Source organism: Juglans regia, chromosome 1, assembly GCF_001411555.2.
Source record: "Juglans regia cultivar Chandler chromosome 1, Walnut 2.0, whole genome shotgun sequence".
Taxonomy (NCBI): domain Eukaryota; kingdom Viridiplantae; phylum Streptophyta; class Magnoliopsida; order Fagales; family Juglandaceae; genus Juglans; species Juglans regia.
Genome location: NC_049901.1, coordinates 14,188,926 through 14,256,657, shown reverse-complemented (window position 1 = coordinate 14,256,657; position 67,732 = coordinate 14,188,926). Strand labels below are relative to the sequence as shown.

Genomic DNA, 67,732 nt, shown 5'->3' with positions numbered 1-67,732 from the left:
TCATTCGTTTTTTGTACTAAAATAATATTAAGAATAATCATGCGCTCAAAGTACTTTATGTCTAAATATCACCAAAGCTAAATATCTAATTCTCCTATGATAATAAACTATTTAACTCATTCAATAAAAGTTAAAATAAATATGCGATTAATAACTATCTAAAGACAATTCAATTATTGTCAATAGATAAATTTATAACTCTATCAACTTCACTTTTATTGTGTCAATCAAATCAACAACCCATGTTGGATCATTAAGTGAAGTGAATCTAAGATTCTATATTGAGATTCCTACAATGTGAATTGAATACATTCGGCGGAGCCATAGTACAAATATTTTCTTTTAGTCTCTAAACGACAAAATAATATTGATATATCTCTTCCATGTTATTTATGAAAATCTTTATATTTTATAACTTTTGGGAGTCACTATAACTAGTGGTACACCATCGCTTAAATATATACTCACACTAGTTGAATTACTCCCACTATTTTTTGTGATCTTTTATAAAACATAAAAATAAAAATATTAATATTAAGGTGATGTGGAATGAAACTAAGGTAATATAGAATGAAACGTTCATTCTAGAAAACAAGTGTTACTCAAATCCACAATTTCCTACCCTAGCTGAAAATATGAGTAGTTTTCCTGACTCAACCAAAAAATGATCAAGCTTAGATCTTTTAGATTTTTAATAAAATTCATGTTTGCACAAAATAGTCATTCAGCATTTCTTAATGGCGAATGAACTTGATCTAAACACTACAAATCAGAATTAAAGCCGCAACTCCATATTACATCAATCCAAGTGTGATGTAATAACTGTTTCGTGCCATGATTCATTTATAACTCTATTCCCAGCAAGTCATTAAACTGCAAGATAATTGTTCTTATCATATAACTTATACGATTGCGATTTGAAAAAATATATTTTCCTTAAAAAAAATTTGAATCGCATTTATATGATGAAACAATATTTTTATTATCTAAGTCCTTAGTGTGCATGTATAGAAACTTTCACATAGAAAATGCTCATTTTTTTTTTAAAATTTTTGACTCTTCCAAATAAAATAGAGATATCATTAGTGAGAAAATATTCAATTTCTTAAGCTTCGCTCTCATCATCCTATGCCTTAATGACACATTTTGGTATACCATCTCTCCACCTGAGAAATAATATCACCGAGTCAATGGGTGACTATCCAACTCCTAAACCTCTAGGAATTCTCACTGACATCATTGTTTTCGATGTGACTTAAATCAAATTAGGTCTAGACTTATGTAATATTGCATTAAAAGAGCTAATAAAAATATCGTTTTGTGCAATAAATGTAGTATGTGACGTTTTAACTGCTAACTAGCGATATATCTAAATTTCTTGCTTACTCAATATTTTTTATATTCTCCAATACACTATAGGAGGGAAAAGAAAAACCTTGCGATAAATAATCTTAGCCTAAAACCTATCTTGTATTAGTGCAACCATGAGCTAAATTTGTAGGCTTAATTAAGTCGTACCTAATTATTCAAACTTTTGTTATAGTTACCATGCAAATTTTTAAGATGTTTGGTATTACATTAGTCTTAAGGGTGCTCCTAAATTTATATATCTTTAAGAACCATTTGTTCCTACTAAATAGAAATAAAATTTTAGTAAGATTACCAGTGCTAATACTACAGGGAGTTGCATTGATAAAACCTTTAAAATGAATGTGCCAATCAATAATATATTTAACACTCTTGTAGACTCGAATTTTAATATCCTTACTTGCCAGACATACTAGCAAGTTTTAGAGGGTATATGCCTATGTGTTAGTTAATCTAAGTTTATTCAAGATTGTAATGCTCAAACTCAACTATAACATCAATTAATATTTGCGTTACAAAAAAAAAACAATGCGAAAATTTCATTATTACCCATAAGATTTTCAAAGGCAAAATAGTAGTTTAGCTCTATCTTATAGTTGATCCATCCAACTTCGATGAAACATGTAGTGCATGTGTCCCACGCACACTTTCAATTTTACTCTAGACGCAGAGATTTATATAATAATGATGGTCTAAGACTATCTAACACTCATAATAATTTTCATTCGTTTCCAACTATTGCTCATGTAGGAGATTAATATGACAATTAAGTCGTATACATAATCTCTGGTCTTTCTTTTCGGTTATCTCAAAGTTACTAACCTATGCGCATTTAACTGCACACACATATAAGAAATTTGTTGCATTAATCTAAGTCAGAACAAAAAATAATTAATACACGTCGCAAGATCGAAAAATCGTTAGCTTCTTAATCATTTCTTGCATCACAATGCCTAATTATTAATTTCTAACTTAATTTTCGTGCAAATTTATCTATTATAAGAGACTAATTTTAAGTCAATCTCAATTATTCTCCCACTAGGTAAGCAATTTACCAAGGTAGTCACATGCAAAAATAATTTTTTCTCAGATCGAAGAATTTCATTTTGAGCAAATTATAAGCATGGACAATACAAACTCGAACTACTTAATCCTCTATTTTATCACATCTAAAAAAAATTTAAAGACTAATTCATAAAATTAGTCTAGAAAATACTAGTGATAAAATAAGCTCATACAATTACATGTAATCACAATACATGTACAAAAATAATCACATCATATTTCATCCAAATAATTATTATTTACAAACAAATAATAATCTAGATAATTTATGACATAAAATAAAATGCCTAACAAATATGACAAAATAATATCATGACAAGCATGTACTCAATAATTATAATCATGCAAAAAACTAATTTCAGAAATATAAATATTTTATATCACAATTATATGCTGAATTAATAAATAAAATCGACAAGCACACTAACAATAAGCTCTAGCCAAATGGTTGAACTTATAGCCCTTGTGTGTGAGGACTTAGATTTGAAACATCACTCAAGCATTTTGTCAAAAACTTGTGCCACTGATCTTGGATAGCCACTAGGCTGCACCCTCTTGGGTGCCCAGCTGCAGAGCAGGCCTGTGCCTGTTGGGCTCATAGCCCAGTCCACTAGCACCCTTAATAGGATATGATACGGGTCGGATTTTTAAAAAATAGGTTTTCAACCCAAAGATAATTCAAACCAAATTGTTTTTTTTAATTAAAACAGATGAATTTTGTAAAAACAAATTTACATGGGCCAGCCGAAGCTTGATTTAAAAAAGATCAAACCCAACCATTTGAGTCGAGACCAATTCAACATATAAAAAAAAATTCTCAGCTCAAACGAGATTTTTTTTCCCAGCCACCGCCACCCTATCAGCCACACCATGGGGCTCTCCCATCCATGGCAGGTAGCGTCTTATGGTACTGCTCCTCGTCAGCACCACCTCTTCCCGATAGTCAACGCTAATAACCATGTGTTGAAGAGTCATGCTCCTTGATTGAGCTGAATTATTGCGTATTTTGTACATTTAAAATTAATATATTTTATTTATTTAATTACATTATTATTGGTTTTAGATGAATAAAATGGTTAAGATGAATAAATCCGAGTTATGATTTAAATTGGTTAATAGCATGATTTATGCTTAATTTTATAACTTGTGATTTAATTGGACAATGTTCATTCACATGCACAACATATTTTTGATATTCTATTATTCTTATTTTATTTTATTTCTAGTTTCTATTATTTTATTTCTAATTTCAAATTCAAAGGACTTTAAAGTGGGAAAGACGTTGGAACAACTTAAAAACTTTCAACAAATGTAGGACTCTTCAAATAAGGATAATGATGGAGTCTGAAAGTAATTCGGATCAGAGTCCAAAATGCGTTAGGAGATAAAATGGATACACCCTAGTATTTTAATCATAACTTTCCTCTCAAATATAGGATTGATACAATTATTGATGCGTTGGAAAGCTATCTTAAAGGGCAACAAAGTTGTATTGAATAAGGATTTCCAAATTCAAATTTTTGAAATGCGTATGTGGCTGTCAAGTTGAATCCTAAAATTTAAGCGATTTTGTATGCGGGAATATGAAGACATTAGGGTTTATTTCCTACCTTATTTAAGCATATCATTAACACGAAATTGGGGACTTTTGCAGAGCAAGGCCGTGCATTTGAAGAACTCTTCGAGGGTCCAATTACCGCTCCAGCCGCCTCCTCCATTACCTACCACCTCCATCTCCATTCATTTGGCTTGCTCCTTTATTCCTTACTTTTTATTTAATTTCAGTTTAAAATTTATGGAATATTTTTGAGATATTTGGCTTAGAATTTTGGGCATTTTATTTGCTGTTTATTTATTTCGTGTTATTTATTTTTCTCGTTTCTTTAAGCTTTCAGTGAACAATGATTACAATTGCTATGGATTAATTTTGAGAATTTGTGATTAGAATACAATGATGAACCCTAAAATCTTCATTTTGGAGCTTTTCAATTTTTAGGCTTGATGCGCGACAATGTTTGCCGCATCACCCTAGGTAGGCACAGTGCTCTCATGCGTAGCACTGCACATGACATTGCTAATTGCTGCACCACCCTTGTCGGAGAGACGTGGCAAAGACGTGTGCAACATCATTACACTGTGATCACCTACAATAGAGCACATAGCTCTGCATGCGGCCCTACAAGCGGATCTACCCGTAGCAGATTAACCTGTTGCACCCCCAAGCTGCAGAGTTCTGTGCGCGGTGCTCGCTGCAGCATCGTTGTAGCCTGGAGTTGCACCTTGCCCAGCAGTAATACCTTTGCTACATCACACCGTTCCGTGGGGTCGTAGTACTGGTGAGTGACGTTTTACCTTCTCCAGATCTGCGGTGTAGCATGTAGCAGAACTCGCCATAACCTCGTGTACAAATCCTTTTAATCCAAGTCTACGACACTGCTTAGAGGTGCGCGATTGCAGCACCCTTGGATACATGTCATGTGGGTGCAACCAACCGTCTGGGGCGTGCATCACCTAGGTGTTCTCGCGACACAACACGGTGGTTGCTATGCCGCATGTGAACAGCCACACCAATGCCATGTGCTCCTCTTTGCATGGGTCGCAGTCACTTCCTATGCAACGGCTCTACTACTGCAATGACCACCTTAGGCAGCTCGTGGTTACAAATAATTGGAATAAAAATTCACGTCACAATAAAATATTATGTAAAAGAAATCATTACAAGCAAGACAAAACCATATCGGGAATAACCGATTAGGTTTTGATACCAATGTCAGAAATACTAGATCAAAGAATACAATAGAAACGATATTACTTTGTTGGTAAATCGTAGATCTAGTGCGATTATTCCATGGATTCTCCAGCTTTGTTATTTGTACACGATCTTTACATCGATGGTAGAGTGTGCTATGTGGTAATACCAAAGCAACACTCACAAATTCTACATTTTAGATGCTGTGACTAGAGCGAATACTTTTGAGAGAGATCGATTGTGATGCAAGTGTGTCATCCAAAAGGGGGAGGGCTATGTAAATAACCCTTCTAAGGTTGCGTTTGGTTCAAGACTCAGTTAATCTCAGCTGAATTTAGTTTAATTTTGAACTGAGTCTAACATCTAAACACTCAACTCTCAAATTATTAAACTCATCTCAACTCGAAACCTCCTTACACGTGGGACCCACAACCTTTTTCAACTTCTCATAAAAAGTACTAAACTAATCTTAACACCCAAACACAATTTAAACTCAGTTTAGATGGTCCCACATAGCTCTTTATACTACTTAACTCACTACTATTCATAAAGAACTGAGCTCAACTAAGTTCAACTCAACATTCAAACGTAGCCTAAGCGGAACCCCAGACTGACTATTAAGTAGGGGTGTCAAATCGTGTTAATGGGTCATATTCGTGTCGTGTCAAGGTATGTACATTATATTTAATGGGTCAACACGAATACGACCCGTTAAGGATTTGGTGTCAAAATCACTGTTTTTAATCTCGCACCGTACCGGCCGGTACGACTGATATTTGCTGTACCGGCCATTGGGCCGTTACATGTATCATATACGTTTCTTACCGGCCCAAATACCAGTGGAACCGGCCTCAATTTTGGCATGTACCAGCCTATATTTCGGTCTTCATTTTTTTTTTCATTTTTTCAAACTACAAGCTTACCCCAATTCAGACTAAACTATTTAAAATTTATTTATATATAGATTATTATTTTGGAATATAATTCATATATCTATAATTTATTCATATATCGATTATCCTGAAACGATATACGAAACGGTACCAGTATCGAAATATTTCGTTCCAATGCATTGACCGGTACGGTATTTAAACCATTGGTCAAAACTCCAAACCCGAACACGACACGGTAAGATAACGAATTGACACGACACGACCCGTTAATGAATAAGAAATAAATTGACATAACACGACACGATACGACCTGTTATGTTTCAACCCGTTTAAGTTAATGGGTTGACCATACATGATACGACATGACATAACCCGTTTAACTTGATTGATTTTATATAAATATTTAAATATAAATAATATCTATAAAAAATAAAAAACTAACTACAAATCTGAAATTACAATCCAAACAAATATGATCCACACAATTTGTAATAATATTCATTATTAAAATTATATCCCAAATATAATAAACAAAACATACAATGTAAATATATTAATGTTACAATCCCAAATATAATAAAAAATTAAAAATAAGGATCTAAACAAATTTAGAACTTGAAAAAGGAAGTGAAGTGTCCTCCTTGCCCTTTAGGTCTAAGGGTATAAATGTAAATTTAATTTTCTTAACGGGTCTTAATAGGTTGACCTGTTAGTGACCCGTTAAGCATGATTGCTTAACGGGTCAACCCGTTTTGGCCCAAACCCTTTAAGGTTAAACCCTAATTCGCTTTTATTGTATCATGTTCGTATTGGGTTAACAGGTCATGCCACATATTGCCACCCCTACCATTAAGGGTTAGCCATCAAGTCTCGTGAACTGGTTTGATAATCACTCCATAACCCATAATATAAGGGGAATGCGTGCCCACTATGGGTATCTCTTTATTACACTATGTAATGATTTGAGAAATAAATTAAGATCTGATTTGGTTTCATAAATATATGAAACCATGTCATTCCATTTTATCTCATCTCAATATCCAAATATTATTCAAATATAAATATTTTTCAATTTCAAATTTTCAACTTTATCCTCTAATCATTACATAGTTATTACAACTTTTACAAACTTCCAAACAAAACACAAAAGATAATTCAACTTTTTCAAATTTCAAAATAAAAATTATATTATAACATTTTTTTTAACTCTATAATTTTATTATTAAACTTTCTTTCTCTTTTCTCAATACCCTATAAAAGTTTTTTATTCAACTCAAATCATTTCTCTATTATTCTCAACTTATCACATAATTATTTACAATTTTTTATCTCATTTCATCTCATATCATATCAGATCATTTGTATAACCAAAAGTGATAACTCCTAAAAAAAATCTAACATAAAAAAGTTATAAGTTATAAAAGAGCCCCTTGTGATATGATCTACTATATTTTTAGAAGTTGGACTGTGACAACTTGCATGCACTAATGGCATTGGCATTAACCTAGTCAAATGTTAGTATCTAGCCAAATTTTAGCTAAGTTGCTTAAAATAGTGTGCATTGGAGGAGTCAGAACTCCAATATTTCACTTTTGAGCTACAGTAAATTCATCTATTTTTTCAAATTTGGTTAGCTACTATTTATCTCTAAAATAATATTTTACACTAAAAATATTCTCAATGACTACTATTGGATAATTAGGTTGAGGAAAAAAGGGGAAACAATAATTATAAATAAAAATTAAATTATAATATATGAAGTGTGTTTGTAAAATATAAAAAAATAAAAAATATTATTAAAATATTTAATATTATATTATTATTACTCTAAATCATTGCTAATGCTCTTAGGAAATATAAAATCTACTTGTTTATGCGGATGTTAAAAATTTCTGGCTAACAGTATTGGCATTGGCCTAGCCAAATGTCAGTGTCTTGTCAAATTTTACCTAACTTTTATTAAAATGTTATGTATTGGAGTAGTCAAAATTTTAATGCTCCACTTTTAAGCTACAGTAAAGTCAAATTATTCTCCAAATCTAGAGTTCTATTGTTTATCTTCAAAATAATTTTTTAGTCTAAAAATATTCTCTAAGTTCTACTGTTCTACAACTCTATTTTTAATTCTCATTTTCTTCTTTCTTTCTCTTTCTTTAGTTAGAGTGTATTTATTGAATAATTAGGTTGAAGAAAAAATAGTAGAAAATAATAACTTTAAATAAAAATTAAATTATTAATTAATATATAGAGTATATTTGTAAAATATTTTAAAAATTATTATTAAAATATATAATATTATATTATTATTTTAATTTTGAAATGAATAGTCTAATTTAAATTAATATTTCCAATAAATTTGACTTTAGTCAAAATTTAAACTTTTAAATTTTAAATTTATCTTTTTAAACTGTATAATCAAAAAAATTTTAGTTAAATTTTAAATTTTAGAGTTAAGCGTAGTTTGAGTATTGAGAATATTTTATTATAATATTTTATTATTTTATTTATTATTATTTAATATTTTATTATATATGTTTTTACCATTATTTACATAAGAATACTTCGCGACGCAACATTAGCGATTGTAATGATCTGATATCAGAGCATTTTTTTGGTGCAGTACACAATGAGCTTGTACCTGGTACTTGGATTTGGGTCCACGTAAAACCCTGACCTCGAGTCTACTCAACTGCCTGCACGGTTTCTGTTCGGTCCTGAGAGGCTGAGACCCTCATCTCCAAAAGACTCCACCTCGCTCTCCAATGGCGACGACACCCAAAACTAAAAAGCGAAGGCTTGTAAAAAAATCCAAGAAGGACGATCTACAACAAGAAGTCGATACCACCTCCACCTCCAACAAAAAACCCAAAACCGAAAAGCCCCGGAAACCCCAACCCCAGCCACCACCACAACAACAATCCCTAAACACTGATTCCGGATCCGATTCCGACTCCGACTCGGACTCCCTCCCCAAACTCCTGGAGCTCTTCTCCAAAGGCCAGCTTATCGACCTCATCTCCAGCACCGCCCTTCAGCTCCCCTCCCTCTCCCGCCTCGTTCGCCAGGTGGCCGACCGCGACGTCTCTCACCGCAAGATCTTCGTACATGGCCTCGGCTGGGACACCACTCGCCAGACACTACTCTCTGCCTTTGAGCCCTTTGGAGAGATAGAGGACTGCACCCTCGTCACAGACAAGGTCAGTGGAAAAGCCAAGGGATACGCCTTCGTCTTGTTCAAGACCCGGAAGAGCGCCCAAGAGGCTCTCAAGAACCCTACGAAGAAGATCGGCAACCGACTCGCCTCGTGGCAGCTGGCTTCCGTGGGCCCTGGGGCACCATTGCAGTCCCAGGACGTTGCGTCGCGAAGGATTTACGTGAACAACGTGCCAGCCGATACCGACGCCGAGATATTGAGACAATTCTTCGCAAATTTCGGGGAGATCGAGGCGGGTCCATTTGGGTTCGATCAGACCACCGGAAAATCCAGAGGCTTTGCGTTGTTCGTGTATAAGAGCGAGACCGGTGCCAAGAAGGTTCTGGAAGAGCCGTTTAGAACATTTCAGGGGCACCGATTGCATTGCCAGAAGGCAACCGATGGGAAGGGCAAGAATCTGGTGCAGGGGCATGTGGCGGCACAACCACCGTTACAAGCGCAGCGACCACCGGTTTTGGCAGCGGCGCAGAATTCGGCACTGTTTGGGCAGCACCCGAACCTGAACCCGTTGTACAGCGGGTTCGTTCCGAGTCCAGAAACGGGGTTCTTGGCACCTGCAGGGGTGTTGAACCCGGCATTGGTGGCCGGGGCATTGAACCCGAGCGTGATCCCGACCACCCAGTTCGGGGGAAATCAGTCTTTCCTCGGGGCCCACGGCGGGTCAGGTGTGGGTCTGCAGCACTTGTATCCAAACATGCAGGTGGGACAGCCGAGTGCCGGTAGGAATCAGGGCGGTGGTGGCTCTATCAGTGGGTACCCTTCATATATGTGGTATGATATATTTCAATCAGATTTCTTTTATCTTATAGTTATGTATATAGTTGATAATCATACATTCTATGCAATTCTGATTCTTATTTTCTCTACTTATACAACCGATCGGATGGCAGTAAAAACTTTTGCACAGTGATATGATATCTAATTTGTTATATGGCTAGCTCCGGTTTTTAATCTCGTGGAAATGTAATATTGGGACTTGCAGATAGTCGTGGAAACCCTTTTCTTTTATTATTTGGTTAAAATCGGGGCGCGGGATTTACCTGATTTAGTTTAAAAAATGTTGTAAGAGCAATTGTTTTGTAGGAAAGAAACACAATGGAACCCTAGCTATGGCTGTACAAAGTAGATTATGAATTTCATCATGTACACCAGTGTTGATGTTTTTTTTACGAGATGACAATAGACTGTCTGATTGGTTATTCAGCTTATTCTATAGAACAAGTTGGCTTTTGGCTGCTAATATGTATTGCTTGGCTATACACCATTGCTCTTTAACAGTAAAACAGTTTATCATCCTCCATCAAGGCTTCTAACCCATGACACTCTTTTCTTTGACACTACACTTTGTTTTCTTTTTAAAGAGGCAATGTTTTCTCCTTATTGGTTGTCTTAAAGGTGTCAGGTCTGTTTGTGTGGCTATTTGTAGTGCTTTTTTGGGCTGGCCTTTTCAAGAAATTATGACTTTCAGTTCTATGTGAAATCCCAAATGCTCGTTTGTTTCCTTGTTAATTTCCAATTTCACATTCATTGGTATAATTTTCTTGCTCTTTTCACCTTTGTGCAATTGTCTTTGACTCTTTCATATACTTGCTTTTATTTATTGGCCTGATATTGATCGTGAACCCTTTTTTCCTGAATTCTATCTTTCCCGAATCCCTACTTTAATTCCCAGGTTTTATGGTGTATTACATATACCAAGCTTTCTAAAATCTTGATTTGTTATGTTTTGTTTTGGGTACTGTACCCCTGTACAACGTCAGTCCTTTGTTTTTTTGTTTTTTTTGGTGAGGTTTTGTTAGAAAGCACTGAGATAATTCAATAAGTTGGCTTTTGGGTTTGGAATATAACAATCAGATAGGTTATTTATTAACTACACGTCATTGTTGGGGAAAAATTAATGTTTTTTTGTGGTTGATGGAAATTATACCCAAAGAGGCAGAAATGGCTTACACTATTATGAAGCGTATGCCATTTCTGGACCAAGCTTGGGCTCCTTCCACATCTCGTTGTGCAGTGCCACTATCCCGTGCGTCCCACCCCCTCCTTCTCCAAACACCACAAACATAAACACTTTTTAATTTCAAGTTTTTAACTTTTTCATCTAATTATTACCTAATCATTACAACTTTCCTAAACTTCCAAACAAAACACACAATTCAACTTTTTCAAATCTCAAAACAAAAATTATATTATAACAATATTTTAACTCTATAATATTTTTATTCAACTTTTTCTCCTTCCTTTCCCAAAACCCTATAAAAATCTTAATTCAAACTATTTCATTACTATTCACAAATCATCTCATCTCAGCTCACTATCCAAACCAGGCCTAAGGATTTTAGTTGCAGCAACATAGAAAATGTTAAAAACTTCCATGACAAAAGTTTGACATCAGAACAAACACAACTTCAATATAGAGATTTCACCAACAGACACTCAAAGATTATTTTTCAGGTCTTGGCCAAACAAACACTTTTTTTTATTGGTAAACAAATTTTTATTGATCAAAAGAATAGGCAATTGCCCAAGTATATGGGACATATACAAGGGCAACACCTAGGCATCGTAGTTTAGTGATACAAGGTCATGCCATGAAAATCAATTACAATCAACCAATGGAATAAAATATTGAAAAACAAAGTTCTAAGCTCATCCATTGACCGCTCTTGGTCTTCAAAGCTTCTATCATTCCTCTCCCTCCAAATGCACCACCATTTATATTGGTACCATCTTCCACATGGATGCAATTTGAGAGTTGCCTCGAATGCCTCTCCAAGAAGCTAGGAGGTCATTTAGGGCTTGTTTTGAAAAAAAATTTTATCCCAAAATTTTCATCTCATCCCATCTCCTTCTCAAACATCACTAAAAAATACAAATATTTTCAATCTAATCATTACAACTTTCTCAAACTTTCAAATAAAAAATAAAAAACAATTCAGCTTTTTCAAATCCCCAAACAAAAATAATACTAAAAAACTATGTTCTGATAATATTTTTTATTCAACTTTTTCTCTCTCATTTCCTAAAATCCCATAAAGCATTAACTCAAACTATCTCACTACTATTTACAAACTGTCTTAATACTATTCACAAAATTCTTATCCAATCTCTCTCCCCAAGCTTGTCCCTCTTCTCGGCATCACCCAAGCTAATCCAAACGAGCAAAAACTTCATTCCACAAAGTCATGGCAATCTCACAATGAAGTAGTAGCTGGTCAACGGGCTCTCCGCTCTTCTTGCACATACAACACCAATTCATGACCATGATTCTGCGTTTCTGCAAGTTGTCTAGAGTGAGAATCTTCACCAACGAAGCTGTCCATACAAAAAATGCTGCCTTTAGAGGTGCCTTTGTCTTCCAAATGCTCTTCCATGAAAATGTATTTGTGTTGTGCGTGGCCATGGTGTGCTAGAAGGATCGGACTGTGAATATCTCTTTCTTAGAGGGGCACCAAAATATCTTGTCTTCACCTCTCCCAACAATCGGGTGGAGTACACATGGTCAAAGAAAGCCAAAAAAACTTCAATTTTTCAATCTTGTGCATCTTGAAGGAAGGTAACATTTCATTGGGGAAGACCATTGGAGATTTTAATAGATCCGCAATCAAGGATTCTTGCATTCTTGCTAAGCCATAAACTTGTGGATTAACTTCCTTGAGTGCCCTATCGCGTCACCATACACATGCCAAAATTTGACCTTCAATCTGTTAGCCCCAGTTAAGCAAGTATTTGCTGCATATGTGTCCAACCTCTTAATATATGCTTCCATAGCCCCACTCCATAAGGCCCACTCACCTCATTAGAATACCACCTTCCCCGTGGTTCCCCATGCTTTAATGAGATGAAGACTCTCCCCAAGGCCCCTTGCTCATAGTGATATATCCATAAACATTTGCCAAGCAAGGCTTTGTTGAAAGATTTCAAGTTCCGGATTCCCAAACCTCCTTTAATGGGAGAGCAAATTGTGGCCCATTTCACCGAGTGGAATTTGAACTGTCATTTATCTCTCTCTCTCTCCCTCCCACCCTGGGGGCCAAACAAAGAAAATAGACAAACAGATACCTGCCATTTTCACTTGTGAGAATTGTTGAATGGGTAACTTTGCTTTTTAGCATGATTTCCAATGATACAAGATGCAATTGAAATCTTATGCTGTCCACAGGATTGATTGCTTTCAGTGGTATATCCTCTGTTCCCCTGCTTTTTTCCCATCTTTTAAATATGTTATTGTAACATCTATCAAGAGACCCTTTTCATCTTCCTGTGTACTTATGTTGTTCTCCTTACTATCAGTTTTTAAATTATTTATTGTTTTTAAATAGATTTTTTACTTTTATTTTTATGCTTGAACGCACCAGCAACCTACCTCATTTCTTTTTGAATGCTTGATTGTAAAGTGTTAGATTTTTTTTTACAAGATGAAATTTCTTATTGGATGGTTTAGACCTGATTCTGATTTTCGTGGTCATAGAGTTCTTTTTGTACCTTTACTTTTTTAGTATTAATGCTTCTCTTGCTCATTTTCTGTTTTTCTTTTTTGTTTTTTTCTTCCTTAGCCTCCTCTATTTCTTTTCTGGTTCTAAATTTTTTATATTATATTGAAAGTGGCTTTAATATTATTTAGAAATTTATCAAAAACATTTTGAGACACTAGTTATTTTTTTCATTGTTTTACTGCCTTACATACCTGGGCTCCATATTGCAGATGAAGTGCTGCTGAACTTGAGGATTGATGTCCTAAGAGCTTGTTCTGGGTCAACATTTCTTGTTGTGGAAGTTTTACTCATAGGGAAAACTTTTGAACTCTAATATAACTTATCCAGTATCTCGTAACTTAGCCAACTTGAGAAATAGTTGGTTGACTTATTTTATTCTTTTTCTCCCCTTTATTTGAATAGTTTCTTTATCTTCCTTGTAAGGATTAACTGTTTTCATTTTTCTTTTTAAAGTTATTTTGTTTTATTGTTATTTCTGATGTCTTTTTATTTTTTTCACTTCCTTTGCAGTATTTGAAATGCTGTGTTTTGATTATTCTGTCACACACACACACACACACACACGCATGCGTGTGTGTGTGTGTGTGTGCGGAAGACTATGCTTTTGGCTCTTTAATATAACTATTACAGTATTTCATAAGTTCGTGACTTGGCCAACATGACAAATAGTTGGTTGACTTCTTTTATTCTTGTTCTCCCTTTTATTTGATTATTTTCTTTAACCTCCTTGTATGGATTAATTTTTTTGAATTTATTTCGTTTTATTATTATTTCTGATGTCTTTCTGTTTTCTTTCACTTCCTTTGTTATGTTTGCTATTTGGTATGGATTAACTTTTTTGAATTTATTTCGTTTTATTATTATTTCTGATGTCTTTCTGTTTTCTTTCACTTCCTTTGTTGAGTTTGCTATTTGCTGTGGTTTGATTATTCTGTCACATACGCGCACACAAACGTGTTGTATCTATAAGATTATTCTTTTGGTTCATGCTTTTTGTTCATGGCACAGAATTTGATTTGCAGTGCAAAACACAATGCCAAGTTAATCTTAGAATTACTACATATTAATTATATGGTTTATATATATATATATATATATATAATAGTTTAAGACTATTTCTAGTAAGATTTGGGTAATTGACAATGATGTGGTTTGGAATCCACTCGCCCTTAATCAGATTTTGATATCCAGAACTTTGTGCTCATTAACTTAGCCGTTATGTGGGATACTCAAATGGTTATTGCAGATAGGAGAATAGGTATATTTATTTTTTGGGAGACATCGTAAAAGTTGTTGATATGCTGTTCTATAATGATTCAAAAAATGGTTTTGCGCATGAATTAGAGAGTGGACTGAACAGGTTTCCTTGTAAAATGGTTTTGTTTTGCTCTAAGGAACATCTGCTTGGTGGCCAACTAGATTAGATCTTTGATTTTTGTCTTTTTGATCGGGATTTTGGTCATGGTTTATAAATTTTGCACTTTTAAAACGCCTAAATTGAAAGTGAGTCGTAAGTTTATTATTATTGTTGTTGTTGTTGTTTGACTAAATCGAGCTATAGACACAGGCCCAAAATTGGAGTTGGAGGGTCACTTTAGTAAATCACCCTTGTTTGTATGGCATGTCAGTCGAAAGAAAAGTTTCCGATTGAAAGAAAGAAGACTAGAACGGAACTTACTTTCCCAATTCCCTTTCCACCATTCTACTTAGGATTGGTTGTTGAACCACTGGATAGCTAGAAATCTAATTCTTGATCCAAAATAAATACGAATTTTTTTTGCTTCTGCCTCAAGGCTATCCCGGAACTTGCCTTTTCATAGAACGTTTGGCTTCTTTTGTCAACTGAATTAAACCACCGAACCAAATTACTTAAAAAACGGAAAAAATTCTACACTAGAACTTGACCAAAAGTAGCTAAAAACCGAAACCATAACATTTTTTTTTTTTTAGTCAAATTTATCATTGCCGCAGCTCAATAGTTATACAGTACTCTAATCTTGCAATAGAAATATGATTAACCATACAACCACCTTCCTAAACACGCCTCCTCCTAGGATGCAGTTAGACAACAGTCACGTAGAGTCGGTATTTGTGGGAGGCTCCGTCACTCTTTTTCTTCATTCACTTCTTCCTCTTCTTTGGGGGCTGGAGTGCTTCCTCGTCTTCATCCTCCTCTTCCTCATTTGCTTCTTCTCCCTCTACCCCTTCATCCCCTTCCTCTTCACCACCATCATCATCCTCGTCGTCATCTTCATCATCGTCTTCGTCTTCATCCTGGTCATCACCGTCGTCTTCATCATCCTCTTCATCTTCTCCGTTTTCCTCTGCTCCACCTGCACCACCACCATCTGGACCTTTCTTTGAGTTACTCTTATTGTTGTTGGGGTTGCCACCATATTCTCCTCCATCTTCAGACGACAGCTCGTCTTCGCCTTCTTCAAACCCACCGTCACCATCATTATCATCTTCCTCGTCATCTTCATTGCCATCATCTCCATCAGCATCAACCAGATTGTCTTGGTATTGGGTGCATTGATCACCTTTGATGTTAGGATCCTGAAGCTGTGTTCCATAGAAGATCAAGAGAGAGAATGTGAAGTCTTATACACAGAGAGGGAGAGATGGGGGGGGGGCAAAATAGAAATATAAACAGCGAAGAAACATAAGCAATTAAAATGCTGAAAAATAAAAGGTTATGCACTGCATAATTTTGCAAGGGCCAGTTATTGCAAATAATCATTAAATGCATAAACAATTTCCATCCAAGAAAAGAAAACGAGATAAATATTCCATCAGTAAGCTAAAGCAACAATGCTCCCCCATTAGTATATATACCTGCTCAATCTCACCCTAAAAGGTATCACATATCAGATACATGGGGGGAACGGAAAAATCCATGGCATTGGAAGTTCATCATAAATATGTAAAGATTAACTTATCTTGTTCAAGGTGAAAGGGTGAAAACCAGACAATTGTAGCCTCAAGCCTGACTACAGACAAAGGGGAGGGGAGAATAGAACACATAATTGGACTCAACAATTTGTGGCTCGCTATTAGAGCATCAAGTGATAGTTCTGAGATTTTGGTGCGAGCTTTTGCTTTGAGCTCAAGCTATTATTCTATACCAGCACATTTCTCTAATATCAAATACATACACAAGCTGGTACAAATCCAATTCTACTTCCACGAGTAACAAAAATAAAAGCAGTGAGAGTTCTACATCAGGACGTGGTGCCCATTATTGTGAATTTAATAATGTTGTGAATTTTTTTTTAATATTTATAAAGATTAAAAAAATTACACGTATCGAGAGTCGAGACTCAGAATTGGGACCCAATATTAGTAGAAGTAGCACTACCCTTTTCCTAATAAGAAATCATTGAAGGACACTGCTACACCCACTAGCACGATGAAAGTCACAGACAAGGCCTTTTTTTTTTTTTCTTTTTTTTTTCATGCATTTTTTAATCCTCTTAAACATTTAAAAAAAATTCACATCATTAAAAAATATTTACTTAATTATTAAAAAAAAAAAAAAACTATCACAACCTATAGTCGGACCCAAAACATTTTCCATATTGAATAGTTGGTAACAGGCATCTCCCAAAGAATATTCCTACCACCAACGCAGTGAGTCCCACGTACTTAAAAGAGAACCGAATCCGCTAGACTTTAGACCTTTTCCTCGACAGAAAAGGACAACAAAAGATTTTTAGTTTTATGTTGGGTGCGTCCCCAAGTGCGACAACAACGGAACTCAAACCCACTCCCAAAACCACGATCGATTAATATTCATTTTCCAAAGAGTATTGCTATACAACCTCCACCACACTCCACACTCCACACTTTTTTAAATTTTTTAAATTTTTAATATTTTTTTTAAATTTTTTTTTGAGTTTATTCTTTTTAAATTATTTCAAATTTTTTATTTATTATTCATATAATAAATATTTAATAAAAGAAAAAAATAATAAAAATTAAAAATAATGTGGAGTGTAGAGTGTTAGGAGGTTGTGAAGATTTTTTGTTTTCCAAATCCACTTTCCGGACTTGTTTTACTCACAGCTCACGTTAGTAAACACCCATAAACCATCCAATTACTTAGCTTGGCATTTATTTACCCCGCCGGCCTCGTACAGCCAAACCGGCCGGGCTTTAGGATGGGCAAAGCAAGCAACCGGCGACAAATCAGATTATACTTAAAAAAATAAAAGTAATTAATAAATTACGGCATAAAGGGCACAGGATAAAGAAAATTAAACCATCGGTGAATATTAGCATGACCCATAAGACAAACAACAGAGAAAAAGGACATACGCCACCTAACCGTAACATTCCGAACCGGAAGGCTGTCAAAACTGAAAATAAAGAGAGCTAAACCTAAAAATCGAAGTGAATAAAGTTACCGTTGCAGAAAGCAGGGTTTTCACCAGAGCCGAGAGCAGCAAGGTCCCTAAAGCCTCCCCGGCGCACATTAGCGCACCATAACCAAGCGTAGCTACCACTGAACCATGCTTCGCCTCCATCTTGCCGCAATCTTGCAGCAATATTACCTGAGGAAAAACCAAGTAAATACGTGAGCTGCCGCCGTCAGATCCGTTACAAACTCATCGCAGCCGTTGGATCTCACGCCATGTACGACACACACAGACAAACACTGAAAATTCTTAGCCAGACTATATATTTCTAATCTGGGCAAAAATTTTCAAAAAAAAAAAAGAAGAAAGAAATGAGTGAAAATAAAGGTGTTTCAAACGGATAGTATTAGAAAAAGACAAACGGCCACTTTTCAGCTCAGTGAAAACCCTCCGGCGACGAATCAAGTCGTATTTTTTACCGGATATAGCATAATCGCGGGAAGATAAGGAGGTTTTGGTGCAAAAGTCGACAAAACTGGCCGGAAATCATATAATTCAAACAAATCGGGATTATATTCAACAAAATAAAACTTGATACCTCAAGATTGTCACGAAGCTAGAAACTAACACAATAAATTGCATAATAAGCGAAGAATTAAGGGGTGAAGCCGAAACCGCTAGAAATCAAAGCGAAAATCTATACAAAGGCGAAAAATTCGCAAGATGCATAAAGAATCAGAAAGCGAAACTATACCAGAAAGCAAGATCTGGGCGAGGAGATACTGGATCTGATGGTCTCAGACTCCAAAACTTGAGAAATCAAGCAGCAGAGAGTCCGTGCATTATTGACCGTCCGATCGTGATCTAGAGACAGAGGGAGCAAGATATAGAAATATCAGAGGCTTCAAAGGGAGGGAGAGAGAGAGAGAGAGATGGGGGAGTGAGAGACAGAGGAAGCGAGAGTACTGGTGGTGACTGACTGCCCGTAATTTTTCAGTCAGGTATCGGGCAGGACGGGCAGGGTCCTCATGGTGTGTAAACGGATTGATTTTCCGGTTGCCCAATGAGAGCGATTCTGGACAAGTGTGGGTTTTATTACCCTTTTTTTACTCTATAGATTGTTGGAAAAATAAAATAAAATGTATGTTTTTTTTAATATAAATGAAAATTTATTCCTCTCTTTCTAAAGTCTCACACGAGTCACGTGTAATGTAGTTTATGGCATTTGAACCATAGTTCAATTAATTAACTCAACTATAATTTAACGAGGATTTATATTATATTCCTTTGGTTCGGACTTCAAAGCCTTGGATGTTCGAAAATAATTTCTATCTCATCTCATTTAGATTCCGTTTCAAGAATGAGATGAGATAAAAATTAAAAATTAAATAAAATATTATTAAAATATTATTTTTTAATATTATTATTGTTTTAAAATTTTAAAAAATTAAATTTTATTATATTTTATGTAAAAATTTAAAAAATTATAATGATAATATAAAATAAAACTATTTTTATATCCAAACGAGATTTTAATTTTATCTCATTTCTTTCTCAAATATCATTTAAATACAAATACTTTTAAATTAATTATTACAAATTTTCAAATTTTTAAACAAAACACAATTTAACTTTTCAAATCTCAAAATAAAATAATATTTTAATTTTATAATATTTTTTATTTAATCTTTTCTATTTCTTTAAAAAAATTTAAAAAATTCTTAATTTAAACTATTTTATTATTATTTATAAATTATTTTATTATTAATTAAAAAATTTTAATTTTATCTCATTATCCGAACATCGATCCATTGCGGACGTTTGGTCATTGCAACTGGCTTTATCTTGTTTTGTTTTGTTTTGGTCCTGTGAGGAAAGAATGGACTGGGCTTCTAGGGATAGAATTCAAGAAAGAGCAATGCTAGGTATAGTTCCTACTTGGAAACTTAAGTTATTTTAACTTTAAAATTTTATAAAATTACAAAATTATTCCTATTAAAAATAATATTTTCTCTCATTTAAATATGTACCTGTACATGCAGTCCCTACTTCAAGACTACAAATAGAATTTCTCTTCAAGAAATATAAAAGTGGATCCAATGATCTCAATGCAAGAAAAAAAATTATAAAGGTGGACAGGTGGGATTCAAGGAGTCCTTGGAACCTTATCATTTAGCTCTTTTTTCATTAATTATATTGTCGTTACTCATGGTAAGGACAAAAATTTTAATAGGAAAAAAAATCCAAAAGTAAAAAGAATGACTTGAATAAACCTATTGGTTCAAACACCTCACAACAATAAATTTTCTGGTCCTCGATCTACATCAAAGTATCATTTTTTTTCTACATATCATCGAAACTCTATGCGCCGCACACATCACCTCTTCGTTATCTTCGTCTTGGATCTAACCCTTATCTCTTCTCTATACTATTACTTTCCCTAAACCTAGGAATTTAAATATATTTTCTATACGTGGATATAAATTGAAATTTTGATTTTCTTTTTTTTTTTTGTCTCCGACAAATTATTGCTACCCTCTAACAATTTGGTAAGAGTTATTCTACGTACAAATAGATTTGCAGACCAATTTGTGCACAATATTGACGTAGACTATTTTATCAAATGTTCATTTTTAAATCTGCACAATTTCATTAAAGTCTTCCTTTTCACTTGGCATTGATGCGCAAATCTGATTACAACTAGATTTTTCCATTTGGTTAACTCTATCCACCTTGCCCTTGTAACCTCACCCTTTTTTTCAATTTAGACTATATTTGGATGGTGATGTGATCTCAGATGATTTGTAAATAATAATGAATAATAAAAAATAGTAAATAATTTGTGAATAATAGTGAATAATATTGAGAACAAGACACATCTTGTAGGAGCGTAGAAATATTAATACGCTGCTTTCCTTGTTGGATCTTTCGTTTGATTTTTAGTTATATCAATCATCGTTTTTCTTCACCAAAGATTACGAGAGAAAGAGGAAGTGAATGTCTCTTTAGAGAAAAGCTTCAAACAGGTTGGAGGTGTCCTTCGCCCTGCTAGTCCATCAAGTAAAATTGCGACACTTAGTAGCCTTAAGGGAGTTACCGTGGGTGCGAGTTTGGCATCCCCTTTCCTTTTCTCTCGTCCTCTCTTCTTTCTACTCTCTTTGAACCTAGTATCGCCTCCATCTCTTGATAACTTGAAAGTGAATGAGATATAATGAGTTGTGAATTCCCCGGCTTTATAATTTTCCTGCAACATGTGCAAATTTCACCCTATACTTTTGATAGGATAATGCATCGTGGGAAAGTTGAAAATTTCTCTACAAACTTATATTTAAGTTTGTCCAATTTTTTGAAGATCTACTTTCTTGAAGAATGTGATTTATGTTACTTTGATGAGTATTATTTTATTATCACGTACCATAAAATTTTATAAAGCGGGAGGGAATGAAGTGAGGAGTAAAGAGAAGAAGCTGATATATATAGACTAATGCACAAAATTTGCGCGAACGGTCCTTACCGTGTGCTTACTCTTGTGCTATGCGTTAGAGCGAATTGGTACAATGGTGAGGAGCTCGGTTTCTCGCTTGAGCAAAAAAAGATTTACTAACTCATTTTCTAAAGTAGCTTTTTTATAAGTGTAAAATTTAAGAAAATCGAGAATACTCATCTAATAGGGTATTATCCGTTCATCCGTTGATTTATTCAGTGAATCGAGAAATCGTCCTTATCCCACCTCCGACGAATAGAGGAAATCAAATCTCACAGACGGCACCAATGTTGATGCTGTAAAAATCGTTCGACAGGCCAGAATGGGAGAAAGAGTCATTCCCGACCCACTATGGCTACTTGGGTCTCGATCGGCGTTGTATAGAGCCCCGACAGTGTTCCAGTGTGGCTGTACGGCGGCGGTGCGTACGTCCATGGCAATGAATGAAAAATAAGTACGGAGAAAGTAAAGAGAGATGACACCAAGATTTACGTGGTTCAGCACCAGATCTACTTCCACGGGGGTTAGGAGAGGAGAAATCCACTATAATATTCTTGTTTACAGTCTCTCATGATCTCTCATATCTCACTGTACAATAGTGATGCTGAATATAAATTTACGAGAGAAGAGGCATTCGCTAGAGCTCTCCTGTTCTGAGGTTGAAGGAGCCAACTGTTGAGGAAGAAGAAGAAGAAGATCTTCCCCCTCTATTTATCTGATTGTCTTTTCCCGCGTGCGCCGCTATAGGTAAGGCCAAGCCTTTGCGTGTCTGACCATGCCCTCCCTGATAGCCCCTTGCACCCACATCACCTCTTGACCCCCTAACATCCATGTTACCTCCTGATAGCCCCACACTTCCATTACCTCGTGACTCTTCTTGTCCCCTCTTATCCCCTAATTTCTAATCCAAGTGAGCTAGGCCTAGTGGTTGGGCCTTAATGGACTTCTTTATTTCCCTTTTATACCCACATTGAATTAGTTATTGAATTAGTCAAAATAATAATATAATATTATGTTTTTAATAATAATATTTTTAAATTTTTTTTTCATATTTTGTAATTATACTAATTATATGTTAATTAATAATTTAATTCGATACTTAAATTATTATTTTCCAACTATTTTTTTTTCAATCTAATTAATCTTGATTAATACTTAAACTGTAGTGACATTAATCTGAAATCCATCTATAGTGATTTTGTAATAAAATAATTGGAATAGACCATGAACAATGTGTCTTTAAATATGGAGATGAAAGCAAATACACTATAGCTCAAAGTTAGAGTTTTGATTGTTTACCGAATTCAATGCAACGTTTTTAATCACAAACCATTCAAATTTTGAAGATTCTTCCATTTTGAAGAGACCGATACTAGTGCTAAGAGTATCGAAATTGGTATAGTCAAATGCTGCTGCAAACACATATATAGATAACAATTTCATTTTTTCTACTGCATTAAATTAGCCATATGCAAGCTTTTTTTTTTTTTTTAATAAAACAGATCATATCCTTTCATTAAGAGAGGACTTACAAAATTGACTTGAAAAACAAGCCAATTACAATCGTTAGTAGCTTCTCAGTACATTTTCGTGACTGACATGATCTAATCTATACGGTAAATCTCTAAAGACCTAGGTCTTCGAGAAAAACTACCTCTATCGACGACAGAGGATACAGAGCCCCTACCCTGACTAAGCAGGATAGGATTCACCAAACCCCGTTAATGTGGAGGGGGGGACCACTACTCCATTTGGACCAAGGTCCGAAGGCACTTATTTTTTTTTTTTGGATTTTTATTTTTCTAAAAACAACATTACACAAAAGAAATTACAAAAAAACACTGCATTAAAACAGAAAAGCAGTGCACGGGAGTTGTTGCGGCACGTGCAGTATACGCGCCACTCTTGGAAGAAAACTGACTGGCGATTTTGGAGATCTCGGACTCATAGGCTCAAGAAACACCTCGCATGGCGTTGGCAGAGGGCTCCTCAATGGTGCGTGAAAGCCACGCGCCGAACGATGCCGGAACTTCAACCCCCGCGTGCGGGCTACTTGCTGCTCCGTTTGGTGCCACAATCGGTGGACTTGAAGATCGGTGGCTGGGAAACTCCATGCCTGGGCGCGTGCTGGACTGTGGGCGACGGAAAGACTCAGATTTGCGATTCTCCCTTATTTCGCCTGAAAACATAAAAAATACTACGTAGAAGAGAAGGGAGGGAGAAAGGGGGAGGGAGGGGAAGGGAGCTGAAGCTCTCACCCCCTCTAGTCAGATCTATAGATAAAGTTTTTGAAAGAAGGGACAGTTTGAGAGAAGAGAGGTTTTTAAAGCTCAAAATGCACAAGCTTTTTACTTATGATGAACAATATCTTTGCATATTTCAGAAGTACTACACACCCTTCAAATTTTATTTTATTATTTTTTTCTCTCTCCTCCTCTACCAACGGCTTAATTTATTTTTTCTTTCAGCCCCTCTCTCTACCAGTGTTTCTACATTTAGGACTTTCTTTATATAGACTATAAATTTATTTTATTATTTCAATTTTAAGATATCTTGTGTTATTATGTTGGTGGGTTTAAATTATAAAATATATAAAAAATTAATTTTAAGAAAAAGATTAATAATAATAATATTTATTGTTATTTGAAAGATGAAGAATCTAACGTGGGAGTCTTTAAAGGCAAAAGTCCGCAAGTCAATCTATATCAAAAGATTCAAAACCACCATGCAAGGTGGCTCCCTGTTGGTGTATCCAAGATTAGTAGGGATGGTTGCAGGGGATAAATTTATTGGTCCCATATCCATTAAATACTCTCTATTGGTAATTTTTGTTTTTGTAATCTTTGAAGCTTCTGGATCAATCATTATATATAGTATTAACAGTTAAATGGTTTGTGTATTGCTCTAATGGTTGCTTCTATGTATTTAAATAGCAAGTTTTATTGAAAAGTCTCTAGCAGGGTAGTGTTGGAGACCACATAAACAAAAAATTTTCCCCTCCTTAAATGTTTGCACTTTGTCGTGGGCTTCCTTTTCAATTTATTTATTTCTTTTGAAATTGTATCCATGTTTCGGTATGCATCTTATGACCGTTGAAAAAATATATAGAAATTCTTGCAATGGCTTAGGGGCCTTTTAAAGAATTACATTAACGATTGTGCTTTTTCAAATAACTCCTCTTCGTTGTTTAAAAATTATCTCAGAAACCAGAAACCCACTTGTGCTCTTATCAAATTATCTCACCCCTTGGTGGCCCCAAGAGTTGGCGGACAGTGTTAACCCCAATTCAGTTTGTATTTTTTCTAAAAAATAAAATTTAAATAATAAGAAAATTCTCAAAATATTTCTATACAATCTTCATTATCCAAACACATCTTTGTGGGACCACAACTTTCACAAAAACCCATAAAATTTTATCTTTTTTTTAAAAAAGTCCAAAAGAATTTCTCATTGATTTTTCAACATCTGAAGAAAGAGTATTGATACATAAGAGTAAAAATCAAAGGTATCGATGTGGTTTTAGTCTAAAACCGAAACTACACCGATCTCTTAAAATGATGTAAATTTCGACCGAAACCGACTGGTGAAGGGAGAGAAAATTGTAGATATCAGTCTCGACGTAATTACGATCGGTTTGTCGACGTCTTTGTTGCGACAGAGGTGACCCTGCTGCTGTGTGCAAAGCCTTGGTGTGGGTGTGGGTGTGGGTGTGTGTGTGTGAGAGAGAGAGAGGACGCCGTGAGGTGCGTGAAGTGAGAGAGAGTGAGAGAGAGTGATGACGTCGTAGTGAAAGAGAGAGAGAGTGAGAGAAGAAGAAGAAGGAGAAACAAGGAATAAGAAGGTGCTGGGATTTTAAATCCTAAAGGGAAACAGCGCCTTTTGCTTTATATTTTTTTTCAAACACTGAATCCTGAAACGGCGTCGTTTCATATATTTTATAATTTAAAAAAAAATACATTTTATTAGTTCGGTCGGTTCAGCGGTCCGGCCCAAGATCAAACCGGGACCAAACCGCTGGGCATCGGTTTTTGGCAAATTCAACCGCTGTCCGATCGGTTCTAGGCCGGTTTCAGCCGGTTCCGAGCTCCGGAGGCCGGTCTGGGTTGGTACTGATCGGTTCTCTGATTTATTGTATAACCCTAATTGATTCGATACACACAATACATTTTTACAATATATTTCACAATAATGTTGTAAGATAATGATATTTTTGTAAAGTAATATTACTTTTATAAAGTGTTTTATAAAATTACTCCTCATTTAATATATTGTTATGAAATGTATTATAAAAAATATTGTATATAAATCATTTTTCCAAAAAAATACCTCATGCGAGGGATGAAGAGGGAATGAAATTCAGAAATAGAACCAAACCAGTAGCTGGGAGATTATTAACCTGGCATTTGGGTAGGTTATGAGTTAGAATCTGAAGAAGCCAGCCCATTGAGGCAATAGCCCATTAAAACATTACCCAACTCAGAATTTCTGCGTGTGTTTAAAAGCCCAGAATGATCCAAAAAACAAATAAAAAATGGGAGTAAAAAAATAGATTATTGCATCAGTACCTTTTAGATTTGTACGATCAGATGGGTGAGACGTTTATCCGACACATGATCACATGGTGGTGCCATCAGAGTACGCATCGATCATATGTGACATTCAAGTGTACTTTGATACTAACTAACTGCCTTTTAAAAGTTTCGACAAAGAGTGAAGTGTATCCATATATGCATGCATTTTCATATGACTACTCCTTCCAGGCCATCTTTATAATTAATGCATTCCATTCCAAGAGTTGACGAAAGTGTGCCCACTTTACACCTAAGTGGATAAGTGAATCTGTTCATATTCTTTTTTATTTATATATATATAATATATTGTAATTAATTTGCAATCTTTTACTTTCTAAAAAGTATTAGATCGAGCTGTTGTTTTTTGTTTTTTAATTCGGAGTGATAAGTTTCCTTTTTTGTTGTATATGGAGATTTTGTGGTTTTCATACGTGGAATAAAATACACAAAATAATCTTAGTTTGGTAGAGTTTGTTGATAATGTTGTAATTATTTATATATTTATTTTGGAGCAGATTAGAATAGATTACATTTACACGCTTGTTTCTAAAAATTATGCACAGATCTACCAAAGGTTTATGGTCATTGACATAATTTCGGCTTTCAAAATGGAGGTCTTGAGTTTGAAACACCCCTCACCCAATTGAACTCAAAAAAAAAAAAAAAATCATAATCATGCACAGATCTAGAATATTTGAGTTGTTCTTAATTAAGAAAAAGTAAATCTAGCTAGCACTATTAGATAATTGAAAGCATAAAGTTTTCATAGTATTTTATTAAAATGTTTAATAAATGATCCCAAAGAAATACAGCATGCATGATGCAGATGTGAATGATATTGGAATATTTTGCAGAACCAAAGTGAAATAAAGTAGTAAATGTTATGAGCTAGTTGCATATTATAATGGGTATCATTGTACAGAAGCAATCATATTAATTTCCTTTAAATAATTCTTATCTCCAAGAGTACCCCACCTCATGTAATAATGAAAAAAATAAAACAAAAAGAAGAAGGCCTGCCATGAATGCGAGTACTCGATCGATAAATCAGCAATATCATTGTGCTCTTCGATCCTGATGCATGTGGTGGACTTTCCATTTAGGTAGTGAACAAAAATGATTCAGATGATCAGCCATCGAGAGGCAGACACAGACAGAAAGCAAAATGGCATCAAAAAAATTGGCTGAGAATCTAATAAATTCTCATAATTTTTCTTGAATCTCCACAATTTGTGAAACCACACTAGCCATTCTTAGTGCCAAGCCACTTTAGATTGCACTGAAGAATAACACCACGAAAAGGAAAAAGCAAGGTGTTTGCGTGACGTTTCTGATGATCATGATTCGTTATTATTCAAAGAAAATAACACAGTTACATATAAGAATATATACAATACATATACATATATATATGAGAGGGAAAATCACTATGGAATCAGCCAACCATGCATTGAGAGGCACCCACCACCATCATTGTAACTTTACACATATGAACATTGGCACCATGCATGACCTAATTTTTTTTTATTTTTAATTATTTAAACTTATCCTTTCTCTTCATTTTTTAAAGCTTCTTCTCTCTGAGTAGATATACATATATATAAGTTCATGATATCCACAACATATATCACAGTTGCTTATAATTGTGACCTGTAATAGATACGTATTGATGCCATTGAACCAACCCTGATCTGAAACCAAAATTTTTTGAGTTTTTTTTTTTGTTCTAAAAATATATATATGTACAAAGGCTAGCTCTGACAGCAAGTACAAACCCTCCTAATCTTGTTTTCACAGGCAGCATTATTACGATGTATGTAATCTGGTGATGTTATGCTAAAATCCAAGTTGACTAAAGGGATTGCAGATTTGAATTCGTGTGATATGCATCAAACAAGTTTGGTACTTTCTTTTCACAAAGTATGACCAGAAAGCAAAAAAGGAGGAAAAAAAAAGTTCAAGAAATATTGAATCCTAAATCTCTTTTACTGAAGTCAAAAGACACAGAACAAAAGAGATATCCATTACCATGCATTGTGGAATATTTAGGGCCTAGAGATCATTCTCTTCTGTCCGATAGGCGGCAGATAAGGATCATAAAAGAAAAAAGTGGGTTTGTAATTAATTATAATTCTATTCTGAAGTAATGTAGTAGCTAGCTAGCTAGCTAGTTAGGTTTCTGATTTGGCAAAGGCAATTAACCAGTATTTAGAAATATTTAACAAAATCCATGAAATTTGTGGTTCCAACCTAAAACCAAGTCATATCCAACTAACGAGTAATGCTATATATAATTATGAAATGTATAAATATCGTATAGTCGTTTTAAAAAAATAAAATTTATTATTAAAAAAATTAATTTCGTTTCACGTGAGTCTCATATTTATTCATTTTTTTCAAAACGATTACACGACACTTACACACTCACAATTACAAATATCATTTCTCGTAACTAATATATTGTAAAATTCAAGTTCTGCTTTCTTTTTCTCAAACAAGTTGAGAGTATTTTTCTATTTTTTGATGAATTTTCATGTAGGACAATAACAGCTAATTGGAGCCACTTTCTCTATTTATGTAATGGGTCTTGGGTCTCGTATTTGTATCTCGAATGATATTTTTTATAATTTTTTATTTAATAATTAAGAAATTATTTTTTAAGATGTTATATATATATTTTTTTTATTAAATTTATGATAATTAAAAAAATACATAAAAAAAATGAAATATACTATTCAGAATCCTTACTCGATAAACTTTTTTGATGAACGTAGCAATGCTCTTCTCTTTATACACAGACGTACATATTGGGAGACCAGTAATTTATAATTAAATATCCTGCACTAAGCACACGCGGATCAAAAAGGGTGCACAGCCTCGTGCAAAAAAGTTACGAAGAGTAAATATATAAGGATAATACTACACAACTTCCTCAATTTCTAAGGATAGATTTGGAAATAAAATGAGACATAAAATTTTTTATCTCATTTCATCTCATTATTATATTTTTTTTAAATCTTTATACAAAATATAATAAACAATTTAATTTTTTCAAATCTCAATTTAACTTTTTTAAATCTCAATACAATAATAATACTAAAACATAATATTTTAAATACTAAAACAAAATACAAAATTCTCATCTCATCTCACCCCATCATATTTTTTAAATTTTTATTAACTTTTAATATTTTTTTAATATTTTTTTGAATTTATTCTTTTAAACTAATTCAATTTTTCTATTCATTATTCAGATATTAAATATTTGATAAAAGAAAAAAATAATAAAAATTAAAAAAAGTAAGGTATATAAAAATTATATGAATAGTAAGAAATTATGTAGATTTTTTCAATATATAATATAAAAATGACATGCAACTTGTACTAGTCATAAAATATAAGATCTTAAATCACCAGTGATAGTAATTAGGATATGATGGATAATTCATATATATGTTTATTGCATAAATCAATCAGTATCATTGATTTATTATATTTATATTATTTCTCTAATCTCATTAATTATTTATAAATAGGAACATATATCATAAATAAAACAATTGACAATAATAAAGTTATAACCCTCAAAGTCTCTCTCAACATTTGCCTTATCCATCTCATTTTCTATTATATTTTATAAATTGGGGATTGGGTTGATCATAGCCAAGTTTTGGTAATAAATAAGAAAGCATAATTTGAGGATAAAAGATAAAGATCATTTCTGATCACTAGTAATTTGTAATAAACTGAAATTATATATTTGAGTGGTGGAAAATTACTTAGAAAAGGTGACTGAATTACAGGTGACTGTATTATCTGCGAAATGACTCTATAGCACTTTTAATCAGTCATTATACTCATTATGAAATACAGATTTCACATTATAGTTTGACAAATGCAAATCAGTACAGCTGCATGCCGAAAAGAAAGGGTTGACTTCACACTGCAAGTAGCCAATTACTCTCTCTCTCTCTCCCCATCCATACAGCTAGCTATCACGTCCTACCATGGAATACAGCTTACCATCTGATCATGTGGGCTAGCTCGTATGTCTAATTTTAGCTTGGGAAATCAGAACAATTAAATGAGCTTTTCACAGGATTCATCATGATCATGATCATAATCATGATTTACTGCATACTCTACGTGCCTAGCTGGCTAATTGGTTTTTATACCGATTTTTTTTTATACCAAAAATACTTAAATTGAAACTTTATACCGAATTATTTTTTATTTTTATTTAATGATTAAGAAAATATTTTTTAATGAGTTTATAATTTTTTTAAATATCTAAACAGTTTAAAAAAATATTTGAAGGAAAAAAAATTTATACAGTCTGTATAACTTTTCGGTAGATTTATTCTGCGGCTCATGGCTCATATTTTCTTCTTTTTTTTTCCTCACAAATAGGTATGAAAATTTCCTTAAGCAGATATATATATATATATATATATATATATATATATATATATAGTCTTCGATACATGAACCCTTATTTATAACAGGCGCTCACCGGAGAGAAGGGATCATTCCTTCAACTTCACTTTTCACTGATCTATTACGAAAAAAATAAATATTTATGGTGAATTATTTATTATAAAAATAATTATTTATAATAAAAATAGATTTATTTTAATTAAAAATATTTATTTTAATAAAAAATAACTAGTAGAATAAGCTATTTTAATTTTAAGAATCACTCATAATTTCACAATCACCTTTATGTACATTATGACTTCATGTTGATCTTTTTATGTACAGCTCTCTAGCCAACTTTGAGAACGTAGCACGTGCATCTTGCAACAAGATTAAGGTAGCGTTTAGATAATGAGTTGAGATAAATATTACATTTGATTTCTAAATACAGTTAAATTTAGCTGAGTTCAATCTAATTTTAAATTGAGTCTAACATTTAAATATTATACTCTCAAATTACTAAATTCCTCTCAATTCAAAATCTTCTTACATGTGAGACTCACAACCTTTTTCAACTTAAAATATTTTTATACGCGAAACCCACAACCTTAGTATTAAACTTATCTTAATATTTAAACACACTTTAAACTCAATTTAAATGAATTCTACATAACTCCTTACACTACTCAACGTATTCACTATTATTTATAAAGAATTTAACTTAGTTGAGTTCAGCTCAACATATAAATACAGCCAAAATAAGTTGAGGTGAAAGTTAAAAGTTGAATAAAATATTATTTTTAAATATTATTATTATTTTTAGATTTAAAAAAATTAAATTATTTTTTATATTTTATATAAAAATTTTAAAAAAATTATAATAATAAAATAAAATAAGATAAATTAAAATTACTTCTCAATCCAAACGGAATTAATATCTCAATCAAGAAAATAGACGGCCAGCTGAAGTGGCTTCATCAAATTGACGTAAGAGGCTCGCGCCGCTAGCTCTACGATCGCGCATCCTAAGCATGAGCCAGCTTATGCGCCACCATGATTTTCTGTCTTAAACGACTACACGTACGTACGCGTGGCATCACTTTAATCATAGGGTTTTCAAAATACTTCATTCTCATTGGCAATGGCATGTTTGGCCCGCCCACTTGTATGTATCATAGCCGCAAACAATACAACAAATTAAGCAGTCAAATATCCGAAACGCCCATTAATTCTACTACGAAATGAAAACACCTAAGGAGCGGCCAAAACAATAGACTGCATGCATGCATGCAACCGTACGTCTTGATCTTTGAATGTGATCTTGCCCTTGATTTTGCCACATAATAATTAATGGTTAGACTTTTAGATTCCATTTATTTCATTTTATCTCATTTAATTATTATAATTTTTTTAAATTCTTATATAAAATATAATATACAATTCAAAATTTTTAAATATCAAACAATAAATATATTAAAAAATAATATTTTATTTAACTTTCAACTTTTATCTTAACTCACTGTCCAAACTAATCATTTACCCGCTTATTTTAATTCTGTTTTATAGTACTGCATCTATTATAATAATATTGATTTGGATTGGGATATATATTAGACCATCCGTCTTTTACCCCTCATGATTTTATATCAATGCATGCAAGACATCATGAGTAAGTACTACACAAATTAAATTTAGAAACTTAAAAGCAGGGCGGCCTCAATAAATTAATTGAGGCATAACGCAAAATCTTAAAATAAGGCTTTTCTATTATTATAATATAATGATATACACCATGTTTAATATATTTATAAATTATTTAAAATCAACATTCATTAATATATCATTTTTAATAGATCGATCATATATAGTATGATTCACATATATATATATAATTCTTGTGATCACATGTTTAGTTGATTAGAACAGCACAAGGCTTTTTTTCTTTAAAGACCTTATATTTTGGAGCAAAGTATAAAATAAACTGAAACTTTAATTATGAATTTATTTCCGAAGAGAATATATAATAGATTTATGTGGACTTTGTTCAATTGCAAAAAATAGTCCTTAATTTGCATTTTGGGGGCCTTAGGTAGGCGCCTAAGTTGCTGAGCCGCTCTTGCTTAAGAGAAATGATATTTGTATTTTTTTTTTATTTGAAAGAAAAGAGAACATACTGTATCTTAACGTTAAATATCCATGGTGTTGAGTTGAGTACTAATTCTGTCCCTATAGAATCCGAAGGGCCAAATTATATTAAATAACGTCGGAGGATCACCAAAACATCCAATTGAAAAGAAAAACATATATATATTTGTTTAAATGGATATGCATGTCTCGTGATGATCTCAGATACCATTTAATGTGAAAAAGGGGAAGTCTGATGCATTAGTACTGCCTATATCATATATACATATATATATATATATATATATGCCTGCCTTTGTAGTTATTATATATATATATATATATATATATATGAAGGATCGGTATTATTTCATAATTTATGAACCAATATTGCAATTTTGAGGAAGAAGCAAGCTGGGGTTTGCAATTTGCATGAAATGATGAAAAGTTCAACCTAATTCGTTTTCACAAAGCAGTACTATGTTTTCAGTACTTAATTGTACCTTATGTCAGTCGTACATATATTTATATATATATAAAAATTAGGGCTACATTGATTGCAATTATTCGAATCTTATATATAGATATATATATATATAGCATTCGGCCAATTAAAGATAAGTTATAAGCATTAATAATGTAGTCCGGCTAGCTCTAAGATTAATATTATATCAGTAGTGCACTATTCTTCTCTAGATCTATGATTATATTTCTTTTCATATTAAATTCACGGTTTTGTTTTGTTTATAATTTTATGATCTATTGTATAAAAGAGTACCTCATGAGGGCTTTTAAGTGCCTTAATATTTATTCTATATGAGCCAATTCGATCCAATCCTATGCGTAATCTTTTAAAAGGCGTTCTCTTGTATCAGCAATTAGTGTCTATATATATATATATATATATATTGTAAGGAGGACAGTACACCATAATTTTATTAATGTGGAATACCGTATTAGCTGTTAGTCATGACTATTTATCTTACGGGCGTACACTCATGCATATGAATATATATATATATATACACACACACTTATTTTGTTAAATAATACTCTACATGTTGATATAACAAGTGGTGTCACATGTTACGGAAATGGATTATACCCCTTGATCGCATGATATATATATATATATAATATTATACATGCATGTTATCTAGATGAAAGGTGCATGCTTGCATATGAACATATATAGAGGCTTAGATATATAATACATACATACATATATATATATATAAGAGAAGTAGAGATATATATGTAAGAATTGAAAAGGAGGGATATAAAGAATAGATACAACTTGACATTCATTTTTCAAGCTAAAAATTATTAGTTGCTAAATGGTGCCACTATTTATTTAGTTGTGGGCCCTGGGTGGGGACCCAGGCCCAGTACCTCATGTTTTGAAGTGAACAATTTGCATGTGATTAAAATAAGGTTGAGAGTTTCACTTGTCAATATCTGCAATTCTTTCCCCACATATCTCTGCACTGGCCCCAACCCACCCCATATATTATTCATTAATTTATATACATTCTATGACCTTCATAATTTCTAAAATTCCCGACTGGTCCCCATCCAATAGCCGTTAGTTTTCTTCTCCCCCCAACAAAAATAAAAAATAAATAACAAATCGAAGAATCAAATGATAGGACGCCAATCCCCAACATGCAATATAGCGCGTGCAATTACGTGCCTTACGAAAATGACGACTGAGCATCCGAAGATTTGAAATGACCGTAGAAATTTCATTCGTGAGAGAGGTCCGCGCGTGTGTTAGCAAATTCGACTCTGAATAACGACCCCGCCAAAAATGACGTCATCTACACACCCCGCCACCAGGTGTGCGCAGGTTAAGCGGGAAGAGCCTATCTGGTGCGCACGTTAGTGGTAGTGGAAATATGACTACGACGACGAAGACGCTTAGCTTAAATGCAACAAATCTTTGACTCTCTGTAGCTCACCAATGACACAGAAATGATAAAATACTACTATGCATTTTTATATATTGAATGGGGATATTTTTATTTATTTATTCAATAATTGTGATAATTTTATATACGCAATTGTTAATTTCTTGATCAAACAGTGTTTTCAAAATTAAAATTATTATTTAAAAAAAAAATGGTTTTGGAGGTCGCTTTTAAGCTGTCGTTGTTCTCATTCGATTCTGCTGTAAGATGATGGGACTTGGGGTTTTGAAGGAGATAGAGCTAGGGCTTCGATTGGGGCGGAGGAGGTTTCTGCTTGGTTTTGGTGCTCCCAGGGCTGGGATTTGAGCTTTGGCTTTCATCCAGGTTCGGTTTTTTTTTTAAAAAAAAAGAAAAAATTGGCCATGCTTGGACTCTGTTTGGTTGCCGGGAAGGGTGACGAAAAGAAAAAAAGAAAGTTGGACTTTGAGTTTTTATGGTGTTTAGTTGTTAATAACAAGAATAGTTTTAGCTTGGCGTGAGGAAATGTTTGATTCTCTTTTATTGAGTGTTTTTTAAAGGTTCTGTTCTCTTGTGTTTTTATTTGACTTTTTATTGGTCCTTTGATTGCTGTTATAGTACTTCGTAAAACGGAAGACCTTTTTTCCCCTTCTAATGGTTTAGAAGTTTTTGAATCAGTGATCCTTATGAGTGTGTATTGGTTTTGATGGAGATAGTATAGTCGTGTATTCAATGGAAGAAAGAGATTGGGAAATTTCCTTTCGTAGACAGTTAATTGGTCACTTTCAGTGTCTTTACCACTCGTAGTTCATGTATCTGTCAGTTCCTATGCATCTCTCGTTCAAAGACAAAGTATCATGAAGGTTCTGGTGTATTTTCAAATGAAAGTTCATAGGTCATTGCTAATTTGCTTCCTTAAAAATAAAAATTTCATATCTTGTTTGTTGGAATTGAATCTGTTATAGCCCGGGAGTAAGACAAAAAGCAGTTGAATTTGTCCCTGAAGCAGAGCTAACTTCTGCTTTGTGTGTATTTTGTGGCCTGATAGCAAAGGCTTTAAGAGGAGCATTTTCCTGGCTGGCCCTCTCCGCTGGTTTTTTTAAGCTTTGGAGGTGACACTTTCAAGAGGGTGGCCATTGTTTGATTTCGATTTCTTCTAATTCCTTTCTTGCATGCCTACCCGAGTTGGTTCTCATCCGACACAAGCAGCAGCTCTCACTGTTGTAAAGAGCTATATTGTGTGATTAGTATGCACTTCAAGCTCGTTTCATAACGAAAAAAATTTCAACATCCAGATGAAGGGTAACTGAATCTCACTGTTGGCACAGTTATATTTTCTACTGCAAGGAGCTTCAAAAATTGGGAAAGAAGTTTAATTCTTCAAGTTTTCTGGGGATTACATTGTTTGGGCCCTTGTCGTTTGGAATTCAATATTATTAATCAGCCATTTCACATCTGCTTTTCTTGATTTATATCGAGTTCTTGCACTAAAAGTGGAAATCTCAAGCTTATAAGATCAAATATGCTTCTTTTCTATGTTTAATTTATGCATTTATCTTTCTTACCTTCATGTTGATGCCAAAGGCTCATTGAGTTACCTCTATGATCAGTGTAAAGAGCATGAACTCTCCATCAGCCCAGTTTGTCACCTCAAGAAGGATAGGAGTATATGACCCTATCCACCAGATTGGCATGTGGGGAGAAAACTTCAAAAGCAACAGTAATCTAAATGCGTCTGCATCCTTGATCGTGGAGGATGTGAAACTAGATAGTCAGGTGAAAAGGTTTGAAGGTTATGCGTTTTGTTAGTTGGGGCCAAATTCTCCCTGAGCTTATTCATTTTTGTTATATGGTATTTTAGTCACAGGATGCTTCTCATGGAACAGAGGGACCTTCTAACCAATATGACCAAGAAGCAACTAAACCCACAGATAAGGTGAGGGTGATTATATAAGGTTTACAAGATAATTAGGTTTTCTTATACCTTGCATTGGAGGGCTGGAATCTTTCAGGTAAAATGGTTTCATCCAGGAACTTCACCAAGAGGTGCTAGTTTAGATTTAGTCCCCCTTGGCCACATTCTAATGCCTGTTATTTTTTTATTTTTAGCTTTGCTCTTGTGCATATGGTTTGTTTGAATGTATTGTATCTTGCTTAGAAGCCTGCAAACGCTGAAACTTTTATTTGCATCCTAGATTTCTGTCTTCCTTTTTTTTTTTTTTTAATTTCTTTGTGGTGCATGCTTTACTGATATTCTCATAATATGCTGTTTCGACAATTATTAAAGAAGTTAGCAGTAATTTCAGTCAATATATATAACCTTTAATGCCTTTCTACTGGTGAAATATTTCAGTTTAGACTGCTTATATGAAAGAAAATCTGGTGTTTTGTATATAAATTTATCGAGAATGATGTCTTGGGTTTATCCATTGTTTGCCACTAATTCATTTGTGAAGGTAACACGTTGTGTGATATGGATAATCTAAACAGATATGTATATGCTCATGATTGAGGATTTCAACCCATAAGCTTGGCATACTACTGATCATGTTTAATTACGAGGATTAACTCAATACAGCACCGACAACTGTTGTGGTTTAAAAATTTACACATAAAATTTGCAGGTACAAAGGCGTCTTGCACAAAACCGTGAGGCTGCTCGTAAAAGTCGTTTGCGGAAGAAGGTTGAATACACACTGAGATAGAGACCTTCGATGCAAGATATGTGCAAGAAAGAGGAATTCTACTCATCAGCCACTATTCATTCTCACACCCCACACCTACAGCTTTTTAATAGGGTGTGGGAGTGTTTTTCATAGGATATGGGGTGTGGGGTAATGAATAGTGGCTGATGAGAAGAATTTTTCGTGCAAGAAATGGTTTGACATAATAAGTTTTTGTTTTGCTTTGCAGGCCTATGTTCAGCAGTTGGAAACAAGTCGTTTGAAACTTATTCAATTAGAGCAAGAGCTTGAGCGTGCCCGACAACAGGTTTGACAAAGATTAGCTTTTATTTGTCATCTTTGAGGCATTGATGTATTGTTATTAATCAGCACAACTTTTTTCATCCCTGAAGTATATAAAAGCAGTTGATGTTTTACTGCAGGGCTTGTATATAGGTGGTGGGTTAGATGCCGGTCATCTGGGGTTCTCTGGAACCGTAAACTCAGGTTTGTTACTCCATATGTCAAAATCTATTATCCTGGAATCTAATGTTCTCAGTCTCAATGTTTTCCTGAGTTGTTTATTTTGCATGTCTTTAAGACTGGTTGGTAGCTGATGTGTTTGATGGTGAATACAGCTCGGTACTGAAGTGCTTTTTGATTTTAAGTTCCTAGTGATACTATTAGGAGAAAAGATAAATGTTGCATTTTGGAATGTTAGTGTTATGTCCTTCATGCAATGAGCATTGAGATGTGGGAAGTGAACTTTTTTGTTTTCCATTTTTTGCTGAATAAAGTGAATTTATTAGGTTTCTGAGCATAACAAATGTTCTGCCTTCCATGTTTTGCTATTAGGATTCTAGTTCTTGCTAGCGAATAGAGAAATCTTAGTAACAAGTGGCTATTTCCTTTATAGTATGTTTCATTTGGTGGATAGAGGAGGGAAGAAGAAAATTGAGAAGGGAAAAAGGTGGGAGGAAGAGGTATTTCTGTTGTATGGTTGCTAGGTGGTAAAGGGAAGTGGGATGATTTGGATGGATGCATTTTCCATTGAGGTCGACATGTTTATATCCAACCAAATCTGGTGGAAAAAAGAAGGTAACAAAGCAGCTCATACAACGATATTACCTCCATGCACCTTGTCCAGTGTAAATGTTTCAAGCAACAAGTACACCCATGTATCTGTCTTTCTTGTGATTGTTTTCTGCATATACTTGCAGCTCTCCCTTTTAACCTTGATAGTTTCAACTTTCTTTACCACCGGGAAAGTTACAATAGTCATTCTCATTTACCAAACTAAAATTAAAGATTATGTTCTTATAACTTATCACTACACACATGCACACAATGCACATTAGTGCACCACCAAAAAATGATGTCTTCATGCTGTGCATAAACACAACTTTCAGAAGGTTGAATTGTAGTTGTAACACCAGAGTCAAATTCCTTAATGAGCTATTCATCTTCATGTATGATTTCTCTGCATGCTGAGGATATCCTTTGTGGTTTTATATCTTGTGGGTTTATTTTTCTTCTCGTATCCTTCCCTCAGCCCCCTTCTTTATTTTTTCAATATATTGTATTCTAGAATTAACTAACACTAAGGATTCTGCAGGGATTACTACATTTGAGATGGAGTATGGACACTGGATGGAAGAACAAAATAGACAGATTTGTGACTTGAGGAATGCTTTGAATGCTCATATAACTGATATAGAGCTTCGAATGCTAGTAGAAAGTGGCATGAACCATTATTTTGAACTTTTCCGTATGAAAGCAACTGCCACAAAAGCTGATGTCTTCTATATGATGTCTGGCATGTGGAAAACATCAGCTGAGCGCTTCTTCTTGTGGATTGGAGGGGTTCGCCCTTCACAGCTTCTTAAGGTGATGTACTGATCATCTTCAATCAATATGTGGGGTTCATGCATATTTCAATTCATAGGAACAGCTTGGAGTAGAAATTGTATCACCCAAGTGCACTTTTAGATCTGTAAACTGGGTTTCAGTTCAAATAAAAAGTTTAATAAATTCTACTGATCAAAAGTGCATAATTTGAAATCATGAATATATATATATATATATATATATATATATATGAAGCAACCGAAAAAGTTTGACATTTTAATGAACAAAAAAGCACAGGTACATGCATGCATAAGAATAGAATATGCTATTATATAGTATACTTTGTGCTTGTTTGTAACTCTCTATATGCGCATTTTAGTGGAAAATATCGCCATCTATTACTAACACAAGGGAAGCTTATCATATGTGATTAATTCTACTAGGGCTAATGCCCCCCTCCCCCCAACTGTTGTCCCAGAGACATACACTCTAAACAATACACAGTAACACTAAAGGCTCTTGGGACTGTTACACATATTTCGTAACCTACCATCAGCATATGATATAAACATAAAGAAAAATTAATCTGATTAATCATGTTCGGGGTTGGCTAGGCATAATGTCTGCAAATCTTGGCTGGCCAAGCACTGAACGTGGCTGGTGGCAACCTCAAGTTTGTATTAAATTCGGGCTTCGTCTCCATGTTATTGAAGAATTTGCGGGCATTTCTTTTAATGCCATTATTCTGTAATTACATAATCAAATATGAAATAATTCTTGTATTGATTTTGTTACAGGTGCTTGGGCCTCAGCTTAACCCCATGACGAAACAACAATCTTTGGATGTTTTGAATCTTGAACATTCATGTCAGCAAGCGGAAGATGCTCTTTCGCAAGGTATGGAGAGACTCCAGCAAACTCTGGCTGATACTGTAGCAGCTGGTCAACTGAGTGAAGGAAGTTGCAACCGGCAGATGACTAATGCGATGGAGAAGTTGGAAGCTCTAAGGACCTTTGTGGGACAGGTATGCATTCCATTTTCTCATGGACAAACCAATTCTGACAGTGTGGCTGATTTTTGTGTTGCTTTCTTTATGCACCAGTCTCTTCTCTGAAATCTCTATTAAGATCACTAAAGTTCTTCCTTGTCAAGTAAGTAAGGCTAGAATGCAATCTATTAGTTTATAATTTGCCCATTGCTGACTGAAAATGCTTTCTTCTGACCGATTATAAGAGCAATTTGGATTCTATATAAATGGATTCTATAAGTAGGACAAATACCTTGAAAGAAAAATGGGAGGAATTTTTCACTTAGCCATCATGGTCCACGTAACCATCCCATCATTTTCCAGAGATATTGCATAACCTAAAAAGGCTATATAAGCAAAATGCATAGAGAGATGTGTTCTAACATTCCTTCCTTTTTTGCCAAATCCTCATTCAGTAAAGCAGTGTGGTGCCTGCCATTAAAGGTTTCTTTTATATTTTACATTTATGGGTGAGATTTCAACCTACCCCCATCCACTCACCATTGACCTTTGCACCAAAGTCCTAGATTCTTACATGTTTCATGTATTCATTTCTTAATTTTGTTTAGATAACATTATTTTCTTCATTGATAAGTTTTATGTTAAAGGGATATTTATCATAAAAGTTTACAGCTTTCCTTTCTATCAACCTTTTATGGTTCTCGGCTAAATTTCAAAATCTCGAGGAAGGTGTGATCATTTTCTATTTGTCTTGTCTTTTTTTTCACTTCCATAGAAGCACGTTGCATCAATAAGGGTTGCCAAGAAAAAGAATAGTCCACTGTTGCTCTGATCATTAAAAATCTAAGGTTTAACAGGTTTTGGTTGAAATAAATGGTGGATCTTGCATACAATTATACAAAATTGTTTTGGAATCTCTTTAATCTGTTGGATTACGATCAAGAAGGAATGACATAAATTCTTAGAAAGTTTCTCCTGAAATAAGAAAGGCAATTAAAAGAGCAAACAGTGTTCCCATGTCAAGCCGCAGTGAGGCTCCAGTTTTAAGAATTTCTATCATCTTGCATCCTCACCCCACCCCTTTCCCAGGAAAAAGAAGAAACTAAACTAGAAGACTGTCATAAATCTCTTGAAATTGTCAAAATTTTTCTTAAATTATATTTCTGTAGATCATTTGAGGATTGGAAAATAATTTCAGTAGGAAGTTTGTAATGCTCTGATATTAACTCAAGTTATTGAGTGGGAGATTACCAAGAATTGGGTTAGTTTACTCTATAGAGCACAAGATGATAGAAAGAGCTCTCGAAATCCTTTGGAAGGACCGTCAAACAATATATTTGATTAATAATTTTTTTATAATGATAGGTCATAACTTGAGTGTTAGTAAATATGATTGGGTTCCATAGAGTGATCACATAATTATCTCTATGCAGTGATTAACATTGAAGTTTTACTGCAATTCAGAACATTCTAAACTATATGTTGCAGTCATAGCATCTCATCATAGAGAAGGAACTCGTTATCAAAACAACCTGTTTGTTTATTATTCAGGTTGTGATTTCAGATTGTCATTGATAGGAAGTTGTACCACCACAATTACCTTTCTGAACATCTGATGCCACATTCACTGATGAAATGTGCTTTTGTTGGAACAGGCTGACCATGTTCGGAAGGAAACCCTGCAGCAGATGTTACACATACTGACTATCCGCCAGGCAGCTCGAGGGCTGCTTGCCTTGGGTGAGTACTTCCAACGCCTTCGAGCTTTGAGCTCACTTTGGGCTACCCGCCCTCGTGAGCCTGCTTAGTCTCACCATAGAAGATGCTATAAGCTCAAAATCAGTGGCATGCCTTGGCCAGCATACCTGCCTCTCAGTAGTGTCGTTATAAAGATACGATCCAAGTTGCTGACAATTTTCAATCAGCCTCCAGCCATCGAGAACTTGTATATATAAATGGCCATTTTATCGAGGGGAAATTTGTGATCAAGGTAATTTTTACTGCTTGTACGTTACCTTGTCTCAAAAGTTCATATATTCAAAGATTTAGATTTGAGTTTTAGAGTTGGAACTTTGTCATGTATATTGTTGTTGGATGTATTGTGTGTGGAGGTCTCGAAAGAAGTGCGCACTCTGTAAAAGCCTTCTTTGTGCTTTGAAATGAACGTCTTTCATCGTAACGAACTGATGTAGTTTAACTGAACTTGATTGTGAGTTGTAGTATCAAATGCCACTAATTTGAAAACAAAGAAATTTTGTCTAAATGGTTGAACTATTTTCAGGTTCATGGTCAAGAATACTTGACACAATGCAGCCTAATATCCAATAGGAAATTAAGTAGCCACTGATGTAATGGTTAATCAGAGCCAATATCCCACTTGTTAAATCTTTTCTGCTGAGATTCTTGTTTTGTTCTGGTATTAGCTAATGACATAGAGTACTTGCTAAAATCATTTCATTTCCACAGGGATACAGTTATTAATTTAGGACCATATGGGTAATTTGCTAGTGAGGCTTCCAATCTCATGTAGGTTACTATACAATCAGTGTCCCCACTATAATTTGTTAGTAGGTAATTCCTCCCTGTCAGGTCAGGGGATCCTACTCTTGAACCTACAGAGTATAAAGAATGATTTGCGGTCAACACTTTAAAAAAATAAAAAGATTAAGATTAATATTCTCTTCCATGCATACGGACCGAAATAAAGGGATGGACAAAAACAGTAACACTCCGCTCCTCACGTTTAGTAATAAAATTAATTTTAAAAATTTTTAAGATTTGGAGTGTTATTACTTAATCTTAACTTAAATATATATATATTTTTTAATTTTAAAATAAGCGTCATGTACAAAGATTCTATAAATAAAATAATTATTTATTAAAATACTGAGATCATAAAAGAGTGAACATAAACATTTATTAAAATTTCTCAAAACTCACGTCATAAAAATCATAACTTTAAATCTCTGTACATGATCTAGCCTCCTGTTATGCCTCTCTGGACTAAGTGTCGTCCTGTATCTCTATCGTCATAATTATCCTGACCTTGGGTGGTTTAAAAACATTAAAAAAAAAAACTAAAATGAGTTGATCACTCAATAAAAAATCCATCATAACATAAACTTACTTAACATAAGATTTTTCATTAAATCTTTCATGCTGATAACTTAAAATCATGACTGATCATACTGATGTTTATGTTATACACGACTGATTTATCTGAATTAACTGATTAATCTGACTCATCTGGCTGGCCAACACACTTAACCAGGTGTGCAAGATTGTGCACTAATTTCCCCTGCTGCAGCAAATGAAGCCGATTGTGCAATACTCTTGCATACTATGGTGAGTTTGTGGCTTGCACGCCCACCCTGAAACTACATTGATACCATGCATCTGAATGACCATCTGATTAATTATTATGAGCTTATCTTAGACTTGATCTTATGAAAACTTATGTGTCTTGTGCAACGTGAAATGCATGAGATGCATAATACATACATATAGGGCTGAGCTCTGACTCTAACAGGAGTCGGAGCGGAATTTTTACTTTGACTTTGACTCCGACTCCGAACTCCGACTGACTCCCTATTCGAAGCTACTCCGAACTCCGACTCCATTGGAGTTGAAATCGGAGCGGAGTCGGAATTCTCAAAATTTTGTACAGCTCTACATATATAACTATAATATGCGGAATGAAACATGATGAATGCCGTGCTTGTAAATATCATAACATGCATTATACGTAAACACTAGCTTCGAAAGAACTGGCTTTAATAATAATATATATAATTAGCTAACGTATGTTAATCTTAATTTATGATCAAGTTACTTACCTTATAGTGTTGCTTCCTAAAATTTTTAACACAAAATGGACCATGATGCTGAACTAGGAGGTTTATGGCTGTTTTTTTTCAAATAACACGCAGAATGGATATATTTATAAAGAGATTTGAGAGATTGTAACGACCAATTTGAGTTAGACTCAGTTGATACATATAGTGACACTAATCTGCTGAACACTCACTTGTGATCATTTAAAAAGAGTTTGAATTTAAAAATATGATCTAATAGTTCATTCAATATAGAATTGACAGTGACTGAGACTACATAGGGAACTTCAATCAGTGATGATTTTAAATTGAAATAAATTTCTAATGACCAATTTTTAAATTCTAAAAAGAGTCTAACTCCTTTAATAAATAATAAATAAGATTGAACCTAGTTATTGAGTATAATTAAAACTCCCAATCAACTTCAATAATTTATTATTCGTAAACTTATCTAATATAGCTCATTAAATATAATTTAAACCTAATAAAAATTATTAATATACTGACCTTAGAATGATTGAGCCGAATCGTTACAAAAATAAATTAATATTCATTACTTATCAAAAAAAATAAATAAATTAATATTCACATACTGCAATTACATGAACCTGCTCTGGAAGCTAGTAATTGCAATTAAACCATAATCACAGAGACTACTCGCCCTTGTTGCAATTGACCCAAGAACCGAGCGGTTATCCCTGAATGTCTTCTGCCTTTTGTTTTTGCTTTTATCCTCGCTATAAAATGTGGCGTTCGGCATAATTTTTCTGGAAAAAATCCTTCTAAATGGCTGCCTTCTTTATAGACCATCTCCACTGTCCCACAGCACCATTGTTAAGGTAGAGGACGAGAAGAGGATAATTTCTTTTTCTTTCCTGAACTCCAAGAGGCTGATAATTATTTTATTGAAATTAAAGACTTTATTTTCTTGCACGATGAACAATGCCAAGATTTTCAGGGTAATGAGGCATTTTATTCCAGGTATCCACAGGCCCGCAGGGTTCTAGGCGCATGGTTTATGACACATCTTGACAAAACATGGAAAGCAAGATATTTTTTTCCTATGGTAGAGCGAGCTCAGAAATCTAAAGTTTTCACTTCATATTATTGAAAATAAGTTCTTCATAGAGTACATAATTAGCATCTGAGCTCCTGCAGATGTATGGTGTATACTTACAACCTTGACATGGAATAGTCTAAGGCATCGACAAGAAAATCTGCACAAGGAGAAACAAGTATAGTGTTACCATATACCCTGCTTTAAAAAACATTTAGAAGAATTTTTGAATGCCAAATTTGGATAGGACTTCCTCGTTGTAATCTAATAAACACTCATCCACATAAATAGAGGCTGACTATTCAAATCGGTAGAACTATTTAAAATGAGACATAAAGAGTACCTGCATCGTCCTTTGTAAAACACATTGGTGGCTTTATTCTAAAAACATTTCCATGCAATCCCCCTTTCCCAACTAGAACACCAAGCTCTGCAACCAGAAACCATTAGACAAATAGCATAGCAAAAGGAAATTTATGAGAAAAAAGTAAAAATATATAGTAAATAACTCATTTAGAAAAAACAAAGGCGCCCGCCAGGGTGTGTTTGAGATGTGCCCGGCTACCTCTAAGTTTCTCAAATAAAACTGCAGTTTCTGCCTTAGCAGGTGTCTTCTCGGTCCTGTCAGTCACGAGTTCTACACCAACCATTAAGCCCCTGCCCCTCACATCTCCAATGACTGAAATAAAAATAAAAATATTTCGGATGAGAAATCTGTATTAAAATAGCAGTCTAAAGCACAAATACAGATTCGGAATGGAAAGATCCATACAGATAAATATTAGTTACCACTGATTATAGGAGCTACAGGGCAATAGTGACTGAGGCCCATGATATCAAGTAAAGCATGATAAACAATCTTAAGCTTATATCCAAAGACTAAAACCCTCATGCAATTTTCTTCATCATGACTCAGATAAATCCATCTTAGAAGTGGAGTTAACTTTGACTTTCTTAAGGTTTGCATTAGATAGATTTATTAGAATACTACATTAATCATATGCACAAACCTACATGACAGGATTTTTAACATCCTAGGAGGATAGATTTTCTAGAGGTTGAATTCAAGAGCAAGTACTTTCATGTCTTTGCTGAAGAGCTCTCAAACGCCCAAGCAAGTGTGAACCAACATCAGTACAATGAGCTTGACGCTTCTCCTTGTCAAGAACTCTAAGTACTGCCAGCCCCCCAGCTGAACATACAGGGTTCCCACCAAAAGTATTAAATAGAATTTTCTGGGCCAATACACTTGCTATCTCTGGGGTTGTCACCACTGCTCCCAATGGTAGCCCATTGCCAATACCCTGGTAGATGAAAAAGGGCAAATGGATTATGCGACCTTAACATGATGCGTCTTCCTAATATATATTATTATATAGGGAAACAGGTAATGACCTTTGCCATGGTAACTATATCTGGAATGACGCCCTGTGTTTCAAAGCCCCAGTAGTGGCTTCCTGTACGACCAAACCCAGTTTGCACTTCATCAGCAATGCAGATGCCACCAGCCTTGCGTACAATGTCATAAACCAGTTTCAAGTATCCAGAGGCCAATTCAACTGCCCCTCCAACTCCCTATAGTTAGCAAAACTGTGCAATCAGTTAAAATGTTGTGTAACAAGGTGGTTCGTAATGACATTTTTACACGTGAAAAATAATACAAACCTGGATTGTTTCGGCTATAAATCCAGCAACTTTTCCTGAAGTACCAAAATCAATGTGATCTTGTACATCTTTGGCATAACGATTAGCATCAGAGCCAAAATCACCATGGTATGGATCTGGATTTACAGCATGATGAATTTCGCCCTACAAAATGTTGCCGCACTCTTGAATAGATAAATCAAAAGCGATACTTGAAAAATGTCTTTTACAAATATACATACATGCAGATATATATATCTTTAAATAAACAACCAGGACAGTGAGATTATATTGATAGACTAGGAAATGACAGCGCTTCAGGGTGTTCTTCTATGTGTGTGTAATTCCCTTTGTGCAAAAAAGAAAAGGAAAAAGACATAGTCATTGTTACGCTCAGAAAATGTTAGATAAACAGAAGATTACTCGTAACGTATTTCCCCTTCCTATAAATTTGAAATAGTGTTACAAAAAAATTATGACTTTTTAGGAACACAAAAAATATAATGAAGAAAACAACAGCCGACAGAAATGGTCTGGACTCTGGTTATAGCTTATCTTATTGGTATTGAACTTCACAGCGCATACATGTTGAACGTTGCTAGAAACTTTACACAACCATCTAAGTCAAATTGACATTTAAACGCACACGGCCTACACTCAGCCAGTGATAATCCATGATCTAGTTGGCATTACACGTGGCTATGCCAAAAAAACTAACCTGGGGTATTGGGTACTTCCATGTGTTAAGAGCAGTGAGTCCAAGCGTCCCAGAACTTCCCCCATGATATGCATTCCTCAACGAGATCATGCCAAGATTACCAGTGTATAGACGGGCCATCAGCATCGCTAATTCATTTGCTTCCGTCCCAGAATTTACAAAATACACAACCTGAATTTCCGAAAAAGGTTTCACTAGTTGAAAGTTCGCATTCATTCAATACGCATAATGAATGTTGTTGCCAATCAAACTAAATTTCAGTTCATAAAAGAAAAACCTTTAGGTTTCCAGGCATTTTGGAAGCTAATGCCTCAGCAAAATCAGCTATTGCATGGTGAAGATATATGGTTGTAGCATGCTGTAGAAGGTTGCTCTGCTCCATTATCGCACTTAATATTTCAGGATGGCAATGTCCACAAGAAACCGTAACTATCCCAGCAAACGCATCCAGGTAACGCCTCCCGTTCTCATCAAATAAATACTGCATCTTCCCCTCAACAATATTAAGCTGTGCATCAAAATTTTGAGGTTAGTGATGGATTTTCTGTTTCTAAAATGAATGACATGCAAGATTTCCTAAATTAACCAAAAATTCCCGCCGGGATAACCGCACGTGATTAAACAGAAGATCTGATCCAAGGGTCATTTAAACTCGTGCTGTTAAAAAAAAAAAAATTAAATTAAATACTTAACAGGCTTCTGATAGTAGTGGAAGAGAGAAGGACCGAGAAACTTCCTCCGCTTCTGGAAGACTTCATCGGCCAGAGGGCCCTTGTAGGATCTCGGGGAGTGATCGAACGGAGGAAGCCGAGGCGGAGGAGCATCGCAGACAGCGGCGGCAGCAGCAGCAGCAGCAGCAGCAGATGAAGAAGGAATTGTAGAAAAGGAGGAACCGGAGAGAAACTTTGCCTTCCTCAGCAGATGCCTCTGCAACGCCATGGCCGATCAAGAAATCACGAAAACGAAAGCAGAGGGTTTCAGTGAGAGGGGGGCGTTGCGTGCAATGTTTTTGGCGGCTGCCCAGTGCCGGTGGTTACTTCTAGCAAACGCTGACGTGGTTTTGCGTTTCTTATGTTATCTTTTTGGAATCGAATCTCTTTCCTTCTTAATTCGAGTTTTACGAATCAAGGTTGAGAGATTAAATTGAGAAGGAAGTAAATATTCAAATAAATAATTTATTATAAATATTTATTTCTCAGATCATATTCTAAAATTTAGAAAAAACAATTAAGAGAAATTGATTATTTCTGAAACTATTGGTAACACCTTTGAAGATTCTATGAATCTATTTCAGCGTAACAACTATAATGACTCATTTATGGAAAATGCTAATTTATCCTGATTTGTTCCTAGGATTGACCCCAATTGCATTTTAATTTTTTTAAAATATTAAAAATAATTATTATTAATAAATTTGTGTATTATTTTAAAAAATATTTAAAGATGTTTAAAATATATATATATATATATATGTAAAAAAAAGGTGAGATTTCAGTAGAAAAGTCCCTCACTTACTATGCCTCTTCAGATTCTTTTCGAATCCGTTACCCGTGTAAATGGTTGCATCATTCTTCTTCTTTTCCACTTTTTCACAAGCACTTTTGGCCAAAGAAAGGTTCAAAAGTAATTCTTCCTAACATGCAGATTTGATGAAAAATATATAAATAGTCAGTGCGGGATAGCCTCCTCCCTGCCCCCGCCCTGCATGGATCGGGGGTAGAGTTTTCACCCTTGACCTCGTCTATTTTAATAATAGATTATAATTTATTAGATTTAAAAATTATTTTTAAGTTTAAAAGTGATCAAAAATATATTTTTAGATTTAAATTTATAAATTTAAATTTAGAAATATAACTATAATTTAAAAATTATATAATTTTTAAATTTGTTAGTATATATTTTATGTAAATTATAGTGTAATACAAGAGTCCCACATTAATTAAGTGTGAGACTTGTATTGTCAAGATAATATTCTATAAAATGGTCACCCTACTACATTATAACTTACACAAAGTATTATGTAAAACTTCTACTTTATACATATTAATATATTTATATGTAGTAAAAATAATAAATATATATTTATATAAAAAGAAATTTGGGTGTGGGGCGGGGCCTCGCTGGGACTAGGGGTGTAACTGGTCTGGTTCGGTTCGGTTTTGGACAAAATCTAGGACCGAACCGGTATGTACCGATTTTCTATTTTTCAAAACCGATTACGCACCGGTTACCTTCCTAAACCAGTACTTCCGGTTTTACCGGTTTCCGGTCTTTTTTTTCAATTTTTTTTAAATGTAAGTTTCACAATTTGTCATTAAAAATTTGTTTATAAAAAAAAATAAATTTAAAAAAAACTGTTTTATACTTTTATAAATATATTAGACTATTGGTATATTTATAAGTTATATATTAGTATTAGTTATAAACTATATATTTAATATTAGTATTAGTTATAAATTTTTAGTAAAAACTTGTAGTATTAATTATAAGTATAACTATAATCATTAGTCTATATTAGACTATTAGTATTAGTTATAAACTTTTAGTGATTTAGGATTAACATTTTATGTAATAATTTATAAATTATAATAAAAAATTATTTCATATATGAATACATATAATTATATATATTATATATAAAAATTTCACATAAAAATTTATAATTATACATAATATATAAAACTTATATATATTAATATATATATAATATTTTGTATAAAACTTATATATACAATAATACAAATATTATTTTATATATATTTTTTATCAATCGGTCTGGTCCGGTCCGAAAAATCTTAAAACCGGAACCGGACCAGAACTGACCAGTTTTCACATTCTAAGAACCGGTCCCGGATCAGACCGGTCCGGTCCGATTTTCCCGTTTGAATTTACACCCCTAGCTTGGACCATACCGCCCCCCGCCTCGCCCCAACTAGTGTCTTGCCCTGCAGGGTGGGGTTACCCATCCCGCCATGCGGGGGCAGGGCAGCGGGGTGCGGGGCTCCGCTGCCCACCCATAGTAAATAGTAGGGAGATAATTTGTGAATAATAGTAAAATTATTTAAGTTACGATGTTTTATAGGATTTTGAGAAATGAGAGAGAAAAAGTTGAATAAAAAAAATTATAAAGTTAAAAGAGGGTTAAAATATAAATTTTTAATATAATCTTTATTTTGGAATTTGAATAAGTCGAATTATTTTTTGACACCAAGAAATGGTTTTTATAAATCTAGAAATAGAAAATAATTTTCAGAAATTCATTTATAATGGATTATGAGTCAAGACAAATCCTATTCAAAACTCCCTTTTATAGACATGGGAGGATACATTATATTAAATAGATACATGAACTTAGGGAATGACAATACACGAATCAAGAGAATAGATGAACATTGAAAATAGGAATACATGAATGAGTCAAAATTCTAATGGTCATTCATCAAATATATGGAATGTATTTTACTACATTCATATATTTACAACACTCCCCATTGGATGACCATATACAAAGAGCATGCCTCATTAAAACCTTGCCAAGGAAAAATCTGATGGGAAAAAAAATCAATGGCGAAGGAAAAAGAGTACAATATTCTTGTATACCTTGGAATACTTTAGGATTGCCTCGTTAAAACCTTGCAAAGGAAAACCCAGTGGAAAAAAATCTTAGTGAAGGAAAAAGAGTATAATTTGTATGGTCATTTTCTTCCCTTCAAAAATATGTAGAGCTTTATTGTTTACAATGAAAGATTTTTGAGTTGAGACAATCCAATGCCGTATACCAACTTTTTAAATATTGTAGTTGGCAATGCTTTAGTGAATATATCTATCAAATTTTCACATGATTGTATTTGCTTGATATCAATATCACCACTCTTTTAGAGCCCGTGTGTAAAATAATTTTGGCGAAATATGATTGGTTCTATCACCTTTGATATAAACTCTTTTGATTTGTGGACAATTCACACTTATCTTAAATGTGTTGAATTACTGATTTCAACCAAATACATTCCTTGCTTGCTTTATGCATTGAAATAATATTTGAATGGTTGGAAGAAGTAGCAATTAATGATTGTTTGACATGTAATACCCAGAGCCTAAGCCCAAACGAAGGGAGGCCCAAACCACGACGAAGCTAGCCAAGCCCATGATGATGTCGTTTTGGTAGGTGTCTTCTTCCTTGACTGTAGTTTTCTTGCCAGACCATTTTTTTTTCTTTCCCTTTAGTTTCTTCACTTTCGAATATCCTTCCACCTCAAATCCATTTTCCCCACGTCTCACGATTTTGTTTTCCTTTTCTTTTCTTTTCCATCACACGCTCAGACTCTCACTCACCCACGCCACTAGTTCATTTCACTAGCAGATGATCAAGTCATCCTCCAAACTCTTTCTCTCGCTTCTCTTTCTCACCGTAAGTTCTCACCACCCAACGAACAAGTCACTGCTCGAGCCCCTTCTGGTTGGTCTCATTGCCACGAAACACATAAGTGTTTTTCGTCCCATGCAAACTGTGTAATGTAGCCCTTCCCATCCACAAAGCATCGTAAACCAAACCATGCACATAGCCACCCTCCCAACCCCTTCACGTCTCAACCATGCACCATGGTGGGAAACAAGTACCCCACTGTCCAGCCCTTTAAGAAACTGTTACCACCTTGTCCCCTACCATAAACGACAACGCCGCCTCCATCTTGCAGCACAACAACTCCAAATGGAAACCAACATGCCGAGATCACCCCACATGATAGAAACCACAAGCCCACAGCCTAAACCTCAGCCCTACACCACCACGCTGTCACCGTGAGACGCCCCTGCAGATCACTAACATCCACTATTAACACCACCGTGAGCCGCATGCCTTTTGGTTAGCACCCAAAGAAAACCACCATTGCTTTCCATACTCAAAACATAACAACAAGCATGGATGTGATACTCCACTCGACCACCATGCAGCCAACAACCTCTGTTCGCCATGCAACCATCGTGATACTCCCGATGCTCCACCCAGAACAACCATGCCCAACTTGGTGCTGTCATGAGCCACCATCACGCGATATCTCCACCCCTCTCGGTAACGCAACTCTCCCTCTCTCTGTGTGATTCTCTCTCTTCCTCATGGTGCATTGCCATCGTACTCCGCCGTAGACCTCAGCTCAACCACTAGTGAGCCCATCGCTGCCTCCCATACGGTGAGTTTCCTCTCTCCCCACGCTGTGTTCTCTCATTCTCTCTCATTCTCTCTCTCTCTCTCTCTCTCTCTCCAAAGTGACCTACCGCCGCTCCCAATCATGCCGCCGTAGACATCCACCCAGGTCACCGTTACACATAGCTCTCGGTAAGCATACGCCTTCCCTGCTAGTGGAGACCATTTCATGGTGGGGAAAGGGTAATGTGTACTCGTGCATGTTAGCCTTAACTTGGAGTAATTACATTGTTACCCTTAATTTTTAAGGTGGGCTTTGATGACTTGGGTTGGTTTTGGGCTTGTTTGTATTTTGGAGTGGGTCTTTGTTAATGGTATTAGGTTTAATATCTTTTTCAACTGGGCTCTATTTTATTTCATTATAGTCTTGAAACTTTATGTTTTGTTTACAAAAATAAGTGACTTTGTATGTTTTCTTGCCTTTTATTTTAAATAAGAACCAATTGAAGGATATCTGAATGCACATCTAATCCTAGTTAACAAAACGGAGGATCGTTTCTTTTGATTTGGTTTAAATGTATTGAAAGGTGCTTGATTTTATGCAACAGGCGATATTCTTATTAAAATATGTTTCAACTTAAAATCCAAAGACTTTTTGATGTTATAATAAATGCCCTTTCTTGTTTTACTAGAGTTTCTATTTTGAAGGTATATATATACAATTAAAACCTTCATTTTTTGTCAGTTATTACTAGTTGGAGCTTGTGTCACAAACCCATTTTGCAAAGCTGATCTGGGTGTAAAGTTTGTGTTTGTACTTGAAATTTTATATCATGTGCGTAGTAGATTTTGAGTATAAAAAACAAAAAGAGGAAAAGATTTTGAGTATAAATCTTTTTGTGAGTATAATAATTTTATTTTTATTTTTATTTTTTTATTTTTTATGAAATGACTTGATATTGTCGCATCATTTAGATTCTATTGGCCAAAGGTTTATGGTTTGATCGTCACAAATTCTCAATCTCCAAAATAGAGATATTGGTGTCAAAACCCTGTCCAAATCTATTAAAAAAAAAAAAATAGACTTTGGTATTAATAACACGTGGTACTACCAGACCTAGAAGGGGCATAATAAGATTTGATTTGGACGGTAGACGAGATGAAATTATTTATAAATATTAATAAAATAATTTATATGTTTAATATGTTTGAATTAATATGTTTTATGGAAATTTAGAAAATGAGATGAAAGATTGAATAAAAATATTATAAATTTAAAATATTATTGGAATAAATTTTTTTATTTGATATTTAAAAAAGTTAAATTATTTTTTATATTTTGTTCGAAAGTTTGAAAAAATTATAATGATTAAATAAAAAAAGATGAAGATTTGAAATTAAAAAGTATTTGTATTTATAATACTTGAATATTGAGATGAGATGAAGTGAAATGAAAAGATTTTGCCATCCAAACTAGGCCAAAATTATAAACTGCCCACATGTCTTGATCAAAAGGTTCATATCTCAGATGAAATGAAATAAAAAATTTGTTATTATAATCTTTTATTGTTATTTTTTTTAGCATTTAAAAAAGTTAAATTATTTTTTATATTTTATTTAAAAATTTAAAAAATTTATAATTATTAAATAATGATTATATGAAAAAATTAAAAATTAAAAAAAAAATATTTATATTTAAATAATATGAGATTAAATGATATGATTTAAAAGGTTTGTGACATGATTTGGTATCTGCCATTCAATAATTTAAACTGGGGCTGGTGGCTTGACGTGATTGTTGCAATGACGTATATTTCTTTTCCAACAAACAGTATAGTTTGTCTTTAATTCTTAACCATAATATTTGAGTTTTCGATTATAAGAAAGCAAATTGGGTACGTACATACTCATCGTGATCATAAAAGACTAAGAAAGCAAATTGGGTACGTACTCATCATGATCATAAAAGACTCAAGTTTTTAGAATCCTCACGGCCTAGAAATTAGACAACTCACAAAAAAGACAAGATCTTTCATGTTCTTCACAAATGACACGATCAGACAACATACATCGGTCGGTACATGCACCTTAGCGCGCTGAAAAAAAAAAAACAAAATTGTCCCGTAAGAAATCTAGCAATGAAATGCATGTGTTGTGAAAACAAAAATTAAACGTGATTTTATTCAACAAATGAACGTACGTAATAGCAAAATATTACATGTTTTTTTTTTTCAATATGAGTGGACAAATTGAGTGAGCAAAATAGTATTTTTTTTTTTGTGTGGTGCTACTCCACTCTTCTTTTTTTTTTGATTTTTTAATTCATATTTTTTTATCATTCTAAAACATTTTTAGAAATATAAAAAAAAATCAATGCATTAATAGTCATTTTTTTAACTATTAAATAAAGAAAAAAAATTAAAAACAAATTAAAATGCATAAGGTACCAAAATGAGTGGACAAATTGAATAGACAAAATAGTATTATTCTTTTTAACATATTTGCAACAGCTAACGTATTTTTTTCCAAGCATACCAAATTATAGATAGTATGACAAAAAGTTTTCACAGTAATATTTGTGAAATTACACACTTTGTTTAAGACGAAGTGGAAGACACACTCTATGAACAAAATTCAAGAGACTGTGTTTTTTTAAAACCTAAAACAAAGGAAATAATAGAAAACGTAAAAAATATATGGAAAAAATAGTGAATTACAGCTTGGAAAGCTGTAGATCCACATTTTCAACCTTAGAGGAAATCAAAGATGCAAACATTGAGATTGTGGTGGTGCGTGAGGGACATGCGCTACCCTGGAAGTACGGTGGAACGTCAGGTTTGAAAAAACCGATGACCCTGGTCCTAGAAAATCCGTGCGTGGCAGCTATAGAGCTCTTTTTGCAATGTCGCGTGGATGTCACCCAGGCATTTTGGGTCGCTCGTGTGGTTCACGCACCTCTCCGTTCGATGAGATTCTTTGTCCGTCTGAAGGATCGGCGCCTTAGAAATCTTGTGGTGGGGCGCTTGGTGGTCGTCTGGCTTTGGAGAACAACAAATTTGCATTTCGCCCTACTATGAATGAAAAAACAAACAAAACCAGAAAAATAAAAGAAAAATTAGAGAGAAGAGGGAGGAGGGATGAGGGAGCAAGAGAGGAGGGAGGGAAGAGCCAAAGCTCCAACCCCCTCCTCTGATTTGAGTTTTTTGAAGAGGGGTTGTGTAGAGAGAAAAACTAGAGAGAATAGGGTTTCCTTTTATGATCATTACAAACTTAAAAATATAAGAAATATTTTTAACCTTAGACGTATGTAAAAAATTATGAACCTTAGACGTATATTATTGTATTTTTTCTTTATAGTCATGATGTGTCATAATTATGAACCTTAGACGTATGTAAAAAATATAAGAAATCGACAAAATTTTGGTTGATTGTACTCTCTATTAAGGCACATGCCTCAGCACATGCTACACACACGAATCCTTCTGGAAGAAATCCTCAACCACATGATTCGGATGCAGGGGACTCCATGATAACAACATAACAAACTCTGCAGCAAAGATTATTCGAGAATCAACTCTTTGTTTTTTTCATAATGCTTTTCATTGGCTATTGTATTTTATAAATACATTGTGATATTGTACATTTAAGTGTGTGAGGAAATATAGAAAATATGAGCTATTGAACTATCTGATCTTGGTTGATACAATTTATCAAACGCCTCGTGTTTCGCTTCATGGTACCAGAGCTCTAAAGGACCAACGTCCATTTTTTTTCCCCATGGAAGCTGATAAAACAAATCCCACTGTTAGCCCTGCTATTCTCAATTCCACTTCACACTTCATCACGTTGAAGCTTTCCATAGATAGCTATTTACTATGGAAAGCTCAAATTCTTCTATTTCTTAAGGGCCATCAACTCTTTGGATACATTGATGGCTCTATTCTTGTGCCCCCTTCCACTGTAAATGGCAACAACAATCTATAATATACGAAATGGGTGGTGCAAGATCAACTCATCATCTCAAGAATTAATTCCTCACTCACAGACACAATCTTAGCACAGGTGCTTGAATGCACCATCTCACGTGAAATCTAGAATACTCTTCATTGTCTTTTTTTGGCTCAAACTTCACATGCCTAAAACGACAGTGTTGAGAGACGTCATCGTCACATTGTAGAGACGGGTTTCTCTCTTTTAGTTCATGCCCCAGTTCCATCAAAATATTGGACTGATGTTGTAACGCCCCGGTCCCGCACGGGTCGGAGAGTTACTTCCTAGCACTTAAACTCACATTCCAACAATATAAAAAAAAAACTCCAAATTCCCAATATCATTTAGAACATTTGATTCAATTTAATTTCCTCAATATAACCAATTTTACAAAATGACAAGTCATCACAACATAATAAAATTTCTTAATAAAATTCGACAATACTCATAAAAACTTCCTATGCTTGAACCACTACACTTAAATTATCTCACCCAATGCCTCATAATCTTGATCTTCAGCTGAACCATCATAATATCTGAAAAATATTGTGGAGATAAGGAGGTGAGTTATCAACAACTCAGTAAGCAGTGAGCATATACTAGCATGTAAACATGAGCATTTATAACATTTGATAAGCAGAACAAAACATTTACTTTCAGAATGCAGAAACAAAACTTTGTATAAAATCATTAGAGCGAAATTTCCAGAAAAATAAACTTATTCCAAAAAGAGAATCCGTTGGCATTTCTAAACTGAAACATTATAATCATATCATCGTTTAATATCACATCGGGACAATACCATGTTTAACCCCCTTGGTAAGGTTATAAACCACCATTATACCCGTGGCTGTGCCATTTTCCATATTTCACCCCCGTGGTAGGATTATAAACTACCATTATACCCTTGGTTGGGCCGTTTTCCATGTTTCACCCTCGTGGTAGGGTTATAAACCACCATTATACCCGTGGCTGGGCCGTATACTATGTTTCACCTCCGTGGTAGGGTTATAAACCACCATTATACCCGTGGCTGGGCCTTAACAAAAACAGAACAGATTTCATCGAAAATTCGATTACAATCATATACAGAATCAGAACTTCATGCCAAGGTTTTCAGATGACACATCATTCCAAAACAAAACACTGAAAAGCTTCAGATCATTTCACATGTTCGAGATAAACATAAACAAAATATTCTCATTTGTTCATAACAAAACCTCTAGATTTTCTTATTCGCTCTTTTACATAGTTTAGAAATAAAGTGCATAAAACTAGCTCATGTCTACACTAGTCATGACAGAAAAACACTTTCTCTTATATAGAATTTATGCATATGCAGAATAAACACCTGAAGTTGTTTTCAGATCATCTCTTTTCAAAACAAACATGCTTATTTTTCAAGGTCAACCTCATTTTATTTGTTTTATGCAAAACTAGTATATGAACCCCGCTTACCTGGGCAACTTAGCTTTTCAGAAATTTCTTCAAAAATGTCGAGTCGACTATAAATCGTCACCTATAAAAATAATCACACAATTTCCGTACGTTTTCAACCAATCACGTATTTCCATATTTAAGCCTAAGCTTCTAAAATAATCTATCTTAATTTCTCAAAACTTAAAATCCTCATAATCCCAAAGTATATCATCACTTCCTAAAAAATCACCAATATCCACCATGACCAACGTCAAACTCAAAACACCAATATTTAAATCTGAAACAGCCAACAAATTTCATAGTATAAACCAATCACACAAACAACTCCATTCACTAAACCATCCGACCCCCGTATTCCTCGGACTCAGTCCGGCAAAACTAATCAATAATTCAATACAGTGTAATGAGTTAGTGTAAAAATACATTTAAATCACAAAAGTTCTTTGGAAAATACTTACAGTGCTATATAGAAATTTTCGGAGGATCACGAAAGTGCAAGAAGCGGCAACACAGCAACAGAACAGTGTCAAATACACTGTGGCCGTGGGTCTCAAAAACCCACTTTTGAACGGGTGCAAACGAAAACTCGAGATTGATAGGATAGGGCCTAAGGATGTCGGTGAAGCTAGTGGTGGTGGTGGTTGGTCGTGGGTGGCGGCGTGGGCGGCGGTTGAAGGCCAAAAGCACGAATCGGAGATGGAAATAGATGGGCTTCACCAGTGACAGATCGGAGTCAAGGATGGGTGCATTAAGTTGCTAGGAGGTCGATGATGAAGTGGTGAAGATATGGTGGTCGATGGTGGCGTGACGGTGGCGCTAGAGTGAAAAGAACGCCACGGCTTGGTATGGTGCGTGTGGGCTATTGGCGGCGAGTTAGAGGCTGAGATTGATGGAGTGGTGTCGCCGGCCGGTGGGGGAGGCAATGGACTGGGCGGTGACGGGCACGGCGGCGCGGTGGTGGTGGGCTGGGCGGACGAAAAAGACGCATGGGAGAGAGGGAGGGGGCTGGGTCGTGCGGGAGGAGCAGTTCCGGAAAAGGAAAAAGAAAAGAAAAAAGGAAAGAAGAAAAAAAAAGAGAAAAGAGAAAAAGAAAGTGGAAAAAGAAAAATGAAGGGAAAAATAAATGAGATCTAAAACTCACAACTTGGGTCACAAAATTCTAACGAAAAAAATTATTTCAACACAACAGTTTTAAATAAAATAAATTTAAACACAGTGACTAAGAAAAATAAAATAATTAAATCCAACAATACAATAATTTTAAAACCCACAAACTAATTTAAATTAAGAGAAATTTAAATGCATAACAATTATTAATATTAAGGAAACATGTCAAATTTAATTTTCACAAATTAATAAAAATCATAAAAATAAACCCACTAACATCTAAAAATTTAAAACAAGAGAATCAATTTTTATATTAATAACAAATAATCATTCAATTAAAAAAAAATCCACTAAAAAAAAAAAAATACGGGGTGTTACAGATGCCTTCCAAATGGTTGTATTTCTCATAAATCGCATGCCCACATCTATCCTCAATAATCTTTTCTCATTTCAAGCATTTTTTTGGTCATTCTCGTGATTACAAATTTTTACGCACCTTCAATTCTGTCTGTTGGCCCAATCTGCTGCCCTTTAATTGTCACAAAATGGATATTCGGTCTCAAATGTGTGTCTTCATGGGCTACAACCCATATCACAAGGGCTATAACTGTTTATACCTACCATCGGGCCACTCTATGTGTCTAGGGACGTTCGGTTCAATGAGGTCCTTTGTCACTTTGCATAGATTCCCCCTATACTTCACTTGGCCAATTTTTACACACTAAACCCTCATCTACTTCGCCTCTCACCATCTTACCTGTCGGCCCTCTCGCTTCCTCTTCTGAGCCCATAAGCCCAACTCCCTCTCTGGATTCCATCAGCCCAACCTCACTTTCTAATTCTGATTCCCCCTCCCCTACGTCCCAAACACTTTCTTCTCCTATCTTCTCAGATAGAAACCCTAGCCCCCTGTTCTCTTCTTCTCCTCCATCATTAACTCTTGAATTCCTCCTTTCTCGGCCCCCCAGTCGCCACCCTATGGTCACTAGGTCCAAGACAAACAACCACTATCCCCTTCTTCGCATCGACGACACCATACCTTGGCCAACCTCGAAACCATCATTCTCCCTTACTGTCGTTGCCTTGGCCCCTATTTTTGAGGAACCACACTCTTACACAGAGGCATCCAAATTTGCTGAGTGGCAAAATGCGATGGCCATTGAGTTCTAGGCTCTCCTTCAAAACCGCACATGGTTATTAGTTCCTCCTCCATCTAACCGAACTGTTCTAGGGGCTAAATGGGTGCTTAAGACTAAACGGCATGCTGATGGATCCCTTGAATGCCATAAGGCTCACCTTTTGGCCAAGGAGTTTCGTCAGCAGGCTGGCTTGGATTACATCAAAAGCTTTAGCCCTATTGTGAAACCTACCACATCTGCCTCTTTGTCTCCATTGCAGTACAAAATCAATGGCCTCTTCATCAACTTGATGTTCAAAATGCCTTCCCACACAGAGACTTGGAGGAAGACGTCTATATGCAGCAACCACCAAGGTTTGTCAATTTTGATCTTCTTTCTTATGTCTGTAAATTGCAAAAATCAATCTATGTGTTGAAACAAGCTCCTAGAGCTTGGTTCTCCAAGTTGAGTAATAAGCTGTCATCATTAGGATTTCATGGATCTCGATCAGATTCATCCTTGTTTATTTACTCTATTTCATCTGATTGCATTTATATTTTAATTTATGTTGATGACATCAATGTAATTAGCTCTAATTCATCACTTATCACTGAGTTTGTTGTTGCCTTACAGTCATCTTTTCCTATCAAAGACTTAGGTAATGTACATTACTTCTTAGGAATAGAAGTTTGTTGTCAACCTACATGTCTATTTATGTGTCAACCACGGTACATCACTTAGTTGTTAAATCGCACAAACATGCAACATTCCAAGCCGGTTTCCACTCCCATGTCTGCCTCTGTCAAACTGTCAGCTCTTGATGACACGACATTTGAAGATCCACAACTCTATCGTAGTGTTGTGGGCAGTCTTCAATATCTTGCCTTCACTCAGCTTGACATCTCTTTTGCTGTCAATCAAGTCTGTCAATTTATGCATTTTTCCCGTATTCCTCACTGGTAGGCCGTAAAAAGAATTCTACGCTAGCTTCGTCTTATTGCTCATTATGGTTTGCATTTTTCCTCATTTTCTTCATTTAGTCTTATTGTTTTCTCTGATGCTAACTGAGCGGGTTGCTCGGATGACTGGAAATCCACAAAAGGTTTCTGTGTCTATTTTGGTTCTCATTTAATTTCCTAGGGATCCAAGAAACAACCCACTATTGCCCGATCATCTACTGAGATATAATACAAAGCAGTGGCAAACACTACCTGTGAAATAATCTAGTTACAATCCTTATTAAAGGACCTTGGGATTTTTCTAACTCATCTACCTACCTTGTGGTGTGACAATATTGGGACTGCGTATTTGTCGGTTAATCCTATTTTGCATTCAAGAACTAAAAATGTTGAATTAGACTATTATTTTGTAAGAGATCGTGTTGCTGCTAAGACACTACAAGTTTCATTTGTATCAAGCAAGGATCAGTTTGCTGACATTCTCACCAAGCCACTATCTGCTGCAAGATTTTTCACTCTCCATTCAAGCCTAACCATTCAGCTCGTGCTGCTTGAATCGATGGGGGATATTAAGGCACGTGCCTCATCACATGCTACATACACGAATCCTTCTTAAAGAAATCCTCAACCACCTAATTCGGATGCTGGGGACTCCATGACATGAGCATAACAAACTCTACAACAAAGAATATTCAAGAGTCATGTTTCTTCTTCTTTTTTTTTTTTTTCAGAATGCTTTTCATTGGCTATTGTATTCTATAAATACATTGTGATATTGTACATTTAAGTGTGTGAGGAAATATAGAAAATATAAGCTGTTGAATTCTCTGTCGATCTTGGTTGATACAATTTATCAAACACCTCGTGTGTCTCTTCACTCTCCTTCATTTAATGCTAGCTAGCTAGTGATGATAAGAAACTTCAAAAACTTGGCTTGAGTGAAGAAAGCGACAAACATATATATATATATATATATATATATATAATATTTACGAAAATAAAAAGTCTACTAATTTTAAATGCATTAGTAGGATAAAAGAAAACAACAAGACTACTAAGTTTAAATAAAAACTATTAACTTAAATTAAATATACTATTTTTATTTAATAAATAACACATATGATGAGTGGATGATATTCCTTTCTAGTACTAATCGTTATGTAATAATAACAAAATCCAATTCATCATTCTTTTGAATATTCTCCTTTATCATCATCCCTAATTATGTGCATTAAATTATTGAAAAATTACTTATTATTCTTCACTTAATTGTCAATAATTTAATAACATATAAGGAGATGATAAATGATATATATATTTTAAAAACAATATTGTAGGACAGTAGTACTTGATGATATATATGACTTCATAAAAGCAAGTTATTAATTTTGTTTTTAAAATTATATAATACTAGTCACACGCGCACTATGCACGAGAAAAATAATTCCTAGATTCATTACAGGAAAATAAAAAAAAAGGAAAAAAGAAAAAAATTCTGATTTTTGTGTAGTAACTATTTTTAAGTGGAACTCGAAGGATGATCTTATTTTTTTGATAAGGAAAATGTTGGTAGGACTCTCAAATGTGCTCATTCATATATATTTTAATTTTTTCTTAATAGTTAAGAGAGTGACTACTATTACTGAATATATATATATATATATATATATTTATTTTTTCTTAATAGTAAAGGATGTTTAGAAAATTCTTAAATGAAAAAGAAAAAATCATTTACACTAGTGTGCATAATTGGGATGCACATTTAATATGCACCCTAACATTATCCATTTGATAAATAGAAACTGACAAGTCTTCCTATCATTGTCTATTAATTTGATAAATATTAAAAATTATATTCACATAAAATTTTAATTTTATCTATTCATTTTCACAATTCTAATATAATATTTATTTTAAATTATATTTTAATTTAATTTTTCTTCCTCATTTTTCAAAATCCAATAAAACATGTTGATTTAAATTATTTCACTAATACTTACAAAATTTTGAGATACTTCCGTCCAAATATGTCTCTAGCCTTGGCATCAGTACGGAATTGAGAAGCTTTGTGTAACATTGACAAAATCCAGTACATACCTTAAAGTGTGTTTGGGACAAACTTTTGTTTTAGAGTAACGTTAGAGACAAGCTCCAAATGCACTAATTTTGTGAAATATTTTGTAAAAAAGTAGACCCCACAAAAAAAAAGAAGAGAGTTTTTCACACTTTTTCACGATAGAATCCATTTTTTTATAAAAATTTTATGCAAAATTTTATACATTTAAGATTTGTATATATCATTATTCTTAGTTTTACGACCATTATTGTCAAGTACTATGAACCATGCAGATGTCATCTATGTCACCTAACAATTATTCGAAAGTATTAAGAAAAAGAAAATGATATAATTAGCAACTAAACATTAAAAAAAAAGTAGTGTTATTTGAAAACCTTTACACCACAAACTATCCACCTGACATAATTTGATTTGTAAGATTCAAATTTTAAAATTTATCTTTCAAATAAAATTATATCACATGGATGGTGTGTGATATAAAATCTTCAAATAAAATTATTTTTTTCATACATATTTAAACGGTTGCAAGGACAATTTAACTTAAAGTAGAAAAAATCAAATTTTTAGTATGAAATTGTAGTGAATTTATAGAATAGTTATTGATGTATCAATTGTCCTGAAAAATAGTCACATTTGAGCAAGACAATTGTCTGAAGTCATGTCAATTTATGAATTTACTTTTATAAAATCTTTTTGTGATTGTAACAATATTTCTCTTGCCAGACAACATGTACCAAAGGCACCACTTTTCCCTAACACGAGTACTCTTCAATTCTACTGTTTCTGTTGTCTCTTTGCAATACTCTCTCACATCTTGTAGAGTCTAGGCACACTGACTCGAGTTCATGACATCTAATTCATGGTTTTTTTTGTAAGAAAATAGGATCTTGTTATTTATTTATTTTCTTATGACACATTTACATGCTTAAGCAACATCTTGCTTTGAAGTGATTGGAAGAGTTTCTAGTATATCATCCAACAATAAGATCAATTTACTTGAATAAAAACTTACTTGAAGCAGTACTAATAATTGCCATGCAGCATCTTGGCTTTATCAATTAAGAAAGCCCATATATATAAATATTGCTTAAATATGAGCCTCTATTTATTTTTAAGTTAATTGATTTCAAATATAGTTGTCACTTCATTACCTTCCAAAATCTAGTAATTAAGTTTTGTTTGAGTAGTGAGGTGATCTCAGATATTCTATAAATAGTAGTAAAAAAAATAATAAAAAAAATAATGATATAATATTAAATAATAGTGAATAGTAGTAAAAAATAGATAAAAAATAATAATAAAATAATGCATAATGGTGAAGTATTATCAATATAACCCAAACTAGCCCTAAATAAATCCAAATTTTTAGAAGAAGTCCAATTAACATGATATCGATAAAGTGACAAGTTACAACCAGCTAGCTTTAACAACTTTTCCACAAATGATTAATAAAATGTTAATTTCTTTTTTAAAAGATCCTACTTCTTTTATTTTCAGTTGTTTGGATTTAAAAAATATATATTATTTTATCATGTAATAGGAAAATAGTTGTCATATTTGTGATTCATGCTGGCGCTCCATCACATATTGCCTGATCAGTACGTAATTATAATAATACTAATATTTTCAACATTTGCGACCATTCTTTTCTAAGGCGCCGACTGCTTGAATTCGTATACCCATCCATATATATTGGAAACAAGCCAAAGACTAGAATATATATCAACCCAATAATTATTATGTTTGTTGGTGTTTACTAGAAGCCTGATTTCTAGTACTGTACAGTACTCTATGTTTGTGTTTGAAACTGTATAGATTGTAATTAGTGCATGTTTGGGATTGTTATGTGGCTGTTTGGGATGCTGTTGACTATTTGGGGTTCACATGTGAGGCTGTATGGGGTTGATATGTGTCGTTGTTGTGATGGACAAGTTATGATTGTGGGTTGATTGTGTTGGATATGTTGCAAGTTGTGTGGCTGCTTGGGATTCACGTGTTTGGTTGTTGGACATGTCAGGCAAATATATAATGGTTGAGAAATGATATTTGTAATTGTGAGTATAAGTATCGTCTAATTATTTTAAAAAAATAAATAAATATGAGATCTAAATAAAAAGAAATTAATTTTTTAATAATAGACCTCATTTTTTTTCAAAATAACTGCATGACGTTTGTGTATTCTACGATTGTATGTAATATTACTTATAATGTTTATTGGTTTAATAAAGCGATGGATAAGTGTTTTTAAATGTGTGATTGTTTGGTTGACGTATGTATTGTGAATGGTGAAGTGAAACTGAGGAGGATGATGAGCTAATTAACTATTGGTATATTGTTTATTGGAGGTTGTGTTGTGTGATTATAGAAACCTAGGCACCATGATGAAATAATTGTTAATTGGGGACTGTCACAGTTTTTCAACCGTCACTAAAAAAATAATTATGTTGTAGTGTGTGGAATCCAAAAATTAGATAATAGAATATCATGGCCTACTTATTTGGGTGAAAAAGTTTTATTATTTAGATAAAAAAGTTATCTAGTTTTTCTTTATTAATCTCCATAACGAAAATACGTATATCCGCATTTGATTAAGAAGAACATAAATTATGTATATACATATATAAGGCTATAGACCCAATAGAAGCCGGAGATTTGAGAAACACAAATCTGAAATCAACCCACATCTAAGATGTCTATATTCAAATGTTTTAAGTAATTATGATTAGAACAAAACAATTCAAAAGGATCGAAACTCATTTTGAAATTTTAAGAAACACAAATAAAAAATATCTCATACCATATACTATAGATAGTTTATAAAAATAAATAGAAACTTGTAGGTCAAACATGTTGAATTTTTTAATAATTTACCAACCTGTATGACTATTGATTTTGAGTGGCCAAATTTAATTCCTTACACACTAGATCACATATAAATTTTTTTTTTTGTCGATTATATATATATATATATATTATACTTAAGTAATTTCATGCATGCTGAAATTAAGCACATGACATGGACGTACCCAGCAACCTGCATGCACCTGAAAAGCTAGGTAGGGCCTAGGGAGAAAATTCTTTACAACATGAAAGGAAAGTCCCGGTCCCAACCTCGCATTTAAATACATCTCAATACTGTTTTTGACACAGTACTATTTAATTATTTGATCAACGGCATCACATGAGTTTTCATAATTAACGTCCGTAAACTGGCCGCCAGTAGCCGGTGGCATAGATGCTCTGAATCTCTGATGTGAAAAGAACACGTGAAAATAGTTTAGTACTACTCTTTCAGTCTCTTTCTTCCTTTATATACTAGTCATTGAAGCCATACAATCCCACCTATACCATGGCTTGGACATGGACGATAATTCCAGTAATAGTTATGCTTGCAGGTTATCTCTTGCGAGAGTGCGCATGGAAAAGCAGGAACCAGAGTAAAAAATTGCCACCTGGTCCAAGAAGGTTTCCTGTTTTTGGAAACCTTCATTTGTTAATGGGGGAATTCCCTCATCGAGATCTACATCGGCTAGCTCAAAAACATGGCCCTATCATGTACTTGCGCTTGGGCTTGAAACCTGCCATTGTTGCCTCCTCCGCTCAAGCGGCCGAGCTGTTCCTCAAAGCACATGACCACGTGTTTGCTAGTAGACCAACCTTGGAGACAGCAAAGCACATCTCTTATGACCAAAAGAGCTTGGTCCTTGCTCCGTATGGCTCTTACTGGCGCAACATACGCAAGATGTGCTCCTTGGAACTGCTTACTAGCCATAAAATGAATTCTTTCAGATCCATGAGAAAAGAAGAGCTTGGTCTACTGATAAACTTTCTTCAAGAGGCTGCTACTAACTGTGTTGTTGTTGATCTCAGTGCCAAAGTTTTCTCTCTCAACGCCAATATGGCTTGCCGTATGGTGGTTGGGAAAAAGTACATGGACAGTGATCTTGGTTTGAGGGGGTTCAAGGCTGTAATCCAAGAGGTGATGCAGTTATCAGCAGCTCCTAACCTAGCTGATTGCATTCCTTTTATTGCTTCCCTCGACTGTCAGGGGTTGACACGACGCATGAAGGCAGTTAGCAAGACCATTAACGACTTTTTGGAGAAGATCATAGATGAGCATGTCCAATCCAAGGACGAAAATAAGACAAATGACTTCGTTGATGCCATGCTGAACTTAGTGGGATCTAAAGAATTAGCGTACAATATTGAACGGTCCAACATCAAAGCCATAACTTTGGTATTTTTTTTATAATCTTATGCGCGCAGTCAAACTCTTTAAGTGTGGAATTACGTAGTTTTACATATAATGTGATTTCCAGTAATTTTTCATTAATTAGTAACTCTACTGCATTAATTTCCTGATGATGATTTCCTTTCAGGACATGCTGGTTGCCTCAGTGGACACTTCGGCAACAGCAATTGAGTGGGTACTCTCAGAACTCATGAAGCATCCGCGCGTGATGAAGAAACTTCAAAAGGAGCT

At 34.3% G+C, this 67,732-nt stretch overlaps 5 protein-coding genes across 5 annotated transcripts in view; 3 read left to right on the top strand and 2 right to left on the bottom strand.

Annotated features, from left to right (window-relative positions):
* Positions 1 to 8,629: 8,629 nt before the first annotated feature.
* Positions 8,630 to 14,257, top strand: LOC109013264 (UBP1-associated protein 2B-like). Its single transcript, XM_018995302.2, has 2 exons — positions 8,630 to 10,060; positions 13,995 to 14,257. Coding segments are annotated over exons 1-2 (1,224 nt in total). The 5' UTR covers positions 8,630 to 8,837; the 3' UTR covers positions 13,996 to 14,257.
* A 1,428-nt stretch (positions 14,258 to 15,685) lies between these two features.
* LOC109013265 (prostatic spermine-binding protein-like) lies at positions 15,686 to 19,274 on the bottom strand. Its single transcript, XM_018995303.2, has 3 exons — positions 18,898 to 19,274; positions 18,192 to 18,338; positions 15,686 to 16,347 (listed from the first exon to the last, which is right to left on the bottom strand). Exons 2-3 carry the CDS (start codon positions 18,309 to 18,311, stop codon positions 15,907 to 15,909), a joined length of 561 nt encoding a protein of 186 aa, XP_018850848.1. The 5' UTR covers positions 18,312 to 18,338; positions 18,898 to 19,274; the 3' UTR covers positions 15,686 to 15,906.
* Positions 19,275 to 34,823: 15,549 nt separating this feature from the next.
* On the top strand, positions 34,824 to 42,345 carry LOC109013266 (transcription factor TGA1). The gene is made up of 9 exons (XM_018995305.2): positions 34,824 to 35,032; positions 36,277 to 36,442; positions 36,528 to 36,602; positions 37,291 to 37,350; positions 37,580 to 37,657; positions 37,773 to 37,836; positions 38,945 to 39,216; positions 39,975 to 40,202; positions 41,822 to 42,345. The coding sequence occupies exons 2-9, from the start codon at positions 36,287 to 36,289 to the stop codon at positions 41,972 to 41,974; spliced, it is 1,086 nt and encodes a 361-aa protein (XP_018850850.1). The 5' UTR covers positions 34,824 to 35,032; positions 36,277 to 36,286; the 3' UTR covers positions 41,975 to 42,345.
* Positions 42,346 to 45,079: 2,734 nt separating this feature from the next.
* LOC108982628 (alanine--glyoxylate aminotransferase 2 homolog 1, mitochondrial) lies at positions 45,080 to 48,534 on the bottom strand. Its single transcript, XM_018954068.2, has 9 exons — positions 48,112 to 48,534; positions 47,696 to 47,926; positions 47,419 to 47,589; positions 46,722 to 46,865; positions 46,452 to 46,631; positions 46,135 to 46,360; positions 45,622 to 45,735; positions 45,400 to 45,486; positions 45,080 to 45,216 (listed from the first exon to the last, which is right to left on the bottom strand). Exons 1-9 carry the CDS (start codon positions 48,355 to 48,357, stop codon positions 45,173 to 45,175), a joined length of 1,443 nt encoding a protein of 480 aa, XP_018809613.2. The 5' UTR covers positions 48,358 to 48,534; the 3' UTR covers positions 45,080 to 45,172.
* Positions 48,535 to 66,595: 18,061 nt separating this feature from the next.
* The window catches only part of LOC108982627 (cytochrome P450 71AU50-like), a 1,802-nt gene continuing 665 nt past the window's right edge, over positions 66,596 to 67,732 (top strand). The window contains exons 1-2 of the mRNA XM_018954066.2: positions 66,596 to 67,486; positions 67,629 to 67,732. The exon at positions 67,629 to 67,732 is cut by the window's right edge and continues 665 nt beyond it. Of these exons, the coding sequence (XP_018809611.1) occupies positions 66,599 to 67,486; positions 67,629 to 67,732 (992 nt within the window). The 5' untranslated portion in view covers positions 66,596 to 66,598. The remainder of the gene's footprint in view (positions 67,487 to 67,628) is intronic.

Bases quoted from the DNA above. Each gene is read 5' to 3' on its own strand.
- LOC109013264 (XM_018995302.2), top strand. From the start codon at position 8,838: ATGGCGACGACACCCAAAACTAAAAAGCGAAGGCTTGTAAAAAAATCC.
- LOC109013265 (XM_018995303.2), bottom strand. From the start codon at position 18,311: ATGGAGGCGAAGCATGGTTCAGTGGTAGCTACGCTTGGTTATGGTGCG. The intron at 16,348-18,191 runs GTAACTTTATTC...TATGGAACACAG, and splicing joins AAACCCTGCTTTCTGCAACG to CTTCAGGATCCTAACATCAA.
- LOC109013266 (XM_018995305.2), top strand. From the start codon at position 36,287: ATGAACTCTCCATCAGCCCAGTTTGTCACCTCAAGAAGGATAGGAGTA. The intron at 37,351-37,579 runs GTTGAATACACA...TTTGCTTTGCAG, and splicing joins AAAGTCGTTTGCGGAAGAAG to GCCTATGTTCAGCAGTTGGA. The intron at 37,658-37,772 runs GTTTGACAAAGA...GTTTTACTGCAG, and splicing joins TTGAGCGTGCCCGACAACAG to GGCTTGTATATAGGTGGTGG.
- LOC108982628 (XM_018954068.2), bottom strand. From the start codon at position 48,357: ATGGCGTTGCAGAGGCATCTGCTGAGGAAGGCAAAGTTTCTCTCCGGT. The intron at 47,590-47,695 runs GTTTTTCTTTTA...TCGGAAATTCAG, and splicing joins AAATGCCTGGAAACCTAAAG to GTTGTGTATTTTGTAAATTC. The intron at 46,866-47,418 runs GTTAGTTTTTTT...AACATTTTGTAG, and splicing joins GGAAGTACCCAATACCCCAG to GGCGAAATTCATCATGCTGT.